Source organism: Carettochelys insculpta, chromosome 3 (genome assembly GCF_033958435.1).
Source record: "Carettochelys insculpta isolate YL-2023 chromosome 3, ASM3395843v1, whole genome shotgun sequence".
Taxonomy (NCBI): domain Eukaryota; kingdom Metazoa; phylum Chordata; order Testudines; family Carettochelyidae; genus Carettochelys; species Carettochelys insculpta.
The window spans coordinates 198,495,697-198,567,785 of NC_134139.1; the positions used below are offsets into that span (position 1 = coordinate 198,495,697).

Below are 72,089 nucleotides of genomic sequence, written 5' to 3' on the forward strand. Positions count from 1 at the left end.
GAGGCATCCCTTACTCCTCCGACAATCAGAGGTAGAGGGATGCTGAAATAGTCCACCCGAGATTTCAAAAATTATTTTGAAATACTGGGTGTGTTTCCTACATGTGGAGTTACTACTTTGGGATACCTCAGTTAAGAAGGGACATCATATAATATATATGTTCATATGTGAAAGTAACTTAAATTTCTTACATATATTGTTGTGTTGGAACAGCGAATCGGGGAGGGGGTTGCGATATAACAGTACGGGTGTGTCCACGCTAGCAAGTACATTCAAAAGTGCGGTTGAAAGATAGACGTCTTTCAAAATAACCCGCGGAGCATCTACACACACTCTGCGAACATTCAAAAGTAACTTTGACAGAATGGGGCTATTCCATCAAAATTGGTCCTCCATTCCCGTGGTGGGAAGAGCATCCTTTTCAAAAGATTATTTTGAAAGAGAGCAAGTGTAGATGCTGTTTCAAAAGAAGGAGTCCTCCATGGCGGCACTCAGCTGGCAGGTGGCAGCACCACTCACAACACAAGTGGAGCTCTATGGCTGAGGCATCCAGCCGTGTTTAAAGAAACAGGCGGCCACTAAGCCCCAGGAAGGAAACTGAGAGTGTGCAGGCAGCAGGGAGTCCACACTGCCACACAGCCCACGGCCAGCCACAACATCCCAGGCACAACAACGCCCTCCCTGGCACCATGGCCAGCAACCTGGACCCCCATCCACACCAGGAGCCCCCCAAGGATGCTGCAGAGTCCTTCCAGGAGGGGAGCCAGGCCCTGAAGCACCGGGCCCCCTTGTGGACTGAGGCCAAACTGTGGGACCTCCTCATCCTCTGGGAAGAGAAGAAGGTGCTGCACTAGATGGGGGTCTGGTGCTGGAACGTGGTGGTGTTCAAGCACCTTGCCAAGGGCCTCACCATTTGGGGTCACCTCACCCACACCCTGGACTGAAGGAGTTTTGCCTTTCCCTCCTACATACCTCCCAGGCCTAGCTGGACTCTTGGCATCTGAAGCAACATAACATGTTTTGCAAACAAGACATCTGCTCTCTTGGAGGCGAGCCATGGGGGAGCTGTGTTGCTTGAACCAGGTGTTTTCTAAGAGTTCATGTTCAAGGACTGGGAGGAACGATGTGCTTTTACTAGAGATAGATGTGCTGAGCTAGTTGAATTATAGCTGATTGCTTTTCTCATAATAATGTGCTCTCACTTGGTTATAAAAGCTGTGAGAATAATAAACTCAGGGCCTTCAGACTTCAGAACTGTTGGTCCCCTGCTGTCTTTATGTTTGTCTTTGTCTTTCATCCTTCGCGGTACCTCGCCTTTGGGACCTGGGAGAAAAGAAATACTACATCGGACCAGGTGAGGTCCAAGGTGAAGAAGCTCCCCCAGGACTACTGTATGTCCTAGGACACAGCTGGGTGGTTGGGGGCAGCGTTCACCAGCTGCCCCTACTTTAAAGAACTGGACCACTTCCTTGGGTCCAAGGAGGTAGGACGCCAGCCATGATCCTTGACACAGCGGACCCTGGAACCGAGATGGAGCCCACACAGGGACCAAGGAGGAGGACCACCCGTGACCAGCGGTTGGCACCAGGCACCCCCAGAGGCTCCAGATCATAAGCGATGATGAGGGCTTGAGCGAGGGGCCCTCATCATCGATGTCCTGTCTGTCCCATCCAGCCTGGCACCCTCTGAGCATGCCTCGCTCGAGTTCCTGGAGGAACCCAGAGGTATGTTCTGTGCATGCCAGTCACCATGGGGCTTGGGGAGGGGGCATGCCATCCTGCCCAGGGTGGCCGCAACCCACCCACGTGGCCATCAGCCCCAGGGCACAGGCAGGTCAGATGGCTCAGCTCCCCTGGCCTCAGAGGGCTGACACATGGCACTCAGCACCATGCAGCCAGGACAGTACCATGGGCTGTCTGGCTGCAGAGGGACCGGGAGGCATTGAGGGGAGCTCAGGCTGCTGGCACCCAGATGGGGAACGCCGGGATGCAGTCCCAGCAGGGACCCCAGGATGGGGAGTGGAGGGGGGTTTCACAGGGGCCTTTGCTAGGGGCTAATGGCCCGTTCGTTCCCCCTCTTATGTCTCCACAGCTCCAGCAGCTGGCAGCCGGACCAGCCCCATGCTGGTCCTGAGGAACCTGACCACAGGGGGTGAGGGGGAGTGGCCCAAACCCCGAAGTGTGACAGTGTGGGGCTGCCGCTGGACTGTCCATTGGTGCCAACAGGGCAGGGTGGAGGAGGCAGGGGACACAGCCCACACGGCAGACCTGTGGAACTGATGGGTGTGCTGTGGGAGTGGCTCACCATGGAGCGGCAGTCCTGGGACCGTGTGGCTGCCAACCTGGATGCCCTGACCCAGGCAGTGGTCGGCCACCTGGTCCTGGCCACTGCCCCATCATGTTCCACTCCTGCACCAGCCCTTCCTACTCCACCCCACCATCCCCTGAGCCCCAGTTGGCTGGCTCCTTACCTCCCTACGTTACATTCCAGTTCTCTGCATTCACTCTTCTCTTCTGTCTCCTTACATAGCTGTAAACCTCCTTGCTAATGCAGAAAGCCACCTAAAACATAATTATAGTGTGTACAATTATAAATTAGTTTCAAGAGTTAATTAATAATGCAAATGAGTTGCACTTTTGTGAGAAAGAAAGAAAGAAACTCAGATTGTATGAATAATGTAGGCTAGACCCCTACTATGCAAGAAGCAGGCAGCTTCCAGGTCAACCTCAAGGGCATCCCTGCAGAACGTCAGCTTCTCATTGGTTGAAAACCATTCACACAACTATGCTATGATGAAAGGTTCTGTAACAAGAGTCCTGAGACAGCTCATCTCTCCTGGGACACAATCCTTGGCCCAGGTCCTGGTGATCCTACTCTTTGAACAGGAACACAGCAGACACATGAATATATGTTCACTTCAGTTATTTAAATAGGTTACTAGGATTATGCATTTGTACTGGGTAATAGGAAGCCCCACCCCCTTTTCATTTTCATGTGTGCTACTAAAAGGTCAGAGAGGTGCAAGAGTAGTTACTTACTTACTTAGTTCTTCTCCTGAGTAGGTAGAAGTGGAACAAACAGAGGTTTAGTGCCTACCCTTACTCACTGGCCAGAATAATGAAGAATGTTGTGGTCGCTGGAGAGAAAAGTCTACTAATAAAAGTCTAAGCCTGCATCTACACTACAGTGGTCTGTCAACAGCAGTTACTGGCAGAAGATATCTGCTGACAAAACTTCTGTTGCCAGATTGCAGTCACAAACAAAAGCAGATCGCTCTGTTGATCTGCTCTGTCGAGAGACAGCAGCCAGATTGGCCAGCTGCTCCCTCAACAGCCAACTGGAAGCACAGCAGACAAGCTGTCTGGTGACCTGTAAGCCCTGTCTCTCAACAGAGGGGCCCTCCAGGGCATCCACACATTTTTTTTTGTTGACAGATTCTGTTGAGAAAGACAGTTGATTCTCATTATGTTGATTCTAGCTATGCTACTGGTGTAGCTAGAATTGTGTACTGGAAATCGACTTTCTGCCATAGTATCGGAGGGGTAGCCGTGTTAGTCTGGATCTGTAACAGCAAAGAAGGGTTCTGTGGCACCTTATAGACTAACAGAAAAGTTTTGAGCATCTGATGAAGTGAGTCTGTGCTCACGAAAGTTCATGCTCAAAACTTTTCTGTTAGTCTATAAGGTGCCACAGGACCCTTCGTTGCTGTTTCTGCCATAGTGTAAGTTATAGCATAGATCTAGGATGAGAAAAAACATTAATACTATGTCGGTTTTCAGGCTTCTTTCCTGTAAGATGTGACTTTTAGTCTGCCACATGTGTAATACTGTAAAATACTGTGCCCAAATCTCAAATTCATTCCACAGTGTTGTTATACAAGGTATATTTCACTATATTAAAATATAGACCACTTCATATTTACTCATGTATTTAGTCTTCTATTTCCAGGTGGTTTGATACAAGTCTTATAAGATTGGACGTGAAGTTGCCTATTGTCCTCAGAGTACATAAAACTAGTTTTATGTTTGCCATTACTGCCCAGAGTACGTATTAACTATGGATTTCATTGTTTATGGGATATCCTTAGTGCTTTAATTCATTGCAATAACCCAGGAAACTTTCAGCTACTGTGCAGCATGCAGCATAATTTGTAACTGTGCTTATGGGCAGAGGGGCAATTCAATAATAATGTTATGTAGAAGCATACATGGAAATTACACTCTGAAATAAAGAACACCCACAAACTCCCTTCCCCCTACTCCAAAAATTGCCCAGCAACTTCTTTTCTGCTTAAAACTCTAAGCATTTTTTTCTTCTTTACAGTCAGGTAAGTGGGAACGCGTATGCTCATATTTCCTAGGGGTCTGTAAGAAACTTTACCTAGGCAATGTTATCCAATAATTATCTCCTGCAGGGTTTATTGCACCTTTCTCTGAAGTAGCAGCGCTGGTCACTGTGGCTACATTTAGGCCGTGTCTACACTAGCCCCAAACTTTGAAATGGCCATGTAATGTACATGGCCATTTCAAAGTCTGGGGCTAGTGTAGACATAGCCTCACACAATAGCATTATTTCAAAATAATCCATTCCAGAATAGCTATTCTGAAACAGTGTATTTTGAAATAACACAACTACATTCAAGAAGGCATTTTGAGATAGCACCCAGCTATTTTGAAATAATGGCACTGGACGCAATTATGGCTTATTTCAAAATAGTGCTATTCGGTGTCTTAACAATGCCTATTTTGAAACAGGCATTATTCCTCCTGCAATGAGGTTTAAAAAATTGAAATAACATGCCTGCTATTTTGAATTTATTTCAAAATAACATTTGTGTAGTGTAGATGCTTGCAAAGTTATAAAAGCTGTTATCTTGAAATAACTTTGCAGTGTGGCTGTAGCTGGTGGGCCCTCTTTCCAGGATGCCACAGAAGTATTTACAAGTATCCTTAGTGATCTCTCCTTAATAGTGAAGGCACTTAGTATGATTTTCAAAGCTGTGCTCCCCCCGAGAGGTTTGGCCACACACATTTTGATTCACTTTAGTAGTGACAGTCTGACATATGAAATTTGTTTGACATGTACCAGACTAAAAGTGTGTCTATCCTGCAGCCAGGATGTGATTGCAGCTGATGTAGATGGGCCTCTGCCCATTTCAGTCTAGTTTAGTTTGCAAAGAGAACAATGAGCATGTGGTATCAGCCAAAGCTGTATAAGCCCACCTGACCCCTCTGCACATGTATTCACTTGTACAGCCTGAGAAGCCAGTCCTCACAGTATTAGCACGGTACAGGTTGAACCTCTCCCATCTGGTACCCTCAGGACCTGACCAGTGCCAGACGAGAGAATTTTCCAGATGATGGGAGATCAATATTTCCTAGCACATTTCCTATACCTCCACTGCATCCTGGGATAGTAGAAGACATTTAGGAATAAATTACAGCTAAATAACAGCACAGAACACTGAGAGCCAGGACTGGTGGCTGAAAACAAACTTTATGGGATTGCAGGAAACTTGGCCACACTCATGACAAGTGGTAGTTCAGCTGTTAAAATCTTTCAGGATTATGGAGTTTTCCGGATGAGAGAATTCTGGATTAGAGAGGTTCGACCTGCACTCAGATTTCAGCTAGCGAGGCAATGTCTATGGCAGCTGTAAATCTCATCCCCGGTTGCAGTGTAAGGCCGTGTCTACACGAGTCCCAAACTTCGAAATGGCCACGCAAATGGCCATTTTGAGGTTTACTAATGAAGCGCTGAAATGCATATTCAGTGCTTCATTAGCATGTGGGCGGCCGCAGCACTTCGAAATTGATGCGGCTTGCTGCTGCGTGGCTCGTCCAGATGGGACTCCTTTTCAAAAGGATCCCGCCTACTTCGAAGTGCCCTTATTCTCTGATGGTAGATGAAGCTAAATATGAGTCAACAGTGTGATGCTGTTGCAAAAAAAGCAAACATGATTCTAGGATGCATTAACAGGTGTGTTGTGAACAAGACACGAGAAGTCATTCTCCCGCTCTACTCTGCTCTGGTTAGGCCTCAGCTGGAGTATTGTGTCCAGTTCTGGGCACTGCAGTTCAGGAAGGATGTGGAGAAATTGGAGAGGGTCCAGAGGAGAGCAACAAGAATGATCAAAGGTCTAGAGAACATGACCTATGAAGAAAGGCTGAAAGAATTGGGCTTGTTTAGTTTGGAAAAGAGAAGATTGAGGGGGGACATGATAGCAGTCTTCAGGTATCTAAAAGGGTGTCATAAGGCAGAGGGAGGGAACTTGTTCTTCCTTGCCTCTGAAGATAGAACAAGAGGTAATGGACTTAAATTGCAGCAGGGGAGGTTCAGGTTGGACATTAGGAAAAAGTTCCTAACTGTCAGGGTGATCAAACACTGGAATGAATTGCCAAGGGAGGTGGTACAATCTCCATCACTGGAGATATTTAAGAAGAGGTTAGATAGATGGCTTTCAGGGATGGTCTAGAAAGTGCTTGGTCCTGACATGAGGGCAGGGGGCTGGACTCGATGGCCTCTCGAGGTTCCTTCCAGTCCTACTCTTCTATGATTCTACGATATGGTAGATTGGTGAGAAGCTAGCCTACAGAAACTAAGCCACTCGTCACTGCATACGGAAAGATGGAAGGAAATAGTGAGGGAGACATCAGACACTAATGAGCATTGAGTCCAAGGTTGTTGTTGCTGATGCTGATTAGGAAAATCTTTCTAACCAGAAAGATAGTTTTACATGAGAACAGGGTACTAAGGAGGAAGTGGAATCCTGATAATTTTAATTTTTTTGTTTGTTTTTTTAAAGAAAACAAGCTAGGTAAGCACATCAGGAATGGCCTAGGAACACTGACTGCTTCCTCAAACTGTAGGCAGATAATCTCTCAAAGTTCCTTCCAGCTTTAAATTTCTGATTCTGTATTAAATAGGCCTTGGTCATTACTTGTATTAAGTAATTTGGGATACTTTTCTGAGCTACTTGCATGGGCCAGGATGTATTGTGATAGGCGCCATATAAGTATCTAACAAACTGAAAGGAATGAGAGAACTTGTAGAACAAGTTATACTGAGAGATTAACTATTCACCAGAAGGGTTGATCCTGCTTTATGTGGGGGGCTAGACTCAATGACCTCCTGAGGTCCCTTCCAGCCCTAGTATTCTCTGATTCTTTGATGATATATGGAGATTTTTCTACACATACAGTGCTTAACATGAGCCAGGTGGTCCTCATCAAGTTCTCTGCTTCCATCCCCTGAAAAAATAACTTGTGGAAAAGTAAAATGTTTAACACCTATCATAACCAGAGGACGTTCCTATAAGTGTTTTAAGCCAAGTCATTCTTCCAGTCCATGAGGGGAAATAGCATTTTTTGACCATCATGTTGGGTAACAGCGTAAGGACTACCTTTCCTCCCCTTGGAGAGCAAAAAATAATTAAATTAATTGGCTTCAAAGGAAATAAGTGTTCTACCACATAAGTGAGCCTTTCACATTCAAGCGCTTTGTTTTTCATGCCCTGGACTCTTTGCTTCTGAGCAACAAGTTTCTTCTAAAACTGTTCCAGTGTCTCTCTACCTACAGCAGGTGCTAAATGGTATGTGAGGAAAAAGTTGGTCCAAGATCTGAGTGTCTCTTCATGTGTTCTAATGGACTGCCCCAGGCAGACAGAGGTGACTTACCACTTTCTTTCCTGTAGTAGACTGGCTGTGCCCTTTGCTAACAACCATAGTCCCTTGTATTTGTACACTAAGAACTGCAGAATGTGTGGAAAAACTTACCATGAATTTTGTGGTTGCAATATATGAGAGACACAAACAGGGGTGCTGTAATAATTTTTATAGTGTGTGTGTGTGTGGGGGGGTGGTCCTGAGAGCTTGAAACCATGTGTATAATGGAAACTACTTCAAGCCAGGTGGTGAGACATACATAAGGATTCTGGAAGTAAAGGGACAGAATGGATCCTCTCCAAGTCAGATCGTGCCAAGCCACCGAGCAAAGCCAAAAGAGAAATGGGACAGTTCCTTATGACCTCTTCTTCCTGGACTACCAGGAAGATATGACACACTTCACAAAATATACTAGGTTTGCAAATCTCAATAATCCATTCTTCAGACAAAACTCTATTAGAAAATAGAAAGAGAAAGAACTTGATCTAACCTTATTAAAATAAGACCAATCTCCAAACCAAACTTTTCTATCTTCTAATTGTATTGTAATTAGCTGTATAGAAACAAAGTATTGCTACACCTGATAAAACACCTCTTAGATTTTTTCAACTTTACTGGGGAAGAAATAAAATTGAAGAGAAAAAATAGTGAGACATGCTTACTCAATCAAAACATAATTTAAAGGATACAGTGTTGTACTCTCCCACCCCTTGTTAATACCTAACCTCATCCTCTCTTTCATTTCCAGCCCATCCTTGTACATATAGGCTACGTCTACACGTGCACGCTACATCGAAATAGCTAATTTCGAAGTAGCGACATCGAAATAGCCTATTTCGATGAATAACGTCTACACGTCCTCCAGGGCCGGCAACGTCGATGTTCAACTTCAACGTTGCTCAGCCCAACATCGAAATAGGCGCAGCGAGGGAACGTCTACACGCCAAAGTAGCACACATCGAAATAAGGGAGCCAGGCACAGCTGCAGACAGGGTCACGGGGCGGACTCAACAGCAAGTCGCTCCCTTAAAGGGCCCCTCCCAGACACACTTTCATTAAACAGTGCAAGATACACAGAGCCAACAACTAGTTGCAGACCCTGTATATGCAGCACGGACCCCCAGCTGCAGCAGCAGCAGCCAGAAGCCCTGGGCTAAGGGCTGCTGCACACGGTGACCACAGAGCCCCGCAAGGGCTGGAGAGAGAGTATCTCTCAACCCCCCAGCTGATGGCCGCCATGGAGGACCCCGCTATTTCGATGTTGCGGGACGCGGATCGTCTACACTGTCCCTACTTCGACGTTGAACGTCGAAGTAGGGCGCTATTCCTATCCGCTCATGGGGTTAGCGACTTCGACGTCTCGCCACCTAACGTCGAAGTTAACTTCGAAATAGCGCCCGACGCGTGTAGACGTGACGGGCACTATTTCGAAGTTACTGCCGCTACTTCGAAGTAGCGTGCACGTGTAGACGCAGCTATAAAGACCTTTACCTAATGTGTCCCATTTTAAAAACATCATATGAATGTGAACACCTCATGGTCAAGCAAAGCTTCCAGGCCTCTTGTGATTGCACCACTGATATAGAATAACAGCCTCTGATTCATCCCTTCATGGAAATTCTTCAGCTTAATGAAGGCACCTTTTAGAAAATCTCAGTTATTTCTTGCATCTCTTGAATATGAAGTCCTATTGAGTTCAATGGGTTTAAGCACCCTGAATAATGGTTGTGGGATATGACCTTTCACCTTGTAGCCAACCAGGCTCGGGTTCCCCAGAGACGAGGCTGCACCCAGAAGGAGAGTGCTATATTTGGTTTATTGAAAGCGCGTGACACCCGCGACGGGAGCCCCGGAGACGCCGCAGTCACCCATGGGGGGAAACCCTACGCGCCGGAGCTTCGCTCGGGGAGAGGCTCTGTAACAGGCCTCCTAACACTAGCTGATAAAGCTGAGCTCATTAACATAAGATTGCCTAACATTGCCTATGCATTTCTTATCACTATCTCTTGTGGCCTACTGCCAGCGTAGCCTTGAAATCTTGGCAAGCGCGGTTTGTTCTGCAGCTGTTCCCATGGCAGTTTGCAGCTTTCACCTTGCACAGACTGGTCTGTTTAGATTCTCCTGAGGATTCACAGAGGGGTCGATCTGCTCTCATGAGACCGTTACAAACTCTTCTCGCACCCTACACTCCTCCCCGCGACCCCTTTGTGAACGCCGAGGCTAGCAGGAATCAAGTGAGGTGGTTGATGCTCTTCTGGCAACACAGTGTGCACCTGTGGAACAGACTTGACAACAGCATATGAGAGCAGTGAAAGCAAAGTTAAAAATAATGGTTCCCAGGAGAAGGGTGTGTGGAACAGTAAGTGTGGGGGCTCCCAAGCGCATGCACTGCTGTAAGCAGTGTTTCCACTTGAAGTGGGTAGCTGCTTGGGCCATGCCCATATGTGCACGCTCAGAGGTATCCGTGACCCACCCCATCCCTTGCTGACACTCAGACAGAGAACAATTAGACAGGAAGGCAGATGGGAATTATGGTCTAATCCAGAAAGTTCAAACCAGTTACTTCTACCCCCACCAGCTTGGGTGGGAGGACGGGACAGAAGGGCCCAGCTTAACCTTGGAGCTTCCTCGCACGCGATGGCTTCCACTCCGAGGAATTACAAGCAAGACACCCAGTTCCACGAAAGTTCAAACCGGTTACCTCTACCCACACCAGCTTGGCTAGGAGGACGGGACAGAAGGGCCCAGCCTAACCTTGGAGCTTCCTCGCACGCGATGGCTTCCACTCTGAGGAATTACAAGCAAGACACCCAGTTCCACGAAAGTTCAAACCGGTTACCTCTACCCACACCAGCTTGGCTAGGAGGACGGGACAGAAGGGCCCAGCCTAACCTTGGAGCTTCCTCGCACGCGATGGCTTCCACTCCGAGGAATTACAAGCAAGACACTCAGTTCCACCCTCCCAGCACCCGGGACGACAAGGTTGTCAAGGACTCAAATTCCAGCAAACCTCATCCTGTTACAGGGTATGATAACAAAACCAAAACCAGAACCAGAACTTCCAGATTCCTTATCCAGGTAGGGGCTTACCCTATCGCAGCATGAACCCCAGGGGCCGCAGCGAAGGTAGGAGTGGATGTTGCTGTCATCAAACCAGACTGGTCCCCACCAGAAGATGTTGCTCTTGTCCCACCAATCATTCAGGTTCAGAGGGACAAACTCAATTCCCAGTCTGGCAGAGGAGTTCAGCAGGGTACGCATCCAGCAATCCGTGGCACCAGCAGTGGAGACGATAGACTGGATGGCATTCCTGAGGAGATGCTTAGGTGTGGCAGAGGTCAGCGAGGTAGTCAGGAAGATGACAAGGAGTTGAGGTGCCATGCTGTCATCTGGGTTGAAGGTAGCTGTACCGGCGTCATGCCTGCCACCTCCTGCAACTCCGGACAGTCTGCTGGGGCTGCCCAACAGGCCACCATCCGCGCTACCAGCCCCCATCGCTCCGTCGAGGGCTATCCTGTTATGCGCTGCAGGGACAGCGCTGGCTTCCCTGCCTCCCCCGCTTTCAACCAAAAAGGCATCGTACCTGGAGAACCCTGCTCGCTGCGCCAATTGTAGCCAACCAGGCTCGGGTTCCCCAGAGACGAGGCTGCACCCAGAAGGAGAGTGCTATATTTGGTTTATTGAAAGCGCGTGACACCCGCGACGGGAGCCCCGGAGACGCCGCAGTCACCCATGGGGGGAAACCCTACGCGCCGGAGCTTCGCTCGGGGAGAGGCTCTGTAACAGGCCTCCTAACACTAGCTGATAAAGCTGAGCTCATTAACATAAGATTGCCTAACATTGCCTATGCATTTCTTATCACTATCTCTTGTGGCCTACTGCCAGCGTAGCCTTGAAATCTTGGCAAGCGCGGTTTGTTCTGCAGCTGTTCCCATGGCAGTTTGCAGCTTTCACCTTGCACAGACTGGTCTGTTTAGATTCTCCTGAGGATTCACAGAGGGGTCGATCTGCTCTCATGAGACCGTTACAAACTCTTCTCGCACCCTACACACCTCATATTTTATCCTGTTTTAATTCTTTGTTTTAAAAATGTATTAGATTTTTCTTTTGTACACTTGTCTTCCATTCCTGAAATTGAGCATTTTACAAGCTAGACTTGTACAAGATTGAATGACTGAGATTTTTTCTCTATCAATAACTTTATCCTCTACAAAATACCGTCTAAATGTCATTTCTTGCTAGGTTGTGGGTTTTTTTTTTTTTTGGTAAAAGAAGAGGAGCTGGTACTCGACCCTGCCCTCGCCGCCAGCCAATCCTGTGGCATAAAAAAAGCACTGCTTCTTTCTAAGACATATCTGTGATGTCTTTTTTCTTAGAGCAATCCAGCTGAGACATTGCTTCTCCATCATTCATGTTGGGAGCTATCTTAATGCGCAATCAATGAGATCAGAATGTCTAATCTTGCAAGTACATAAAACACAAGGAAGGAAGAAAGGATTATGGAATAGGGAAATATTCTCCTAATCACAAGTAAAGAACCAGCACCTGAAATGCTTTCAAAGCATTTGTCATTTCTTTATTCCTCATTAAATTACTGGTTCAGTACTGCACAACTTGTTTTTTGTTTTTGTTATTTTTGTTAAATTTAAAATACCATTTAGCCAACTTCTTTGTGTGTAAATCTTTATCAGAATTCTTCATCCATTCTGCATTATTTGATATATCTGGAACCACTGCAGAAGAGCTATAACAATAGCTTATATTTTGAAGAGGTGACATTTCTCTGATAGAAAAAGCAAAAGAACGTAGAGATGATACAAACAAATTGTGTTAGAGTAACACACACACACACACACAACATTTTGAAGCTCACAAATCAAGGGCCAAGTGAAATGAGTAAAGACTTTTCATGTGAGGAGCTGGATTTTCACCAAAAATGCATTTGGCCTTTTCTCTTTCTTGGGTTGGGTACATACTAGGCCTACAGCCACACTACCTCAGAAGACTGACCTGCTAACAAAACAATTTAACCCTGTTTTTCCAGACCTGAATAAGTGGGTTTGTCTCATAAAAGCTCATCACCTAATACATTATTTTGTTAGTCTTTAAAATGCGACTGACCTGCTTTTTTTTTTGTTTTCTGAAGAAACAGACAAACATAGCTACCTCTCTGTGACTTAGAGGTCTATCAAATTCATGGTCCATTTTGTTAAATTTCACATCACAGGCTTTGAAAATTGTTGAATTTCACATTTTCAGCTCTTTAAATTTGAAATTTCATGGTGTTGTAGCTGTGGGGTTCCCAAGCCAAAAGAGGACGTGGGGTGTTGCAAATTAGTGGTAGGGGAGCCACAGGATTGTCATCCTCACTTTTGTGTTACCGTTCGAGCTAGTCTGTCAAAGTAACGAAGAGTCCTGTAGCACCTTACAGACTAACAGAAAAGTTTTGAGCATGAGCTTTCATGGGCACAGACTCACTTCATCAGATGCTGGTCTTGGAAATCTGCAGGGCCAGATATAAATAAGCCAGAGCAAGGGTGGGGATAACAAGGTTAGCTCAGTCAGCAAAGGTGAGGCTTACTACCAGCAGTTGATCTGGAGGTGTGAACACCAAGGGAGGGGAAGCTGCTTCTGTATTTAGCCAGCCATTCACAGTCTTTGTTTAAGCCAGAGCTGAGGGTGTCGAATTTGCAGATGAATTGGAGCTCAGAAATTTCTCTTTGGAGTCTGGTCCTGAAATTTCTTTGCTGTAGGATAGCTACTTTTAAGTCTGCTACTGTGTGGCCTGGGAGACTGAAGTCCTCTCCTGCGGGTTTTTGTATATTGCCATTTCTGATATCTGATTTGTGTGCGTTTATTCTTTTACGTAGAGACTGTCCAGTTTGTCCGATGTATATAGCAGAGGGGCATTGCTGGCACATGATGGCATAAATTATATTGGTAGATGTGCAGCTGAATGAACCCACGATTGTGTGGCTGATCTGGTTAGGTCCTGTAATGGTGTTGCTGGTGTAGATATGTGGGCAGAGCTGGCAACAAGGTTTGTTGCACAGATGGGTCCCTGAGTTAGAGTGACTGTGGTGCGGTGTATAGTTGCTGGTTAGGATTTGCTTCAGGTTGGCAGGTTGTCTGTGGGCAAGGACTGGTCTGCCTCCCAAGGCCTGTGAAAGTGGGGGATCATTGTCCAGGATGGGTTGTAAATCCCAGATGATACGCTGTAGAGGTTTTAGCTGAGGACTGTAGGTGATGGCTAGTGGTGTTCTGTTGGCTTCTCTCTTGGGCTTGTGTCTCAAAGTAGGAAATGCTGAGCTTACTGCAGCTGCAGGAAGTTCCAGGAGGTGGATTGACACTCCCCCATCTGCGAGCAGCAATGCAGGGGATGGACAAGTCCTGTTCCACCCCAGTCACATGAGAGGTAAGAGTCCCCTTTCTGGGAGCTCCTAGCAGCAATGGAGACAGTATTTCATGGGGAAGAGCTTATTTCACAGTCATGTGACCAAATAAATCTGTCTCACTGTACATAAAGTTTATATAGTGCAAGCTCATAAGTTGTTCGTCACCTTTATCAGTGAAAGAGACATATACTTAGCTGTTGTCCTGTCACCTCAGGGAACAATTATTTACACTGGTTATATAAATAAACACAAGGGATTTTATTAAGTATAACAAGTAGGATTTAAGTGGTCACAAGTAATAGCAGACAGAGCAAAGTAACCTACTGAGCAAAATAAAACAAAGCATCTCAGCTAACGCTAAGACTCCAATAAACTTGCTGCATGCAATTTCTTACCTTATGAGAAAAATTAACAAGGCAGCAGTTTGTTCTATCATGCTATAAGCCTGACCCAAGAACCTTCCTTCCTTCCTTCCTTTTAAGATACTAACAGACTGGAAACAGCATGATTATTGGGCAGCATCTATTAACCTGGGGGCATGGCTGGTCTTTTGGCTTCAGCAGATCCCTCTGTTTGTTGAAACTGGTTTGAAATAACCACTCACCATTATGTTCAGTGGTTTTGTGGTGATACAAGGCCTGGAATAATGAAGGAAACTGCTTCTCTGACTTCTTGTTAATCAGTGGGGAGAAACAGAAAGTTTTTTATTGTTGGTGTAAAATATCTTAGGAGAGAAATTCGCCAGTTTGTGGATATGTGTGTTTTATTTCTCAGCAGTTTGTCCTGAATATAGCATTCCATTTGTGACCTACAGAGGCACTGTAACACCCAGCAGCCTGTCTTTTGACATTGGTCAATGCCAGTGCCCCCGTGGGAATGAAGAGAAAAAGTAACAATCAAGTGATTCATCCCCTGTGAGCCATTCCCAGTGTCTGGCAAAGAGAGACTAGGGACAATATTCGTACCCATCCTTTCTAGCCTTGGATGGGCCTACCCTCCATGAACTTATTTAGTTCTTTTTTGAACCCTCTTATAGTCTTGGCCTCCATAACATCCTATGGAAAGGTGTTACTAAGGTTGACTGTGTTGTGAAGAAATACTTTTGTTTGTTTAAAGCCTGCTGAGGAGTAACTAATTTTTAAGGCTATGTCTACACTACATGTTAAAGTTAATTTTAAAGGAGTTAGCTTGATTTTACAATGTTGCTGTCTTCATTGTAAATATCATTAGGTTGATTTTAGGGAGTGCTGAGGTTGATATTATAACACTGTCGAAAGCAACTGGGTGTAGTGTTAAGTTCAAATTTAAAAGGTTGAATTAAGGCTCATGAAGAAACACCATGTCTTTAAATTGACTTTATTAATCTCTAGAGGTGTCCTGTATGTACCCCACAATGCCCCGTGGTTGTCTGCTCTGCCCTCTTCCATCTCTGCTGTTCTCTGATGCACAGGAATTAGGTGAATTCTGCATCAGGAAGCCCGTGGAGGCTAGGCTGTGGGGTCATGCTTGTATGAAAGGTTGAGAAACTTCCTTCTTTATTATCTATGCGTTAAAAATAGCCCCAACATGGAGTGGTGGCTTCTTTCCTGCAGAAGACACAGCAGGAGAGGCTGAGATTTTGTTTTTCCGGCACTGTCACCAGCCTCTGCCACTGCATCATGTGGCAGCTAGCCTGTGAGAGTCGTGCTTGTATGACAGGTAGTTCTGTGGTTCACATTTGTACTGAGCCAGCCCCACTGCCCCGCACAGGCGCCATGCAGCCGGGGTCTTTCCCGTGCCCATCCCTATCACCTGGCTGGCCTCCAACCCAATGAAAGCACATACCTATGGCACAGTGCAGACCATGATGCCAGACAGCACCATGTCCTGGCTTGTGCGTGGTGAGGGCTCGAAAACAGGGAAAAGTTGTCGAGGACTTGCTGTTGCTGAAGGGGGAAGGGATTGTTTCAACTGGCCCTTCAACAGATTATCCCCCCACCCCATGACACCCTTAATAGAATATGGGGAGGCTGGCCCTCACAGTCACAGTCAATGGGGTATGCCCTCACCTGTCTGAGCAACACACTCAAGAGACCATCTCAACTGGCCCTGCAACAGAGTACTCCCCACCCCACAACACCCCTTAGAGAGTGTGGAGGGGCTGGATATGGCAACCCCCTGCCTGGAGCGCTACTTGGCTTCTCAGGTAGAAACTATACTATTCTGTGCAGGTAGGGGTGCTTTCAAGGGGTGGGGGAAGTGAATGGAGGGCCAATTGAGATGACACAGACACCTGGGTGATTCCAGGGCACAGAGTCATGCTGGCATGTGGAAATTTGGCAAGGCCATCCCTGTGTTGGACACGTCTGCGTAATGAAGTGGGAAACTCAGAATCCTGCACCACAAATTTTCTTCTTTCTCCTGCCTGAGGGGGTTGGCTTTAGTTGTTATGGTCTGCACGTTCCTCAACTTTACTATCCTTCTCTTTCTTCAAGCTGTGCTTTGTTCCTGTAATATTTTTAGGGAGGACGTTTCTGGATTCAAGTTGGGGGGAAAAGTGTGTGGAGGGTCAGTTGAGATGACACAGACACCTGGGTGATTCCAGGGCAGTATGACCGTCCCCTGCTTGGTGCGTGACACCTTATGACGTCAGCCTATTTGGTTTTCTTTTGCCTGGGATTCCCTACTTTTCCTTCTTTCACTCTGAAAAAATGGCCATTTGCTTCCCACAGGAGGGAAATGAGGGCAATGCAATGTGGGAAGATGACATCATATGCTCACAACCAAATGCAAGGCATTTTTTTTCTCATACTGCACTAGCAAAAATACCCAAAATACTGTGGGCCTGAGGGAACTACGGGATAAGTTCTCACAATGCGCTGCTGTGATAGTCAATGTTTGGTGATTTAGTGTGGCAGCATTAAGTCGAACTTGTGGGGACTTTGTGGGGAGGTGAGGACAGTCAAATGCAAATTTATAAAACCCAGAGTTATATAATTGATTTTAATAAAATCAAATTTACATTGTAGTGTAGACATAGACTAACTAAAATATTTATTTTCTCCACACATGATTTTATACACCTATATAATCTCTCCTTTTATTTATCTCCTCCAAGATGGAAAGTCCAAGTCTTGTTATTCTCTCCACAGATGGCAGCTATTCCAAATCCCTAATCCCCTTGGTTGCCATTTTCTGAAGGTTTTCCAATTCTAATATATCTTTATATCTTTTATATGCATAGCTGGGATTATGTGGTGATTATGCAGTATTTCTTTTCCTAGTCAGTGCTGAAAGTCCTGTCTGCCCCCAAAAACTCCATTCCTCACCCAGTTTAAGCTTCAGTTTCCTGATCACTTATTCCTGTAGCTGGCGTCTCTCTTTCTCAAAGCTCTCTCCATGATGTGTGACTTCTTCAAACCTCAGATGGGGCTAGGAAACCAAAACAGGATGCAACATAGAAGGGTGGGAGAGCGGGATAGGAGTGAAAGGGAAATTCTCTGCAAGGGGAAGTCAGGGAAAGATGGGACCTTATCTAGGCCTTGTGAGCTATCATCCAGGCATGAGAAGAAAGATTACTATTATTGCAGAAGATCAACAAGAAAAAATGCAAGGACTGGACACTGTCTTGTGGTATGGCCCCAGAAACACCATGCTGGAACATTATGGCGATTTATATTAATCTCATAGAGCTGGAAGTGTCCTTGGATGATCATTAAGTCCAGTCGCCTGAACTTACAGCAGAATCTATCACCATCCATGACATATAGATGTATTTTTAAATCTAACCTCCACCAGGCCCTGGAAAGGCTGGGCTTTAACTCAGCATCCTGCATTAACAAAGCAAGTGCTCTAAACCATTGAGGCTAGCCCCCCAGACTGGAGTTGGAAAGGCCCTGATGCTGCTGCTACTTAGATGCATGCTTCACTATAAACACCAGTGATTTCTCTTGTGGAGAGGTATCCATGATCACAGAACCTGGACCTTAGCCAGCAGCCAGCTGGGCATTGTAACCAGTCCTCCAGATGTTAGGTTGGGCACTCTTCCACTGCACATGTTTTTGGCTGCAATGCTGCACCTCACAGATGGTGTAAGGAGCACACCAGGCCAAGTCAGTACATAGTTACAGAAACTCCAGCCAACCAGTGGGTCATCTGTTGAGCATGGGCGGGAACAGCTAAGGCCGTGGATTTGTGCCAGTTTTTTTGGATGCTGCAATACAGTAAACTCTCAATTTTATGGACCCCGATTTAGCAGACGTTGGGAACAAAGGATGTCTGCCAGACCCCCATTGTTCCCTAACCCCGCTTAATCGGGGCCTGTAAAATCCTAAATCCTACCATCCACCGCCTCTCCCCATCCAAAAGAGTAAGAGACTTACCCAAACCCCTGGAGGCACGGCTGCCTGGGCCATTGCTGCTGCCTCTCCTCCCACCAGGACTGGGCAACGTTTGCAGGCAGACAGCACTCACACATGCCCTCACCCCTGCTGGCAGGAGCATGTGCGGGCTCTGGTGGCAGCGACGGCTTCTATAGCTGCATGGTGGGGTGTGGCACCTCCAGCTGTGTAGTGTGGAGCCCCCTGCATGGGGTCCAGCAGCTCCTGCAGCATGACGCGGCACGCCCATCTGGGGCCTGCTCCAGCTACATGGCATGGGGTCCGCTCCAGCCACTCAGCGGGGCCTCCCAGCCATGTGGCACCGGGTCCCCTCCAGCTGTGCATGGCACCAGGCTCTGGCTCCTCCAGCAACAGGTGAGTAGTGGGCATTTTTTGTGGAGAGAACTGGGGCCGGGGGAGCCTGGTGGGGGTCGTCCTCAGTAAACCTTCCAATCTAATGGATATCTGGGTTTAACGAACACCCCTCTCCATTAGTCCACTAAATCAAGGGTTTACTGTAATGGGCACCATGAATGAAGCAACTAGTTTCTGGCAACCAATCCAAAGTGAGGGATAAACTCATTGTGGACGTCATCTCGTATTTAAGCCCAGTGGAAAAGGAGCTAGAAAGATACAGAGGGAGTTCACAGAAACACACGACTGATATGCTGACTTGATTGTTCTGGCAGCACAACTGATACCAACACAGAAGTGAGGCTTTGCACTGACGGGAGGAGAGCACAGAATGTCCAAATATTTTAAGGAACAGGACATCACATGTTCCACCTTATTTTAAGAGCTTCCCAAATACATGCATGCAAATTTTGATGGCAGATGAAATTCAGTGTTGATAAATGGAAAGTAACACACTTGGGAAAATATAATCCCAACTGTACATATAAAATGGTGGGGTCTGATTTAGCTGTTACCGCTCAAGAAAGAGATCTTGGAGTCACTGTGGATATGTCTCTGAAAACATCCATTCATTGTGCAGCGGCAGTTGAAAAAGCTAACAAAATGTTGCGAATCATTAAGAAAGGAATAGATAATAAAACAGAAAATGTCATATTACCTTTATATAAATCCATGGTACATCCACAACTGGAATACTGTGTACAGATGTGGTCGCCCCATCTCAGAAAAGATATATTGGAATTGGAAAAGGTTCAGAAAAAGTTGACAAAAATAATTAAGGGTGTGGACCATCTGCCATATGAGGAGAGGTTAATAAAGCTGGGACTTCTTATCCTGGAAAAAAGACGATTAAGGGGAGGGTATGATAGAGGTATGTAAAATCATGACTGGTGTGGAGAAAGTAAATAAGAAAATGTAATTTACTCCTTCTCACAACATATGAACTAGGGGTCACCAAATGAAATTAATAGGCAGCAGGTTTAAAACAAACAATGGAAAGTATTTTTTCCACACAGCACACGTTAACCTGTGGAACTCCTTGCTAGAGGAGTTTGTGAAGACAAAGACTATAGCAGAGTTTAAACAAGAATTAGATAAATTCATGGAGGAAAGGTACCTCAATGGCTATCAGCCAGGATGGGCACAGAGGCTGTTCCTAGACTCCATTTGCCACAGCCTAGAAATGGGCAACAGGGAATTAATCACTTCATGATTACCTGTTCTGTTCATTCCATCTGGGGCACCTGGCATTGGCCACTGTTGGAAGACAGAATGCTGGGCTCAATGGACCTGTGGTCTGACCCAGTATGGCTGTTCTTATGTTCTTATAATAGATATCTTAGCAGCCTTCCTGAAAGCAAGTGCTGAGACACTCAGTAACCTTTTTCTGTATCTGGTAAATGAATAATCCAGAGACAAATTGATTATGGCTACCTTCGCTTAATGTTCTTCAAAACTGAAAATGCACAATCAACTTAGTTAGAATAGCGACGAACTATGCTGTCTTTTCACTTCTTTGACATCACTGATAGAATTGATATTGATCTGGGGTCATTAATGGAATAAGAAGGAAAGATTCCAGAATTGCTGCAACAATTACAGTGCATTTGATGTTTCTGGGCACAGCTGGAAACAACCGATCACTCAGAAGTCTGTATCCCTTAGGACTCATCACTGTCACCAAGGTTACATGGGCAAAGACCCACTTCGTCTGATGCAGGTGACTGCTTTGTCCTGCATCTGACGAAGTGGGTCTTTGCCCATGAAAGCTTATGCTCATACATTTCTGTTAGTCTATAAGGTGCCATAGACCCCTCGTTGCTTTTGCAGAAGCAGACTAACACAGCTACCCCTCTGATACTTGTCACCAAGGTTGAACTCTCTGTCCATCTGAAATGGAGTTGCAAGTTACCAATTGATCAAAATATTTAGGACTCACCCACCATAGTTTGTAATTTTTTTTGCCCAACTCTCAGCATTGCTCCCCCTCCCCCGGCTCAAAGTTGCCATTTCTCTGCTCTTGTGTTGAACTTCTTGCTTTCCAGATATCTTCTCTGCCACAGGGAAAACATTTCTCCCCCTCCTTTTTTTAAGCCATGTTATCTGTACTTGATTTCTATTCTATCTGTTAGCTGCATGTCTGCACCGCGGGAGTCAGAATTTTCTTTTGGCTGTACTTGAGCTCCCTCTGTTGACTGTAGATCCTCAATGCAGGCTGTATCTGTTTCCCTCTGGATGTTTGAAATTGGTCAGCCAAGATGGCCGCTAGCTTTCTTCTCAGGGTGGCTGTGACTACACTACAGCGTGCTTTCGAAAGGTGATCTTCCGGAAGAGCGCGCATTCACCCAAAAGTAGATCGACTTTCCTATCTGCCCTTTTGAAAGAGTGAGGCAATATTTCAAAAGGGAGCATCCACACAGACACAGGAGCCCTTTTGAAAGAACAAGCCAAGAAATGCCACAGACGGGGGTCGCATGGCAGATCAGCCCTTCCAGGCCCTGCAGCCAGCTGCTCCCTCAAAAGGCCCCTCCCAAACATCCCTGTCTTGCACACGCTGAGGGCTGCTCTACAAGACATAGTACCACAGATCCTGTTCCCGGGGTTAAGCCAGGATCCTGCTGACACCATGGATCCCATCCAGCTCCCTGATGGGGATGCCACTGATGACGTGGTCAGACTGTTGGCCACAATTGTCAGAGCCATCCTCTACCTCCTCGGGAGGCCAACACCCCCCGCCCCTGTCCTGCAGTCCCTCACCACAGGACACCATCCCTGCTCCATCCCTCATGCCATCTGGTGCTTGTGGTGCTACCCCACCGGAGCTGAGTGGTGGGATTGGGTGGTTATGCATGAGTGGGATGATGAGCGATGGCACCAGAACCTGCAGATGAGGAAAGACACATTCCTGGAGCTATGCCACTGGCTGTCCACCACCTTTCACCACCAAGCCACATGGATGTGGCCCTCACTTCATCTGGAGAAAAGAGTAGCGATCACCATATGGAAGCTGGCCACCCTGAACACCCACCGCTTAGTTGAGCACCAGTTTGGGGTGGGCAAGGCCACTATTGGAGCTGTCCTCTTGGAGATAATTGATACTTGGGTCACACGCCCACCCCAGGGTGGGACAGGGGCTCCTGGGCAAGTGGGACTGATAGGGATGGGGGGCAGGGGGCCTGGTGGGAATAGGGAGGGGACAGGGGAGAGGATAGGGGATAGGTGTGGGGGGACGGGGCCCTGGAGGGGACAGAGGAGGTGCATGCGGTCAGGGGCCAGGGCCAGGGGGCTTTGGGGCAATCCTACAAGCACTCACAGTGTGCACACCTTCCACTCCATGTAGGTCATCCAAGCAATCAATGCCATCCTCCTGTGGAGGGTCATCCAAGTTGGGGACCTCTATGCCACTATGGTGGGATTTTCTGGCCTGGGCTTCCCCATCTGCTTTGGGGCCCTGGATGAGACCCGTATCCCCATCGAGGCCCCAGACCACCACGTGGGGCGATATATCAATAGAAAGAGGTACCACTTCATGGTCCTCCAGGCCTTTGTGGATGCCGAGGGCTGCTTCATAGATGTGTGTGTGAGATGACCCGGGCAAGCCCATGATGCCCAGGTATTCCACAACTCCTGGCTGGGCTGCAGAATGCAGCAGGGACTTATGTTCCCCCACAGGGCCTCCCCACTGGGGACACCACCATGCCCCCCTGCATTGTGGCCGATGCTGCTTACCCCCTGCACATGTGGCTCATGTGGCCTTATGCAGGACAAACCAACCCACCCAAGAGTGGTTCAACTAGTGTCTGAACTGGGCCTGGTGCATGGTGGAGTGGGCCTTTGGCTGCTTGAAGGAGCACTTTTGGTGACTCCTCACATGACAGGAGGTCACCCTCTGGAATGTGCCCGCAGTGGTGGGTGCATGTTGTGCTCTCCACAATATTGTGGAGAGCAAGCATAAGCCATTCATGCAGGGATGGGCTGCTGAGGCTGTGGTCACATAGGAGCAGCTGGCCCATGCTCTGTGCTGTCAGGTGCACCAGAATGGGGTGTGGGTCAGGGAGGCCCTCAGGGTGGCCTTTGCTGGAATGCCCCAAAGACCCTCCCCTAGGCACCCTCTACCAAGAACCCCCCCACACATGCCCCATCACTGCTCACATACCCACACACACATATACCCCTTCTCCCCTCCACCCCACATGGACCCTTCCCCTTCCCCCACCTATCACACAGGACACCAGGTGTTTGTAAGTAAACTAGTTAACTTTCAAAATGAACCATCTTCAAACAGCACGGTTGGGGGGGTATATACAGGGTGAACGGGGAGTGCTATGTACAGTGCAGTGGAAGGGGATGGGGGCACATGAATATAGAAGTGGCAGAGGCTGAAGAGGGGCCTCCCGGTCTTCTGCAGGGGTGGGGGGCCATGACCCATGACAGCCACAAGAGGCCCTACCACCTTAGGTCCAGGGTCCCCAGTGGGGCTGGGATGGGGACAGGACCACAGGGATGTAGGGGCGTGGTGGGGTTGCTGCAGCCACAGGCTTGGCAGCAGGGGCTGGGCGGGGGAGGCAGCCCAGCTTGGACCACCCTGGCAGTGAGCAGATGCACCGGTTCCAGAAGGGCAGCTGCAGGGACATAGGGTGGGAGCAGAGCAGCGAGGTCAGGAGTGGCAAGGGTAGTGGTGGGAGAGGTGGGGGAGATGGCAGCGGGGCCACTATAGGAGGGGAAAGGGGAGACGATGGGGGGCAGTGGGGAGGGCAGCAAGTGATGGGGGCAGATTCTGGATGAAAGCCCAGGTGAGGGCCTGTAGGGCCTTGCCGACCTCACTCCAGGCCTCTCATTGCCACCCCATAACTGCATCTTCAAGCTCCAGTCAATGCTGGAGCACCACAGTCTGCTCCTGGATAGACACAGTGTATGAGGCGGCCTCCTCCTCCTCCTCCCTGTGGTGGCAGCAGTGTGGCCTCTGGGCATGGGCCCACACAGGTAACAGCAGTTGTGATGGCCCAGCCCCCTTGGCACTTGGTGGGGGCTTTCCTGGTCCTGGGCGGAGGCCACCTGGCCCAGGACAGTGGTGCTGTGGAGACAGAAGTGGGGAGGGGTCAATCCATCAGCCCTGTGATCTGGCCCCAGGGGCCGTTCTCCCCACCCCCTGTAGCTAGCTCCCCCTATGGCATGGGGGTCTAGGGGATCCTGGGCACTCGGGGCTTCCCACATGGGTGGGCCATATACAGAGTGAGATCCATCCCCCTCCTGGCCTCCCTCCTCAGGCTTGTAGGTTGTGGTGTTGTCAACGGCAGGGGGTGCTCAGTGTTGTGCATGGCCCACTCTGTGGCCCGGAGACTGCGGTTGGCCAGGATCCATCAGGATGGGGCTGGTGGCCATGTGGCTGGCACACTGCCAGCTGTGCCAGGTGGCCCCACCCTCAGCCCTGGGTATGTGATTCACCAATTACCTAGCTGAGGGTCCCTCCAGAACTTCGGGGGTGACCTAGGTGGAGGGGTCCTGGGTTGAGGAGCCAGAGGGGATCGCGATCACCAGGGCTCCCTCCTCGTCTGAGTTTGTCTCTGGCTGCTGGTCCTGGGTCCTGGCTGTGGCTCCCGGCTGGTCGTCCGGCATTAGCTGGGGCTCCACCTCAGGTGCTGCCATGTGCAGCATGGCCTCCAGCTTGGTTTCATCCTTCAGACCAGTAGCCAATCATGGGCTCTGTAGGGGGGGCAGTCAGTGGGCACTGCCACCAAGTAGCTAGCTGTGTCTTGGGCCTGGGTGTATGCCTGCTGCAGCTCTTTTACTCTCAGCCTCCCCTGGTCCTAAGAACGTAAGAACAGCCATACTGGGTCAGACCAAAGGTCCATCCAGCCCAGTAGCCTGTTGGCCAACAGTGGCCATGCCAGGTGCACTGGGGGTGGGGGAAGGGTGGAATGAAGACAATGATCAAGTGATTTGTCTCCTGTCATCCTTCTCCAGCCTCTGACGATCAGAGGCCAGAGACACCATTCCTACCCTTGGCTTAAAAGCCTTTTATGGACCTAACCTCCATGAATTTATCTATCTCTTCCTTAAAGTCTGTTATAGTCCTAGTCCTATAGTCTCCTCTGGCAAGGAGTTCCACAGGTTAACCATGCACTGAGTGGAGAAGAACTTTATTAGTTTTAAACCTGCTACCCATTAATTTCATTTGGTGTCCTCTAGTTCTTGTGTTATGGGCACAAGTAAATAATTTCTCTTTATTCACCGTCTCCAAACCTGTCATAATTTTATATACCTCTATCATGTCTCCTCCCAGTCTCCTCTTTTCTAAATCGAAAAATCTGAATCTTTTTAGCCTCTCTTCATATGGGACCTGTTTCAAGCCCCTAATCATTTTAGTTGCCCTTTTCTGAACCTTTTCTAGTGCCAGGATATCTTTTTTAGGTGAGGAGACCACATCTGTACACTGTATTCAAGATATGGGTGTACCATAGATTTATATAGGGGCAGTAAGATACTCCTTGTCTTATTTTATATCCCTTTTAAAATAATACCTAACGTTCTGTTTGCCTTTTTGACTGTTGGCTGTGCAGAGGGGTTGGCCCTGGGTCCTCCGTCTTGCCAACAGCCAGACAAAGGCTGTGGCATTACAATACCAGCCACTGGTGTGGAGGAGGACCTCCTCGTCCCCCCACAGTCCCACCAGATCTTTAAGCTCCCCCTCTCTTCATGAGGGGGTCCTTTTCTTTGGACCCTGGCTGGACTCCGGGGATCTCTCTGGTGGGAAGGATGGGGGTCTCTGCGGAGGATGGAGGTCCTGTGATCTGGCCATGGGGCCAGTGGGGTGCTTCACTTGCCCCTGGCCTCACTGAGTGAGTGTGCTGCTGGAGGCTTGTGGGGTTCCTGCAGCCAGCATGCTCTCAGCTTCCTGCCATGTCATTTCTGAGTCCCTGCATCTTTAAACATGGCCAGACACACAGATCATAGAGCCCCACTTGTGCTGACAGGGGCATCAGTGCACACCAGCTGGCCAACGCCGTGGAGGACTGCTGTTTCAAAAGAGCAGCCCACAGAATGTCTACACGTCTTCTTTCAAAAGAAGATTTTGAAAGAAGGGGCTCTTCCTGAAATAGGAAGGGAAGAGTGATTTTGAAAGGCACTCTGAAATCTTTAGAAATTATTTTCAAAAGAGCACTTCTTTTGTGTGGATGTTCTGTGAGATCTTTTGAAAGGGACCCTCCTTTCAAAAACGATTTCAAGAGAACTTGCTAATGTAGATTCGGCCAGTACATCTATACTTACTGGAAAATCAACCTGGATAGGGTCAGTCTTCAGGGATTTGATTTGATTTAGTGCAGCTATGCTTCACCTGGAGTACAAGGGTTAAAGAAGAAGAAGAAGAAGAAGTGGGGGCTCACTAAATTAAACCATGAGGGTCCAACAGTCAAACCAGATAGTCCTCATTCTCACAAAGAATTAGAGGGGTTGATGACCTCCTTCTGGGAGGGTGGCCTGATAAATCGATCTTAGATACACTGATTCCTGCTACACAGTTCTTGTAACCGAAATCGCATATCTAAGATCAACTTTCAGGTCTAGTATAGACCTGCCCTAAGTGCTCTGGTTGAACAGCTCTGGCAGTTCAGCATCAACCACAGGCATTTCTTCCTCTGTTCTGCTTTTAATTGTCTATTTACCTTTTCTGGATAGTGGTTCTGACCATATCTGAAGCAAAATGTAGTAGCAGTCGGCCCTCTTTCATTTCTAAGTGAACTCCTTTGTTTTAAAAATATTATCAGTTTATTTTTCTATTTGTTTGGGCAATGAGAGCATTGTCCACTTGTGACATAGGGGATTCTGTAGAGGATGCCAAAAATGACCTTGAGCGGGTCACTGCAGACTCCGTGGCTTTGGGAAGAAGGGTAAAGGAGAAGGAGATGCAAGTGGTGCTCTTGACCATTCTCCCAGCTGAAGGTAAAGGTCCAGTAGGGACTGTCGAACTGTGGAGGTAAACGCATTATTGTGCAGGAGGTATCATCGGGAGCGCGTTGGATTCTTTGACTGTGGGAGTTGTTCCAGAAAGAAGGATTGCTAAGAAGAGATGCAGTCACCTAATAAAGGGAGGGAAGAGAATCTTTGCAGACAGGCTTGCTAACCTAGTGAGGAGGGATTTAAACTAAGTTCTCTGGGTGATTGTGACCTAAGCCCTGGAGAAAATGGCAGGGGAGGGAGGGACGGAACTGAGACACTGGCAGAAAATACAACAAGGAGGGTGCAATAGAGGAAGACACTTGATTCATACTGAGAAAGTAGGGGCAATCAGCTGTTTATCTGAGGTGCCTATACGCAAACACAAGAACAAGCAGGAAGATTTGGAAGTCCTGGCACAGTTAAGAAACTATGATATGATTAGAATAATAGAGACTTGATGAGGTAACTCACATGACTAGAGCATTGTCATTTATGGGTTTATAATGTTCAGGAAGGAGGGCCAGGAGAGAAAAAATGGAGGAGCTGCACTATGTGTAAGAGTGCAATTCAGAGCACTCTCATGAAATGGGAGAAAAACCTGTTGAGAGTCCTTGGGTTAAGACTAGATGTGAGAGCAGTAAGAGTGATTTCATGTGGGAACATCTGCTATAGACCACCCAACCTGGAGGACGAGATAGACAATGCTTTCTTCAGACCACTAACAGAAATTTCCAGATTACAGGCCCTGGTTGTCCTGGGTGCTTCAATCACTCTGACATCTGCTGGGAGAGCAATATGGCATCATACAGACAACCCAGGAAGTTTTTGGAGGGTGCTGGGGACAACTTCCTGGTGCAAATGCTGACGGAAACAACTAAGTGTTATGTGCCTCTTGACCTGCTGGTGGCAGACGGAAAAGAAATTGGCAGGGGATGTAGAAGAAGGTGGCAGCCTGGGCCACAGTGACGATGAGATGATTGACAAAAAGACCAAAGGAAGAAAGAAAAGTAGCAGAATATGCATCCTGAACTTCACAAAGGCAGACCTAGACTTCTTCAGGGAGCTCCTGGGCAGGAGCTCCTGGAAAGCTAATGTGAGGGTGAAAAGGAGTCCACGAGAATTGTCTGTAATTTAAAGATACCTCACTGAAGATGCACAAACAAACCATCCCTTGAGCAGGGGGTTGGACTCGTTGTTCTCCTGAATTCTTTTCCAATTATAATCCTCTGTGATTCTATGTCTCCCTCTCCAATATATTATATTTAGAAGCATCAGAGAAGGCTAAAAACCATGGGAGGTCAATATTGTCTAGCAGCACTAGTAACACATCCACTGATTACTGGGCTCTTAAAAGACGTTTTGGAGTAAATTACAGCTGAATAACAGCAGAGAACACAGAGCACCAGGACTGGTCATTGTGGACAGACTTCATTCCTGTGGGGAGGGTAATTATTTTTTCTTTACGGGTTTGAAAATGTTACTCTCCCTGTTTATGCACCATCTGGATTTAAGCTACATCTGGATTTAATCTCTTGTTTGTGAACTCATTTCTGATGCACTTCTGTAGCACTTATTAAGTACCGCAGTGAGGAATTCCAGGAAGTTTATTAAACAAGCTGTGCATTTAGCAAGTTAATCTATAGCATAATAGTGAAGCAATAGTTAATTTTAATTTGCCACATTTATTTCAGAGTTTAATTATATTACATAGAGATGTGAATAATCATAACACCAACAGCTTGATACCAGGAACTTGATGAGTCTTTCAGGAAACTGAAGTAAACTGAAGCACTGTGACCTAATTTTTAATATTTCTGAACAGAAAATTCTTCACAGCTCTGGGGACAGATTGTGCTATTACAGTTTTATAGATAAATGTTAATAAGTAATCCTTCATGGCACTATGAAATAAGAACACAAGGACAGCCATACTGGCTAAGACCAAAGGTCCATCTAGCCCAGTATCCCATCTTCTGACTGTGGTCTTAAACTCCGTTAATCTACTGTAAAAGGTCTAGATCAACTGGAAGTACTTGCTTAGAATCAAAAATAACCTACATATTTTGTTAGCTGGGAGGTCAGACTAGATGATCACAATGGTTTATTCTGGCCTTAAAGTCAGTGAAGGCCTGAATTCAGTCCTTTTGAGAAAATAGATTATATTTGTCATGCTAGGTTTCCCATATAACTACCTCAACTCCACAGGCCACCAAGCCACCCAGTCAGTGTGGATTCAGTGCGGAGAATAGAACCAAAATTTGTAAGTCAGGTGAGCTGAGCATTCCTTGCAATTTACAGTATTTGGTTGCACACACACCCCCTGACCTAGACAGACTGGGTGGTCTGCTGAGTTGAGTTAGGGGGAAGAAGGGACCTAGCCACCTGGCATTGCAAACCTGACCTGCCCCACACTAAAAAATAAACAAACAAACAAAAAAAAAACAACCTTGTATTAAATAAAATGTCTTGTTGTTACAGGATTTTTCAGGTATCCCCTGACAGAAGCACATTTACCCAAGTTTGAAAGGCACTGGTTAGATGTACATTAGATCCCCTGAGATTTACAGATAATTGAATGTGTCAGCTTTCTGTAACCACCCTTTCTGATCTGAGATTATGCAGTTCACTCTAATTCTGAATATTCCTTATAATAAGCAATGTATAATAAACTGACATAAATTTAACTGCTGGTATAGATTACTTGGCACTTTCTAACTACATGTTATTATGCAGTAAAAATTAAAAGCAAATAACATCTTTTTGCGTCCCAGAGGCGTAGCCAGGTTCACAACCCCCCAAAACAAAACAAAACAAAATAAAACAAAAGCAGTTCTGTAACACCTTAACACCGAAAAAAATATTAACTCTGTAAATAGTTTTCAAAATAAAAAAGTTGTATGTTAATATGTCACAGGACGGCTTATCATTTTGGAATACTATTTAAAAAGCCAGTGCTCCATCCAGTTCTAATTAAGTTATTATTACACCCGCTGTAATTCTCAGTCATCTTTTTAAAGCAGGGAACAGGTGAGCTATAAATAAGGAACCAACAGCAAAACCCATTCACTTCCACAGCTTCTTGGAAGGTGCTGGAAGAAATTTCGTATCTGTTCAGAACAAAAAGGTAAGCTCTGCATCCCTTTACTTAACATGTGATGACCTTATTCTGAGGATTTAAAATATAATCTGCTACAAAGAAGGCTGTTTGGATCATTAGACACTCAGAGAAATAAAATGATTTTTTTCAAAGCAACAAGAAAAAGTAAAAGAAAAACAATTAAAGGGGGGCAAAAGTAAGAAGAGAAAATATGGAAAGAATAAATAAGTGCCCTTTATAGTATAAGGCTATGGTTGCACTGTCAAGTTTTACTAGTAAAACCCCAGTTTTGTCAACAAAACTCGTGGAGCGCGGACACACAAAATGGGATTTGTCAACAGTACCTGGACAAAACACAGCACTTTGCTCGCAGCATTCTTCCCAAAGCAATGAGGCATGACGCTGCTGTTGGCAGGTTCTGTCAACATAAAAAGCTGTGTGGATGCTCTGGTGGGCCTTCTCTTGACAGACAGGGCATCTGCAACAATGGGCAGCCTTTTCCATTGTGCTTCCGGGTGCCTGTTTTGTCGAGAGAAAAGCCAGGCACTCTGGCTGCTCTATTGACAAAGTGGAGCACTCTCCTAATTGTCTTTTGTGCGTGGCTGCCCTCTGCGGACAGAAACTTTGTCAGGAATCTCTTCTGTAGATAAAGAGCTGTGGTGTAACCGTAGCCTGCGTCAATCGGCCATGAAGCTGAAGTTAAGCAGAGGTATTAGATAACATACATATTTAAATTCCAGTTCTTTGTACTCTACATTAACTTAGGTAAAATTGTCTTGGAACAGGAATTGTCCCCTTACACAGCAGTGAACTGCCTTGCACTTATAGAATGTTGCCTAAAAACAGTTCTAGTGTGGCTATTAATGTAACTGTTTCAAAAGATAATGCAAAAACAAACTGGACTTTCATAAGAAACAGAGGAAGATAGCTTGTTATGTGTATGAATAGTTTCGGGCAGACTGAGTCTTTCCAAGACTCAGTCTTTCAGAGAGGAACAGAACTACATCCATAATTTCTTCCTGTAATTCTCACCTAATCGTGGCTGGAAATATTAAAGCACTGATCCTTCAATGGTGCAGATGGATCCGTCTAATGATGTCAGGGGACTTTGAACATGTACAGAGCACAGAGCTGATTGCAGAATCAGACTCTAAGGTTTAACTCAGAGAGCAACTAGGTTTATCCCATCTAATAAAGGGGTTCCTATCCTGTGAAATGTAAACCCCTAGGGGTATGTGAGATATTTAATGGTGGTGCAGCAGGGATGAAGTATGCAGGAGAAATTCTGTAAAGATGGATTTTTTAATTCCATTTTCATAACAGCCTTCTCAGATGAAGCAATAAAACTCAATGGGAGTCTGCTATGAAAAATAGAGTGGTTAACTTATTCCGAGACGTAACAATAAGAATGAAGATACAAAGAGATGCTGACATAGTGAGCCTTCTCCTTATTTCTCATAGGCCCCAGGTCCCACTATCTAGAAATCGTCCACCCTCACTGAGCTCAGGACTTGATCAGGGCTTTTAACAGTTCTATGTACTGTACAGTACCTATATCTCAGCATAAAAATAACTGTATCTCTACATAACAATGAAACATGGGCAGTGGGCTAAACATAGGATGATGCATTTGCACTGGGAAGAAGAACCCTCCCTTGGCATATTCATATGGGCTACTGAAAGGTCAGTACATATAGGTGTAGTTACTTACCCACTTAGGTCTTCCCCACAGGAGGTGAAAGGGGAATGAGAAGAGATTTAGCACCTGCCCTTCCTCACTGGCCATAGAAATGAGGAAAGCTGTGGGAGGCTAGAGATAAACATGCACATTGGTGCTCTAAACCAATTACTGTCCCAAGGAAAAATCCAGGGAGGAACAGAGACAAAGAAGGAAACCTCTTAAGGACAGTCCTTGGAGGTTATGCACCACCCCTTGCCCTTGGTGGTATTCAGAGTCACCATCCAGCCCAAAATTTTTCTTTCCTTTCCTGCTTTCACTTATAAACAAGGTGCCTTTGTTTGATCATATTCTGAGGCGATACATCTAGGCTTTGCACTGGATTGTCTGCTGTACTCTGAGGTGCCTGTACCTAGTTGCAGAAAGTTTGGTACCGAGAATAATATCTCCCATTCCAACATGCAGGGAAATTAGTACACCTCTTTATGCTTGGCTTTGGGTAGGTCTACCCTTAGGGGTTGATCAATCAGCTGGTATGATTTAGCACACGGAGTGGGGATACGCTAAATTGAATTACATGGGTGTTACTACTGGGTGTTGAAACACTAAGGGAAGTTGATGGGAGAGTTTCTACCATCAATTTCTCACAGTGTGGGTGTCATCAAAAATTGATTTTAGATACGTTGACTTCAGCTACTTCTCATAGCTGGATTTGCATATCTGAGGTTGATTTTACCTCCCAGTGTACACCTGGCTTTTGTAGAAAGGAAAATTCCCGTATTGGAGCATGTACTGTGAGAAAAACATGGGTAGCTGGTTGTTACACAGTGGAAAGGAAATAAAGACCTGGTGAAAAAACCACCTGTGTGCTAAGTGACAAAACCTCTAGACATACAAAGCATATTGCGGCAGACTTCTATAACATGTTTAAATAAATATAAAATAGAGACAAAGCAAAGAACTAAGCAGGTTTTTCTTCCCTTTTCAGAGATGAATCTGATCAGTGCATTCCTGGGCTTGGCTGCTGTGCTGCAGCAAACTACCGCATAGGTAGGATAAGTGCTGGGTGGGGAACATGTTTCAAATCCCACAATTGGAATTGTTATTCCTGAATCACAAGGAAAAATGAAAATGTCAAATATTTTTGCAAACAGATAAAGCAAAAACATTTTTTCACATCACTTGAAGTGTTCCTGGTCAGTAATTTCACACCTCTTCCTCTTGATTTTGACCATCTGGGGGGAAGAGGGGTGAACTTTGTACCCAGTTAAGTCCCTAAAGCAATAAAAGTGCTTTAATCAGATTAAGTCCCTTAAAACACCATAAGAGTTCATAGCAAACTAATGCAATGGCTCTCAACCTTCCCAAAATACAGTATCACTTTCAGAGTCTGATTTATCTTGGGTAACCCACTTTTCACCTCACTTAAATACTACATGCTTACAAAATGGGACAGAACAGCACAAAAGAATCATAGCATGCTGTTGATCCTTTTTACCACATAATTATAAAATACATAAAGTGGATTATAAAATACCATACAGACATGTCAATCTTCCCTGGGTAGTCATCTCCGATGATGTCTTGAGCTTGCACAGGCTCATCAGTTGTGACCTTGCACATAGCTGAGTAGTCCAAGCCTTGAATGGCCTGGGTGTTAACAGTAGGGGCAAGGGAATTGTCCTTGCTCTGTTGGTGAGGATACTGCTGTTGCTTTCCTCCCCTCATGAGCATCAATCATGTGTACGCATCGCTGCTCGTCAAAGTTGTCATGCTCATGTTGTACTGGAGCACGCCAGCGTGTTCAGTCTTCTGCACACTGCTCTAGCTGCTTTGGCCTTAATCCAGTATGAGGATGCTTTACTTCATGCAGTCTTTATACCTTTTGCGAGGCCTACGTGGATTCCTTTTGCCTGGGAGAGTTCACAGTAGAGGAGTTGCTTAAGGATTCTTGACTCCTTCATTAGTATCACGTGCCCTGCCCAGTGAAGCTGGACTTTCAGAATCATGGCTTCAGTGCTTGTGGTTCCTGCTCTGCCAAGGACTTCCAGTTTTGTGACTCTGTCCTGCTATCGAATGTGCAGTATTGACCTCAGGCTGCGGGTGTGGAAGCGCTCCAGCAGTTTCACACGTTTTCTGTTCAAGGTCCAGGCTTCACATCCATACAAGAGATTGGTCAGGACTACAGCTTTGTACACTTTCAGTTTAGTGGACTGTCAGATATTGTGTTGATTCGATACTCATGCTCTCAGATGTCCTAGTGCCTGGTTGGCCTGGCAGATCCTGGCATTGATTTCTTTGCCAAGGGAGCCTTCATTGGCTATCACACTGCCAAGGTGTATATATTTGTAGATATGAAAGGAGTGAGACTTTCAACATGTCTTCAGCAAATTTTTAAAGAGATGTGTAAAGGCACATAGCTTCATACTTCGAATTCTTTGTGATATGTCTGTGCAGAACTGAGTAAAATAGGAGCCTCAACCTAAGAGTAACTATGATGCAAATAAATGCATTAATGAATAATATATTTGGTGGAGGTTTTTTTTTACAGTACTCTAGCAGTACTGTACTTGGCCCAAAATATTTCAAAGACTTTGTGGGTCTAAACTGTGTAAAAATAGATACTGTTGTCAGTTTCTTTTTGTGCTCAGTAAGATTACCCATGAAGTAAGGTGCTACATAGAACAGAATAAAGATAGCATCTGATTTGTAATTTAATTTATGATTGATTGACATGTTCATTCTGATGAAGAACATATAGATTAACTTATAGAAAGTAAGTTAAACATAATTAGCTCATGAAATATATTAAACCACATTAATTGGAATTGATGTTTGCATATAAAATATTTTAGAGTCACACAACCAAGTACAATAAAAAATATTGTATATTCCTTTTATTTAGTGTTCAAAAGTAGCTTCTCTCAACCAAAAATGTAAGTCAATGAAAGGAGATTGTGGACAAACACAACACCCTAAGGAGAGGGATGAGACCACCACCCGCCAGCAGCATGCTGAGGATGGTAAGAAGCATCATGTACAACCATTGCTAATAATGTGATGAGAAAATTTGCAAGGATTTAGCATTTCACCAGGCAGAAACCATGCCATTTGAAACCTTTTCCCGACAAAATATTATAGACTATATGAGGTTTCAAGGGAAGGGGGCAGATTGGAGATGACTAATACTGCCTCCTTTTGAAGTGAAGAGCAAGAAACATTAAGGTCTGGTGTCCCAGGAGGCCCTATATATTCTCCATCTACTTAATCATCCTAATACCTAGCCTTCTCCTCAGGTCTGCAGCTTCTGAGCTGCTTCTCCTTTTACCATCTAAATGAAAGAGAAGGAGGAATTATCAGGAAGATTTTAAACACAGAACTTGCAGTTTCCAAGTCTAGGTTCTCTGCTGTGCTCTGCATGTCTGAACATCTAGTGTTTCTTATTTCATTAAGGAATGGAGTCCTGCAGCTGCTGAGAATGCCAAGCGTTGGGCCAAACAATGTATTTTATCCCACAGCTCCCAGCTAGTAGGAGAACTTGTAAGTAAAGTGTCAGTTTTAAATGAACAATGATTATTGAACTGTTATAGCAACAATTTTTGAGTGGTAAAAATATTTTGCTAAATGCATAACATTTATATCACTGAAGTATATGGATAAATCTGGTTTACAGTAAGACCACAAGGTATTTAGATGAAACATTAAAGAAATGAAAAAATTCCCAGAAATCATACATTTTTTAATCTTTCAAAGAAAAGTTTGGGATTTTTTTTTCACATTTGTTGCCTTCCAATCCCCCTCCTCATCCCCAAACAGCTCTAATTCAGGTTGAACTTCCCTAGTGCCAGACTGTTGACCCTGGGGCCAAACCCTGGAATTTGATGAACTGCTGGAAGTTAGTATAGTCTAGCAACATTACCTATACTTTCAGTGCTTACTGGGGTATTAGAGAACATTTAGATGTAAATTAGAGCTGAATAACAGCACTGAACATTGAAAGACAGGAGTGGTAACTGTAAACAAACATGAGACCACAGGATATTTGGCCACACCCAAGATAAATGGACATTTGATAACTAAAATCAAGCTAGACTATGGACGTTGCCTGATCAGACAATGCTGGAATAGAGAGGTCCAACTTACAATATGCAAAAATACTTTGTGTGAATTAATGTCATAGAGTGATAAGCAATGTTGTTTTAACTTTCAGCTTATGATTGATTCAGAACTGGATATGAAACAACACTCTGGACATGAATACTTCTGACACTCAGGAAAGTTTGAATCGAGGTTCAAATTTAGGTTTTGGTTGTGATTTACGTTGCACCAGTCTTACGTTGGTATAATTCCAGTGACATATATGCACTTACTTCTGACTTAAGAAGCACCAGGGTGGACTAATAAAAAAGCCTTGAAATGTGCAACAAATTTATGTAGGAAAGCAGAATGCTGAACCACTATGTGAGTATTCCATATACACTGGACAAGGAACCACTGTACAATGTCAAAGAGTTTATCTGAGCTGACAGCAATGTCTGTCCAGTTTAGTAGATATGCATCTTTGAGATCCACTGGCATGTTGATGGATCAGAGATCTGCTATCTTCTTGTTGTCATGGAGGTTAAGACAAATGTCTGAATTTTGAATACTTATGAGAACTAATGCTAATCTTTCAAGCATTGGGGTTTACCCAACACTCATGACCAGAGGAGTAACAAAGGACAGGAGCATATGTGAGTATTCAGAACATGAAACATTCTTTACACCAGACTCTCCTGGAAGCTTCTGAATATTCTACTGTTTTTCCTCACAAGAACATACAAGAACTTCCCCATAAGTCTGTTTTCTGCAGTTTAGTTGAAGGCTTCCTTTCTATTTTCAGCAGTGGACTGTGGTGAAAATCACTCCATGTCATCCGCATCTCATTCCTGGATATATGCTATTCAAGCTTGGTATAGCGAGGTGAAAAATTTTAAATATGTTGTTAGGCCAACCCCACCAGGTGCAATAATTGGCCATTATACTCAGGTAGGGACCATAACACAACTTATTACCTTCATGCTTTAACTCACATATTTGCCTACCTGAATTCCATGGGTAGTAGAAATAACAGCTTCAACACATTTTAAGGGGATAAACATAATGGGGGATAAGAATTGTTCTAACTGGGGAAAATCATACAAATATAAAATGTAGTCTAAATATTATGACAAAGTTTGTCACAGTGAGGTCCATTACACTAGGGAAGGTGGTGGAAAACCTATGGTTTGCATAATTTAAAACTAGGCTAGGCCAAGTTCCCTACATTTGACAGAGAGATAGATAAGGTAACGTTTTTTTCTTGTGGAAGTAATGTTTGTCTTAGTATACTGGTGGCAGAATCAGGCCCTAATTATAATCATCTTCCCTAAGCTTTCCTTCAATAAGTCTTTTAGGCACTTACACACTCATTGACATGTATCAATTATCAACTAATCAAGCTAATTCACCAACAGGAAAGGTGTTGCATTTTTAAATTTTGCATTTGGTTATTCCTGGAATGGGGGAAGAGATAAGAGCCCATAGGCTCTTTAGGTTGGCTTACAAATTGTCTGCATGAGTGTATTGTTTTGAATTTGATGAGCAAAGAGGGCCATTATGGCCATCTACTCTCACCAGCTGTGTGTAACATAGAATGGATAATTTTGGCTAACGATTGCTGCACCTTATACAACAATTTGGGGTTGAACCAATGTATATATTGTTGTGTATATGTTCTGATTTAGAAACACTTGGCCATGTCTACACAAGCTTGAAAAGTGCAACTTTTGAAATGCAAACCAGCTGTATAGAAGTGGGTGCTTTGAAATAAACCTGGACTACAAAATTCCCTTATTCCCAATTCACTTTAGGAATAAGGAAATTTCAAAGTCAGGTTTATTGCAAAGCGCCTGCGTCTACACATCCAGTTTGCTTTTCAAAAGCAGCACTTCTGAAGTGCAACTTGCAGCCATTATGCTACTGAGGCACTGAATGTTCATATCAGTGCCTCATTAACCCATTCTGATCCATGTCATTTAAATGTCCCTTCCGAAAGGGAGGGGCATGTGTAGACATGGCCCCTTTGAATGAGAATCTATTGTGTTACTTGGGTATTATCTCCAGTGCATGCTAGATTGTTTTCTGTGAAGGGGGAATAAGTCTGCATGAAAACAACATTGTGTTCTGTTTCAAGAAGGCATTAGGACCCACCCAGAACGAGATGGTACCTCTGAAATCCAAATCTGGTGAAGTCATCACTGACAAAGCCAAACAGATGGAGCGCTGGGTCGAGCACTACTCTGATCTGTACTCACGCAAGAACATTGTGGTCGACTCAGCCCTCGATGCCGTCGAACTCCTACCTGTAATGGACGAACTGGATCAGGAACCAACGGTGGATGAACTAAAGAAAGCCATTGACAACATTGCAGTAGGAAAGGCCATGGGCCAGGATGGTATACCACCAGAGGTAATCAAGTGTGCCACAGACACTCTCCTGGAACCCCTACATGAGCTACTGTGCCTGTGCTGGAGAGAGGGAGAGGTTCCACAGGAACGCGCAACGCTAACATCGTAACCTTGTATAAGAACAAAGGAGACAGAAGCGACTGCAACAACTACCATGGAATCTCCCTCCTAAGCATCACTGGTAAACTGTTTGCTCACGTCATCCTTGGCAGACTCCAGAAGATTGCTGAGAGGGTGTATCCTGAATCACAGTGCGGATTCCTCGCAGAGAGATCTACCATTGACATGGTCTTCTCTCTGAGGCTGCTGCAGGAGAAATGCAGGGAGCAGAGGAAGCCACTCGATATTGCCTTCATCGATCTAACCAAAGCCTTCGACTTGGTCAGCGGGGATGGACTGTTCAAACTGCTCCACAAGATAGGTTGTCCTCCACGGTTACTCAAGATGATCTAGTCTTTCCACGAAGACATGAGAGGAGCTGTCCAATATGATGCCACATTATCGGATGCTTTCCACATCAGGAGCGGCATCAAACAAGGATGTGTCCTTGCTCAGACATTGTTCGGGATCTTCTTCGCACTCCTCCTTAAACACGCCTTTGGATCTTCAACAGAGGGCATCTTTTTGCACACAAGATCTGATGGGAAACTGTTTAATCTTGCAAGGCTGAAAGCTAAATCGAAGGTGTGGGAAGTCCTCATCAGAGAGATGCTGTTTGCAGATGACGCTGCTGTCATGTCACACGCAGAAGACCAGCTTCAGAAGCTGCTGGATCGGTTCTCCAAAGCATGCAAGGACTTTGGGCTCTCCATCAGCCTAAAGAAGACAAATGTACTTGCTCAGGATGTTGCTGATTCTTCATCAATCAGCACTGACAACTATATGTTAGAGGTAGTCTATGAGTTCGTTTACCTCGGGTCCACCATCACTGACACCCTGTCCTTGGAGACTGAGCTAAATAGGAGGATCGGTAAAGCAGCCACAACTGTGTCCAGACTCAGCAACAGAGTGTGGAAAAACAACAAGCTGTGCACTCACACCAAAATGCAAGTCTACAGAGCCTGCATCCTCAGCACCCTCCTTTATGGCAGCAAGACTTGGACCCTGTCCACCCACCAGGAAAAGAGGCTGAACGTCTTCCACTTGCGGTGCCTCAGGTGCATCCTTGGAATATCGTGGGAGGACAGAGTGTCCAACACTACCGTCCTTGAGCAAGCTGGAATCCCAGCTATGCACACCCTCCTCAGGCAGCGGTGGCTTCGCTGGCTTGGCCACGTTCACAGGATGAACGATGGAAGAATCTCAAAAGACATCCAGCATGGTGAGCTAGCCTCTGGCAAAAGACCTCCTGGATGCCCCCAGCTGCTCTACAAAGATGTTTGCAAGAGAGACCTCAGGGAAGTAGACATCAAGCCAGACAGCTGGGAGGAGCTGGCAGATGATCACAGCAGATGGAGGCAGGAACTATACAAGGGCCTTCAGGAGTGAAGTGGAGAAGTGGGTCTGTCCCACGAAAGCTCACCAAATAAACTATTTTACTAGTCTTTAAAGTGCTACTTGACTGCTTTTTGTTTTGAAAGGGCCTTCAGAAGGGTGAGTTGAGGATCAGACAGCTAGCAAAGCAGAAGCGAGCCCACAGAAAGCACAGGAAGGACCTGCCAGACACCCATTACATATGCAACAGATTCAGCAAGGACTGTCACTCTCATGTGGGTCTTCACAGTCACAGCCGACGCTGCAAATGAGGATGCTGAGCGGAACTACGAAGGGTGCGATCCATAGTCTACGTAGACTGAAGGATGCTACTACTACTAACATATTGTGCCCCACCATGTCATAATATAAAATGAGCAAATGTCAAGTTAGAACATGTTTTTAATGTTTATTTTGGTATATTAAAAATGCAGCATTCTTCATGTTCATTTCTGTGTTTACTCTTCTGTCTCCAAGTGGTTTGGGCCAAGTCTTACCAGCTTGGATGTGCAGTTGCTTACTGTCCTAGGCTGCTATTATGTTTGCCATTACTGCCCTGCATATGTATTAGTTATGGATTTCATTGGTTAGGGGAATTCCTTAGTGCTTTAATTCATGGTATGATTCAAGAATTTTCAACTACATTGCAGCAATTTGTAGTGGGATTATGGTGAGAGGGGAAATTCAGGAGAATCACATACGGAAAATATTTTTTAATGAAAGCATCCCACAAAACCCCCCAATAATTGCCCACTGAGGTCTGCTCTGCTAAAAAAATCTAAGCATTTTTTCCTAACAATGAGGTAAGTGAAAGAGATGATTCTGGTATTTCCAACTAACAGTGGTCTGCAAGAAACTTTCTATAGGTCATGTTGTCCAACAATGGCCCCCTGTGGGGTTTACTGCACCTTCCACTGATGTAGCAGTGCTGGGGTGGGCATCAGCTCAGGCTGTATGCCATCCTGACCCCTCTGGACATATACTCACTTGCTTAGATTAGTCCTAGTGTGGGGAAGTCTGGACGAGCTGCAGATCACACCCCTGACAGCAGCATAAATGCCATCCCTTGTGTATAAATGAACATGTGTGCTGCAGACTGGTTTTGCATTTTATGCTGTTTAATTTTACCATTTTAGGGGAAATTATGTACACCTAATGAAGAGGCCTTACAAAAGGGGGCCAAGATGTGAAGACTGCCCTAATGCATGTGACAATGGACTGTGCAGTAAGTTTCAGCAGTACTTAACTGCTGTGGCAAAGATGACACAGTAAAACAAGGTGTAGCACCCAGAGGCACTGAGACCTTGTACTAGGGTGAGTGAAGTCTCTGCTCTACAGTCTTGGCTGAGGCCCAGCTGGCCTTTAGCTCATGCAGTAGAGCACAGGGCTTTAGCCCCTCTTATTGCAGGTTCAATCCCTGGTACCAGCAACCCAGGTCTGTTGACAGTACAAATGCAATACCTCAGGTCTTTGGAGGGAAAGCTTTGGGAAATTACCAAGTCAAAAATCCACATAAAGGGTCTGACTGTGAGGCTTTTATATATGCTCCTTGTTAGGCATGTTATGTTAAGAAATGAGTGTTTTTAGGGGCTCATGAAAGGGTTTCTGGGGAGTGGGAATGTTCTCCTGTCAGGGACTGTCGTCATGCTCTCATGTCACCTGCAGAAGACTGAGGAGGACATGATAGTCTTTCAGACATGTCATATTTCTTTCTAAAGTAGAATGTGATCAATTGTTTTGCATGTTTTTCCAGGGCAGGACAAGAAGTAATTAGATCAGTTTAAGTCAACGAGATATATGGTCAGATATTAGGAGAATCTTTCTACCTACATTCTTAAGCATGAGACCAGGTTGTTAGGGAGCATGTGGAATCCTCATCATTGGAAGATTTTATTTTTCCACAACAAGTAAATAAATGTGTCAGGAATGGTCTAGGAATGCAGAATGCTCCTCAGCCTGGGGGCAGATGACCTCTCAAGATCCCTTCCTGCCTTACATTTCTATGTTCTGTACTGTATAGGACTTTGTCTTTATTCTTACACTATCATGGGTCATGCCCTGGGCACCACATATACATATATATATAATTAGGTCTCTACCAAATTTAAGGTCCATTTTGGTCAATTTCAGGGTTATAGGAATTTTAAAATGACAACTTTCCTGATTTCAATGGTTTAAATCTGAAATGTCACAGTGTTTTAATTGTAGGGGTCCTGACCCAAAAAAGAATTGTGAGCGGGGGTTGTAAGGTTATTATAGATGGTGGTCTGGTACTGCTTCCCTTACTTCTGTGCTGCTGCTAGCGGTGACTCTTCCTTCAGAGCTGGGCATCTGGAGAGTGGCAGATTCTGGTTGCGATACCAACTCCGATGCCACTGCAAAAGCTGCCACACTCCAGCCTCTCAGCTCTGAAGGCAGCACAGAAGTAAGGGTAGAAGTGACCCCCTATAAAATAACCTTTCAATGCCCATCAATCTTCCTTTTTGGTCAGGACCCCCAGTTTGAGAAATTCTGGTTTCTTCCTATGAAATTTGAACAGTATAGGATAAACGGTGTTAAAAAACAAAACAAAAAACCAAAAAAAACAAAAAAAAACAAACAAACTGGATTTCTCAGTCCATGAAGCCTGTTTTATAGCTGTGACTTTGGAAAGCCCCTCTACGCAAAGAATAGTTCCATTAAATCATCAAGAGAACCTGTGCAGTATATGATGTAGAGCGATCATATATATATATAGTGATATATCCATACATATGGTGTGTAATATGTATTGGAGTGGTCTCCTCAATTTCCCTGCAGTTCCCCCAGAACGGAGGAACCTGTGTCCATATTAAAAAATATTGGCTCTAGGTAGTTCCCACAGCAGTTTTGGACCAAATCATTTGTCCAGTCCTACCGTCGTTCTGGGTAATGGCCATGGGGTCTTGGTGAGGAATCTTTCCTCACCCTGCTGAGCACCAGTGCATGCTGGTAGCTCCCTTTGCTTCAGAAGAATCATGTCCCACCTTGTATGTGAGCCTTGAGCATTTTAGCCCTTTGTGTATCACACACCAGAACTTTTGCCTCTGAGCAGCAAATTTCTTCCAGGACTGAACAGTGACTAACTACAGAAGCTGCCAGGAGTACGTGAGAAAAAGCTGGCCCAAGAGCTGAGTGTCTCTTCATCTCTTCTAGCTCCTATGTGTCATTCCAGGCAGAGTGAGGTGGCTTCCTTCCCCATCACTCGCGGTAGATCGACTGGGCCCTTTGCTGACAACCAAAGTCACCTCTACTTATGCTTTAGGAACTGCAGAATGTATATATTTATAAATCTGGTTACATTAAGGTGAAACTCGAATGGGAAATAAAAAGAGAAAACTGATCTAGTCTTATTCAAATGAACCTGACCTCCAAACCTGACTGATTCCATCTTGTAATTGTATTATGATAAGCTGCATTAAAACAAATGCTCCACCTGACAAAATGCCTTAAAACAAGTGTAAAATTCTCCTGTTAGATGTTTGCAACTTTAGTTGAGAACAAATAAAAATGAACAAAACCAAAACTATAGTGAAAATGCTTATTCAGTTTTGCTATAAAGGAAACAGTGTTGTTATTGTTTTTTTCTGTTCTTCTTAATAGCCGCGTCTACACGTGCCGGCTACTTCGAAGTAGCCGCGCCAACTTCGAAATAGCGCCTGCCACGTCTACACATGGCGAGCACTATTTCGAAGTTGAAATTGACGTAAGGCAGCGAGATATTGAAGTCACTATCCTCATCAGGGGATGGGAATAGCGCCCTACTTCGATGTTGAATGTCAAAGTAGGGCACATGTAGCCGATCTGCGTCCCGCAACATCGAAAAAGTGGGGTCCGCCATGGCGTCCATCTGCTGAGGGGTTGAGAGACGCTCTCTCCAGCCCCTGAGCTCTATGGTCACTGCGTGCAGCGGCCCCTTAAAGCTCCCCGCCCCCTGCGTTCCTATGCAGGAAGCTGAGAGCGCATGCAGGCAGCAGCACTGCCACGCGGCCAGCCTGCACGCCCCTCTGCAGCCCCAGTCCACCACCCCTGCAGCAATGGCTGCCCACCAGTCCCCCAAGCTCCCCCAGGGCACCACCCCCAAGGGGAGCCAGGGCTTCCAGGCAGCCAGCCAGACTGGGAAAAGGCAGCGGGGCCCCTCCTGGACGGAGGCCGAGATCCGGGACCTGCTGGGGCTCTGGGGCGAGGAGGAGGTGCTCCAGGTAATGGGGAGCAAGAGGCGGAAAGTGGATGCGTTCGCTCAGCTGGCTGAGGGCCTGGCTGCCCAGGGTCACCCTGCCCGCACTCCTGACCATGTCAGGAGTCAGGTTAAGGAGCTGTGGCAGGGTTACGCCAGAGCCGAGGATGCGGCCAGCTGATCTGGGGCTGCCCCCGCCACTTGACCCTTTTACAGGGAGCTCAGGTCCATCCTGGGCCCCCGGCACACCTCCTCCCCGCCGGCCACTTTTGACACCTCGGCCAATGAGCCCCAGCAGGCCCCGGAGACGGAGTCCGCCCCAGAGGCAAGCCCCGCACCCCAGGACCCCCCCAGGAGCCCACCCCTGGGATGCCGGAGGAGGAGGAGGGGGAATCCTCCTCCAGCGAAGGGGGGCTCCACATCGCCCTCCCGTCCCGGAGCTCCAGCAGGGCATCCGCCCAGAGGGTGTCCCCCGACCGTGGGAGCGGACCATCAGGTATGTACCCCCCCGGTGCACACCCCCGGGGTTAAGGGGTGGGGACAAGAGACATGACCAGGGCCCTCCACATGCCCATATGACCGTGGCCTCAAGGAGAGCAGTGGCATGTCCCTCAGAAGAGTGCATCAGCCCCTGCCCCCCAGCAGGACGGCGCCATGCCCCATCCATGGGGATGGGGGAGCGGAACCTAGGGTCCCCTGTGGACGGAACACCCATCACCATCAGCAGCATTTCCTGGGACGGCGATGGAGAACCAGCAGCAGAGGGGTGGGGGGACAAGGACCACAGGTCAGGGCCCAAACTAACGGCTGTCTCCACTCTTCTTCCCCGCTGTGTTCCACAGCTGCACCATCAGAGGGCCCGGAGAGCACCGGCGAGGTCTCAGTGGTCCTGGAGAGCCCACCGGGGCCATCCCAGCAGGCCACCCCTTGGCGGAGCACCAAACAGCCCCCGGACGAGGCTGACAGAGGAGGAGCTGCCAGAGGATGGTGACGGACCCAAAGCTGCTCACGACCCTCCGGTGTCAGCTGGAGGTGTTGGAGCAGCGCTTGCGGGTGGAGGAGCGGCGGCTGGAGCTCCAGGAGCGAGCACTGGCCTGGCGCCAGGAGGCATGGGGAGGCCTTCATGTGCACGTTCGAGTACATAGTGGAATACCTGGCCCCCCATGCTGCGCCGCCAGCTGCTCTGCCCGCCGCTCCACCCACTGCTCCAACCGCCGTCCCACTGCCGTCTGCCACCCTGGTGCCTTCCGCTGAGGGGGAGCTGGGGCCTGCAGACACCCGCCAGCTGTGTCTGCCGGTTCACCCGGCCCCCACCCAGCCTCGGCCAGGGCTCAGGCCGAGGCGAGGGTTGAGCCCTCCAACCCCGGGTGCCGGACAGTAGAGGGGTGCGGGGCCGAGGACGTGGCCCCCCCCTCCCCCTTTGTACATATTCCCCATTATATTTGTATATAGTTTGTGTTAGACCCCTGTTCTTTTATGGTACCTGCCCCCCCATGTAAATAGTTCCCCTCTTTTGTTCTACTATATATATATATTGTATTAATAAGAGAATTCACTGTGTTTTGGTTTCAAAAACAACAGGTCCATTTTTATTTGCAAGAAAAGTGGGGGGGGGTGCTCTTGGGTGCTCTGTGGTGTGGGCGTGGGGGGCAGGGAATGTTGTGGAGGATGGGGGGTGCAGTGGGGGGGCCTGCCAGCGTTCACCCCACGGCCTGGTCAAAATGGGCCGGCAGGGCCTCCCAGACCTGGATCCCCTCAGGGTTGACCTGGCGACTGGGACAGCGGGTGGCTGCACGTCAGCCCTGCCAGCCTCCACAGCCCAGCTCTGGAAGTATGCCTCCCCCTTGCTCTCCACCAGGTTGTGGAGCATGCTGCACGCACCCACAACCTGGGGGATGTTGGTGGGGCCTGCATACAATCGGGTGAGGAGACACCTCCAGCGCCCTTTGAGGCGGCCAAAAGTGCACTCACCACCTGGCGCGCATGGTTCAAGCGCGTGTTGAAGCGCTCCTGGCTGGCTGAGAGATGGCCTGTGTAAAGGTGCATGAGCCAGGGCCAGAGGGGGTATGCCACGTCTGCGATGATGCAGAGGGGCATGGTGGTGTCCCCCACAGGGATCTCCCACTGGGGGATGTAGGTCCCAACCTCCAGCTGACGGCACAGGCCCGAATTCCTGAACACCCAGGCGTCGTGGATGCTGCCAGGCCACCCAACATAAATGTCCAGGAAGCGGCCCTGGCTGTCCACCAAGGCCTGGAGAACCACCGAATGGTAGCCCTTCCTGTTCAGGAAGCGTCCTCCGATGTGCTCCGGAGCACGGATGGGGATATGGGTCCCATCCAGAGCCCCAAAACAATTTGGGAAGCCCAGGCTGGCAAACCCTGCGATGGTGGCATCCGGGTCCCCAAGCCGCACGAGCCTGTGGAGGAGCAGGGCATTGATAGTGCGGAAGACCTGCAGGGGAAGGACATGGGAGAGCACCAGTGAGGGGTGTGCTGGGTGTGTCTGGCCCTCCACCCCAGGGCTGCCCTCCACCCCAGGGCTCCCTCCCCCAGGCCCCCCCCCCCCCGGCTCCTCTTACCTCCATGAGGACAGCCCCGACGGTGGCCTTGCCCACGCCAAACTGCTGCCCCATGGATCTGTAGCTGTCTGGAGTGGCCAGCTTACAGACAGCGATGCTGACCCATTTCTTGACCGTGGGGGCACGCCGCATGGAGGTGTCCGGGGCTACGTCTACACATGCACGCTACATCGAAATAGTCTATTTCAATGAATAACGTCTACACGTCCTCCAGGGCTGGCAACGTCGACGTTCAACTTCGATGTTGGGCAGCACCACATCAAAATAGGCGCTGCGAGGGAATGTCTACACGCCAAAGTAGCACACATCGAAATAAGGGTGCCAGGAACAGCTGCAGACAGGGTCACAGGGCGGACTCAACAGCAAGCCCTTCCCTTAAAGGGCCCCTCCCAGACACAGTTGCACTAAACAACACAAGATACACAGAGCCGACAACTGGTTGCAGACCCCGTGCATACAGCATGGCTCCCCAGCTGCCGCATCAGCAGCCAGAAGCCCTGGGCTAAGGGCTGCTGCACACGATGACCATAGAGCCCCGCAGGGGCTGGAGAGAGAGCATCTCTCAACCCCTCAGCTGATGGCCGCCATGGCGGACCCCGCTATTTCGATGTTGCGGGAAGTGGATCGTCTACACGTGCCCTACTTCAACGTTCAACTTCGAAGTAGGGCGCTATTCCCATCCCCTCATGGGGTTAGTGACTTTGACATCTCGCCACCTAACGTCGATTTCAACTTCGAAATAGCGCCCAACGTGTAGCCGTGACAGGCGCTATTTCGAAGTTGGCACTGCTACTTCGAAGTAGCGTGCATGTGTAGATGCGGCCCTGGTGCCTCAGTGCAGGGGTAAGCCACTGGCAGAGCTCCAGGAATGTCTGCTGGCTCATGTGGAAGTTCTGGAGCCAGCGCTCATTGTCCCACTCGCCGAGCACCAGCTGCTCCCACCAGTCTGTTCTTGTGGGGTAGCTCCGCAGCCAGCGGCGTGTGCGGTGGGCGGGGGGGGGGTTCGGAGGGCAGCAAGGTCTGGGGCTGCTTCCTCTTCCCCTGGAGGCAGCTCCTCTTCTGCGAATAGAAAGTGGTCAGCTGCCTCCTGCATAGCATTGAGCAGGGCAAGCACTGCTCCTGCAGGGGCGGGTGGGTGGACCTCTGGCTGCTGCTGCTGCTGCTGCTGCTGCTGCTGCTGCTGCTGCTGCTGCTGCTGGGGGTCCATACTGCCTCGATGGGGTGTGCATGCTTGTGGCTCTGCAGACCGCGTGCTGTGCAGGCTGAGTGTGTCTGGGAGGGGCCCTTTAAGGGAGCGGCTAGCTGTTGCCCCGGAAGTGCTGGTCCGCCCTGTGATCCTGTCTGCAGCTGTTCCTGACACCTTTATTTTGATGTGGGCTGCTTTGGCGTGTAGACGCTCCCCTGTAGCACCTACTTCGAAGTAGTGCTGCCCATCGTCGACATTGAACGTCGATGGCACCAGCCCTGGAGGACGTGTAGACGCTATTCATCGAAATAGCTTATTTCGATTTTGCTACATCGAAATAAGCTGTTTCGATGTAGCATACACATGTAGACGTAGCTAATGACTAATCTCAGGCTCTGTTTCAATTTCAGCCAATCCTTCCCAGATTTAAAAATGTTCCCTGGATGTGCATACCTGTTCATCAAGAAAACTGTCCTGCCTCCTGCCGTTGTACCATTGAGATAAAATAACAATCTCAGATTCCTCCCTTGATAGATATTCTTCTTTTAATGACAGCACCTTTTAGAAAATCAGGGCCACACTTTCCAGGTTTTCTATAGGAAGACCTACTGACAAAAGTGGGATTACGCATGTTCATTTTATCTCATATTTTATCTCTCTTTAATTCTTTTTTAAAATGTAATGGATATTTCTCCCTGGCCTGAAATGCAGCAATTTACTTACTAGACTTGTACAACAAATGACTAAGATTTCTTTTCTATCAATATTAACTTCATCCTTCCTCCAAAATACCTTCCACAGGACACTTCCTGCCAAGATATATTTTTAGAGTCCACATTCTGAAAACGATCTCATTTAGCTTTACTTTTCCATCATCATTCATGTTGACAGCCACCTTATTGAACAACCAGTAGTATAAATAAGTCTATTTTTTAAAGTAATTATCACACAAGGAAGGAAGGAAGCAAGGAAGGAAGAATTATGGGGTAGGGATATGCTATCTTAATAACAAGTTGAGAGCTGTTATCTGAGTTACTTTCAAATCTTTTGTCTTTTCTCTATTACTCATTAAGTCTGGGTTTACACTTGCCCCCATCTTCGAAGGGGGCATGTTAATCAGAGTGATGGAAGGTTACTAATGAAGTGCTGTGTTGAATATGCGGCACTTCGTTAGGTTAATTTTCCCCCATGGCAACTTCAAAGTGTCATACTTCAAAGTGCGAGCATGCATGTAGCTGCGGGCACTTCTAAATGCCTTTACTCCTCAAAATTTTGAGGACTAAAGGTGCTTTGAAGTAGCATGAGCACTTCAAAGTTCCTGCGGCTACACGGTTTGACACTTTGAAGTTGTTGCGAGGGAGAATTAGCCTACCAAAATGCTGCATATTCACTGCATCATTTCATTAGTAATCTCCATCATCCTGACTAATATGCCTCCTTCAAAGCTGGGGACAAGTGCAGACAAGCCCTTTATGACACATTCTATACTGCACAACTGTTTTTGGCTGTGTTTACTTTTGTCTCATGTAAAATATGGTTTAGCCACATTCTATTGGTGTAAGTCTCTATCCATTCTTTTTCCATATTGCTTCAATGCTGCAAAAATTGTTTGACTGATGTTCCTGGCACTACTGCAAAAGATCTATGATACTGCCTTATATTTTGAAGACATTCCATTATATTTTCTGATAGAAATAGGCAATGAAAGTAGAGATGTAAGGAGAAATTTAAGTGAAAGAAAAACAAAAAAGTTCTGAGGCTCACAGATAAAGGGCCAGATGGAATGCGGAAAATCTTTTCCTGTAAGGAGCCGGAATTTCATTAAGAGTGAATTCAGATTTCTCTCTCATTCTTGCTTTTAGCCAGGTACATACTCATTTGCTTCCACCTCACTATCACAAAGAGTGTATTATAAACAATAAGCTATCTGTCTTTGACCTTGGCAAAGAGAGGTTGCATTGTGCATTCATCACAGAGGCATGAAATTCCTGCAGTTCCCGTAACATTGTCTTAGTTCTACCATAATATGATTCTGCCATTCAGGGCACCTCTATAGCTGAAAGGCTCTGACTCATCAGAGTGCTTGGGCCCCTGTTTAATTTCAAACATGCATTTATATCCCTTTTTTTTCAATATCATTTAATTAAAAGCCTATTGAAAAGCCAGTGGGGCCACTGGATGATTGAGATTTAAGGGAACACTGTAGACAATAAGGGCATTGCAGAGAAACTAGATGAACATGGAGACCTGGGAGATAGGTCAGAAATGGGAGGGACCCTGGACTATAATGGCAGAGAAAAAGGAGGGTCAGGGCAACACTGGGAGGCAAGATCAAATCAATATCTTAGATGCCTATATACAAATGCAAGAAGTATGGGTAATAAGCAGGAAGAACTGGAAGTGCTAATAAACAAATACAACTATGACATTGTTGGCATCACAGAAACTTGGTGGGGTAATACACATGATTGGAATGTTGGTACGGAAGGGTACAGCTTGCTCCGGAAGGAAAGACAGGGGAAAAAAAGGAGGAGGTGTTGCATTACATATTAAAAATGTACACACTTGGACTGAGGTGGAGATGGACATAGGAAACAGATGTGTTGAGTGTCTTTGGGTTTGGCTAAAAGGGGTAAAAACAAAGGTGATGTCCTTCTAGGAGTCTTCTACTGGCTACCTACCCAGGTGGAAGAGGTGGATAACTCTTTTTTTAAACAACTAATAAAATCATCCGGGGCCCAGGATTTGGTGGTAATGGGGGACTTCAACTATCCACATATATGTTGGGAAACTAACACAGTGGGGCACAGACTATCCAATAAGTTCTTGTACTGCATTGGAGACAACTTTTTATTTCAGAAGGTAGAAAAAGCTACAGTGGGTGTGGGGGAGGGAGCTGTCCTAGATTTGATTTTAACAAATAGGGCAGAACTGATTAAGAATTTGAAAGGGAAAGGCAGCTTGAGTGAAAGTAATGATGAAATCACAGAGTTTACAATTCTAAGGAAGTGTAGAAGGGAGAACAGCAAAATAGAGACAATGGATTTCAGGAAGGCGGATTTTGGTAAACTCAGAGTGTTGCTGGATAAGGTCCCATAGGAAGCGAGACTGAGGAGAAAAACAACTGAGGAGAGCTGGCAGTTTTTCAAAGGGACATTATTAAGGGCCCAAAACCAAGCTATTCCACTGTGTAGGAAAGATAGAAAATATGGCAAAAGACTGCCTTGGCTTAACCAGGATATCTTACATGAGCTCAAAATAAAAAAGGAATCATATAAAGAATGGAAAATAGGACATATTACAAAGGATGAAAATAGGCAAACAACACAGGAATGCAGGGGGAAGATTAGAAAGGCAAAGGCACAAAATGAGCTCAAACTAGCTACAGGCATAAACAAGAGGGCTTTTTATAAATATATTAGAAACAAGAGGAAGACCAGGGACAGGGCAGGGCCATTGCTCAGTGAGGAGGGAAAAATAGTAACAGGAAACTTGGAAATGGCAGAGATGCTTAATGACTTCTTTGTTTTGGTCTTTACCGAGAAGTCTGAAGAAGGAATGCCTAACATAGGCTACGTCTACACGTGAAGCCAACATCGAAATAGGCTATTTCGATGAATAACGTCTACACGTCCTCCAGGGCTGGCAACGTCGATGTTCAACTTCGACGTTGCGCGGCACCACATCGAAATAGGCGCTGCGAGGGTACGTCTACACGCCAAAGTAGCACACATCGAAATAAGGGTGCCAGGCACAGCTGCAGACAGGGTCACAGGGTGGACTCAACAGCAAGCCCTTCCCTTAAAGGGCCCCTCCCAGACACAGTTGCACTAAACAACACAAGATCCACAGAGCCGACAACTGGTTGCAGACCCTGTGCACGCAGCATGGATCCCCAGCTGCCGCAGCAGCAGCCAGAAGCCCTGGGCTAAGGGCTGCTGCCCACGGTGACCATAGAGCCCCGCAGGGGCTGGAGAGAGAGCATCTCTCAACCCCCCAGCTGATGGCCGCCATGGAGGACTCGGCAATTTCGACGTTGCGGGACGCGGATCGTCTACACGGTCCCTACTTCGACGTTGAAGTAGGGCACTATTCCGATCCCCTCATGAGGTTAGCGACTTCGACATCTCACCGCCTAACGTCGAAGTTAACTTCGAAATAGCGCCCGACGCGTGTAGAACAAGTTAAAAATCACTCAGAAAAGTTAGATATCTGCTAGTCACCAGGGCCTGATGAAATGTATCCTAGAATACTCAAGAAGCTGGTAGAGGAGGTATCTGAGCATTTAGCTATCATCTTTGGAAAATCATGGGAGACAAGAAAGATTTCAGAAGACTGGAAAAGGCAAATATAGTGCCCATCTATAAAAAGGAGAATAAGAACAACGCAGGTAACTACAGACCAATCAGTTTAACTTCTGTGCCAGGAAAGATAATAGAACAAGTAATTAAGGAAATCATCTGCAACACTTAGAAGGTGGTAAGGTGATAGGGAACAGCCAGCATGAATTTGTAAAGGACAAATCATGTCACACCAATCTGATAGCTTTCTTTGCTAGGATAACGAGCCTTGTGGCAGAAGTGGTGGATGAGGTATACCTAGACTTTCGTGCGGCATTTGATATGGTCTGACATGATATACTTATCAATAAACTAGGCAAATACAACTTAGATGGGTCTAGTCTAAGGGGGGTGCAAAACTGGCTGGATAACCATACTCATAGAGTAGTTATTAATGATTCTCAATCCTGCTGGAAAAGTATAACAAAAGGGGTTCTGCAGGGGTCTGTTTTGGGACTGGTCCTGTTCAATATCTTCATCAACAATTTAGATATTGGCATAGAAAGTATGCTTATTAAGTTTTCAGATGATACCAAGCTAGGAGGGTTTGCAAGTGATTTGGAGGATAGGGTGAAAATTCAAAATGATCTGGACAAATTGGATAAATGGTCTGTGGTAAACAGGATGAAGTTTAATAAAGACAAATGCAAAGTTCTCCACTTAGGATGGAACAATCAGTTTCACACATACAGAATGGGAAGCGACTGTCTAGAAAGGAGTATGGCAGAAAGGGATCTAGGGGTTATAGTGAACCACAAGCTAAATATGAGTCAACAGTGTGATGCTGTTGCAAAAAAAGCAAATATGATTCTGGGATGCATTAACAGGTGTGTTGTGAACAAGACATGGGAAGTCATTCTTGTGCTCTACTCTGTGCTGGTTAGGCCTCAGTTGGAGTATTGTGTCCAGATCTGGGCATCTCATTTCAAGAAAGTTGTGGAGAAATTGGAAAGGGTCCAGAAGAGAGCAACAAGAATGATCAAAGGACTAGAGAATATGACCTATGAAGAAAAGCTGAAAGAACTGGGCTTGTTTAGTTAGGAAAAAAGAAGATGTGGGGGAGGCATGATAGTGGTTTTCAGGTATCTACAAGGGTGTCATAAGGAGGAGGGAGAAAACTTGTTCTCCTTGGGCTCAGAGGGTAGAGCAAGAAGCAATTGGCTTAAACTGAGCAAGGGAGGTTTAGGTTGGACATCAAGAAAAAGTTCCTAACTGTCAGGGTGGTCAAACACTGGAATAAATTGCCTGGGGAGGCTGTGGAATCTCCATCTCTGGAGATATTTAAGAACAGGTTAGATAAATGTCTGTCAGAGCTGGTATAGACCGTACTTGGTCCTGCCATGAGGGCAGGGGGCTGGACTCGATGACATCTCAAGGTCCCTTCCAGTCCTAGTATTCTATGATTCTATGCCTTTATATTGCTTCTGTTGGACCCCAGTGCTCTTCTGTCTTCTTACAATTTGAAAAACAGAATTTGTTTTGGGAGGTGCTGATTAGACACCTGAACCTTGTAATCAGTCCAACGAAATTGCTGATGAATGATAAAGGGTCCAATGCTGGTCATGTTCAACTCTTCCAGGACGCTAGTGTTTGTGTGCCTGTCCTCCCAACAGATATTTAGGAATTCCCCTGAAGCAGCATAAATTATATAGTTCAAATGCCTTCAAATGATGCTTGTATGTTGTCCTGGTTTCACATGTATACAGTGGCATTGGAACTACCCACTGCACAGAATACTAGGAGCTTTGTCTTACGATAGATATTCCAGTTCTCAAAGACCCTTTGTCTCACGTGAGTGACAGCAGAGATTTCATGGCTCAGACAATGCTGGATTTCTGCATCAATGTCAACTTTAGCAGAAAGAACATGAAGTCCTGTGGTGCCTTATAGACTAACAGACATTTTGCCACAGGACTTCTTGTTGTTTTTGAAGATATAGACTAACATGGCTACCTCTCTGATATTTAGCAGAAAGATGACTTCCAAAGTACAGGAAGTTCTCCACATATTCCAGCAGTTCTCCATTGACTTCAATAGATGGTGAATGGATTGTCCCGTCAGTGAAGGTTGGGAGAGCATCTGGGTCTTTTTGGTGTTCAGTGTGAGGCTGAGATTCTTGTATGCTTCAAACAAGGCACTTAAGATGGTCTGAAGGAATGTGAGAGAAAGAGCAACAAACATATTGTTATCTGCATACTGGAGCTCCATAATCAAGGCTGTGGAGGTCTTGCTTTTAGCCTTCAGTCTCCTGAGATTGAGAAGCTTCCCATTCATTCTATAGACAATCTTCACATCATGTGGAAGCTTGTCATTAATGAGGTGAAGGGTCATGGTGGCGAAGATGCAGAACAGTGATGGGGCAATGATGCAACATTTCTTGACTCCCATTTTGACCTCAAAGTGGTGGCTTTGGGATCTGTTGTTGCTTAATACTGTGGCAGTCACGTTTGTGTGAAGCAGCCTTAAAATGCTAATGAAATTTTTGAGGCAGCTGATTTTTGAGAGGTAGTTCCACAGGGGCTATGATTGACAAGTCGAATTCTTTAGTCAGGTTGATGAAACTCATATATAAGGCTTGGTGGAGTTCAATAAATTTTTCTTTCAGTTCACAGACAGTGAAGATCGTGTCTGCTGCTCCTCAGAATGACTGGAAGCCACAGAAGGATTCTGGGAGAATTTCTTCTGAGAGTGGCAGGAGTCAGTTTGCGAGGATTTGAACTAAACTTTTCCCTGTTATTCCCAAGAGGAAGATGCCACAATAGTTTCCGCAGTCCAACTTGTCACCTTTCTTAAAAAGACTGACAATCAGTATGTCTCTGAAATCTTGTAGCATCTGCTCCCTATCCCAGATATAGAGAAACAGGAGGAAGTGAAGCTGTTTGTGGAGCTCTGGCTTTGAAGACTTCAGAGGAGATTCCATCTAAGGTGGTTTCCTTGTTGCACTTCATTGCTTTGATGGCAGCTTGGACCTCACTCAAGGCAGGAAGTATTGCAAGATTTTTTCTAGGTGGTTGCTGAGGAATTTGGTCAAAGGATTCTAGGGCCATGGTAGAGGGGTGGTTCAACAGCTCTTATACGACTTTCAGCAAGAAGCAGTGGCTTCCTTGTCTTTGAAGAGTTGGGTACCAGCCTTTGATCTCAGGGAATTGGTTCCATGGTTTCTCAGTCTGTAAACACTTTTGGTAGCATTGAAGAAACCTCTTGTATCGTTGTCTGTGAGATGCTGGAGTTCTTGCACCTTCTTGGTCCACCACTGGTTTTTCAGAGTCCTTGTTTTACACTGCATTTCTGCCTTGCCCTTGGCATGCACTTCTCTGTTTGTCATACAATTGATGTCACTTTGTAAGGCCCTAAAGGCTCTCCTTTTTGCCTCAATCAAGCTTTCAATTTCCACATCATTCTCATCAAACCAGTCTTGATACTTCCTGGTCTGTTAGCCAATGGTTTCTACACAAACTCCAATGATGGAATTTTTCAATTGACACCAATGTTCTTCCACATCTTCAGGGTGTACTGTCAGCAGCTTCCTTTGGAGCATGAGCTGGAAGTCTCTCTGTTTTTCTGATGGAGCAGGGTGTTCATGATGACTAGCTCATGTTCCACACATTTTGTAAAGAGGAGTTCTCCGTTGGAATTGCTGTTGCTAACTCCTTCTTTCCCCATGGCAGTCTGCCAGAGATCCGCCTCTCTTCTAACCCTGACACTGAAATCCCCCAAGAGAATAATCTTGTCTTCTCTAGGTATGTCTTTCAGGACTTTGTCCAGTTAGGTGCAGAACTTCTCCTTCACATCATCTTCAGCCTCTAGAGTTGGTGCATAAGCACTGATGACAGTTGTCTGTTGGTTTTTGGCAAGCTTCAAGTGGAGAGCCTTGAGATGCTCGTTAGTGCCAACAGGGACTTCAGGTAGGATCTTTGTTAGTTAGTTCTTGATGTCAAATCCTACTCCATTAATCCATTTTTCATCCTTTGGGGTTCCTTTCCAGAAAAATGTGTACCCTCTGCCTTCTTCTCTTAGCTGTCCTTCTTCTGGTCTTCATATTTCTGCCAGGGCAGCAATATCGATGTTGAATCATCACTGCTCATGGGCAATAATTGTCGTACATCTTTCAGGTCTCTCCCTGTCTGCTTTCTCCATTAAAGTCTGAATATTCCGTGTTCTGAAGTTTACTGTTCAATTTCAACCATGTGGAGGTGACCCCACTGGATGTGGTTATCCAGTCAGGGGGTTTGAGCTGCACTATGTTTAGGGAAACTTTTCTAGCCCCATCCCCTTGTGGGGTGAGCAGAGTGGAAGCTAAATAGGGCTTCTCAGTTGTGGATGCAGCAGCCGGACTGTTCTACAACCTCAGTCCTCAAAACAGAATGACTGAGACATATATCCACTGCCTGCATGCTGGGTAATGATTAAAAGCTTCCAGATTTCACAGTCCTGACCATTGCCATTCACCAGTCACTGCAGGGCTCAAGTTTAGGAGAGTAATACACAGAGGAAGATGCCTGTGTGTGACTTCTTTTAATACAGGGGTACTGTTGCACTGCAGCTACCACCTGGTTCTTGATGGATAGAAATCTCAGGTCCAATGGTGTGGAATCTGTGATAACTGGGAGTCTCCTGTCTGCTGCAGCCTTCATCTGCCTTCACAGCCGTTGCAGCATCACCTTTGCTATCCTCCACCTGTTCTGCCATTGGCGTCTTTTAAGATAATTCTTTGTCTGGACTGTCCCCCTTGATCTTGCCCCCATGGGTGACCCTGCTGGGAGCACGAGACTCCCTGCAGCATCGCTCTTGGGTTCATTGGAACACACAAGCCCACTCACCTCGACAAGGTGATGATCCGGAGAATAGGGACAATGGACTATGCAGTCAGTTTTAGCAGTATTTAAGTATGACAGTGGCAACACTGTCACTCAACAAAACAATGCCTAGCTCTCCTGCAGGGAAAAATTTGGGAAATTATCAAGTCATGTTATGTTGGAAAATGAGCATTTGTAGGGGATTACGAAACAGGTTCTGAAGAAGGGTTAGTTGTTATTCTGTCAGAGACTGTCATCGTATTCTCATGTCTCCAGCAGAAGAGAAGACTGAAGAGGAAGTGATAATAGTTCAGAATGTTTTATTTCATTATTAAATTGTTCTTTATGTCCTCTCAGGGCAGGACTAGAGGTAATTACATCAGTTTACTGTCAAGGAGACCTATGCTCATGTAACTCCAGAGGCAATGAGACCATGTATTAGGGAGAGTGAAGTCTCTGCTCTACAGCCTTAGCTGAGAGGCAGTTTGCCTTTAGTTCATGTGGCAGAGGACAGGGCTTTAGCCCCTATGGTCACAGGCTTAATCCTTTCTTCCGATGACTGGGTCTGTCGGCATGACACTCAGATATTGGAAAAGTCTTTCTAACTATATACTTAAATATGAGAACAGGCAACTAGGGAGCATTTGGAATCTTGTTCAGTGGAAAATTTTATTATTTCAGAACAAGCAAGTAAGTGTGTCAGGAATGGTCTAGGAATACTTCTTAGCTGTGAAGGCAGCACAGACGTAAAGACAGTAATATAGTAATGCCTCCCACTCCCTCTAATTTAACCTTTTGATGCCCTTGAGACTTCCTTTTGGGTCAGGACCTACAGTTTGAGAAATGCTGGTTTTCCCCTGTGAAAAAAAGGCCAGATTCCACAGAGGGAGATCAGATCTCACAGTCTGTGATACCTTTTTATGACTGTGAATTTGGTAAGGCCATATATGCAATGAATACTCATAAGAAATCAGTGTCAGAACTTGTTCATTAAGTTACATAGAGACATCATATAAAGGGCTATATATCTTACTTTTATATTAATCTGTTGATAGAAGCTTTCGTCAGAAGATATCTTCTGATAAAACTTATTTTGACAGATTGCAGCCAGACAGCCAAGCTCCATCAGCAAAATGTCCAACCAGAAGCACAGCAGACAGGGTTCCCCAGTGTCACAGAAGCCCTGTATGTCAACAGAAGGCCTCCTTGAACACCTAGATCGACTATTTGTCAACAAATCCCTGTCGACAGAAGCATTCTTCCTTGTGTCGAGCAGGATACAACTGTTAACAAAAATGTTGTCTTCTGTTGACTTACCGTCAACAGAATGCCCTTGGAAATCTAGATGTTCTGCTGATTTTGTGGGCAAAACATCCATTTACCCACAAAATCCTCCAGTTTAGATCTAGCCATACATATCCTGCAAATATAAACTTGGCTATTTCTCCATTTGCAGTAGTAGGCATCCTTCAGTCTGCATAGACTATGGATCACGCCCTTTAAAGTTTCAATTGAGGACTTAATTTACAGCGTCTATTGTGACTATGAAGACCCACACGAGAGTGACAGTCCTTGCTGCATCTCTTGCAGATGTAGTGGGTGTCTGGCAAGTCCTTATTGTGCTTTCTGTGCGCTTGCTTCTCCTCTGCTAGCTGGCTGATCTTCAACTCGCCCTTCTGAAGGCCCTTGTGTAACCCTGCCTCCATCTGCCACGGTCGTCTGCTAGTTCTTCCCAGTTGTCCAGCTCGATGTCTACCTCTCTGAGGTCTCTCTTGCAGACATCTTTGTAACGCAACTGGGGGCGTCCGGGAGGTCTTTTGCCAGAGGCTAGCTCACCATACAGGATGTCTTTTGGAATCCTTCCATCATTCATCCTGTGGATGTGGCCAAGCCAGCGGAGTCGACGCTGCCTGAGGAGGGTGTGCATGGTTGGGATTCCAGCTTGCTCAAGTATGGCGGTGTTGGTCACTCTGTCCTTCCATGATATTCCAAGGATGAGCCTGCACCTTCTGCAAAAAGAGAGGATTAAAACAAGGTAACGCTACACCTGATAAAATGCTATAAACCAAGTATAAAATTCTCCTGTTAACATGGTTACATCTATACTTGAGAATGAACAAAAATGAGCAAAAGCAGGAGTACAGTGAAAATGCTTATTCAGTTGAAATATACTTTAAAGGAAACAGTGTTGGTCTTTTTTCTGTTCCTCTTATTAATAACTAATCTCACGCTCTGTTTCAATTTCCACCAATCCATGTAAGTATGTGGGCAAATACTTAAACTACCTTGAGTTATCAGTGCCCTTTGGATGCGCATTGTCCATTATCAAGAAAAACTGTCCTGCCTTCTGCCGTTGTACCACTGAGATAGTATAACGGTCTCTGATTCCTCCCTTCATGGATAGTCTTCTGCTTAACGACAGCACCTTTTAGAAATCTGAGGGCACATCTTGTAGCTTTCATATAGGAAATCCTACTGACAACAATATTCACCTGAATAAGGGCTGTTGTACTTAAACTTTCAGCTCATATTTTTTCCTACTTTAATTCTTTGGTTTACAATGTAGTAGATTTTTCTCCTGGCCTGAAATTTAGCAATTTACATAATGGACTTATACCATGAATGACTGAGATTTTTTCTCTACCAATATCAACTTTATCCTTTACAAAATACCTTCTAAAGGTCACTTCCTGACAAGATTCAGTTGTAGAGTCCTGATTCTGAAAACAATCCCATTGAGCTATTCATGTTCGCAGCGTCATTCATATTGAGAGCCACCTTACTGCAGAATCACTGGGATCAGCAGGGCTATATTTGAAAATAATTATCATACAAAGAGGGTGTCTCTACACTTGCATTCCTCTTTCGAAGAAATGAAGGAAGAAAGGAGAGATTATGGGATTACTTTCAATTTGCTTTCAAATCTTTTGTCATTTCTCTTTTACTCATTGAATGACTCAGTCTACACTGCACATTTGGGCTACGTCTACACGTGAAGCCAACATCGAAATAGCTTATTTCGATGTAGCAACATCGAAATAGGCTATTTCAATGAATAACGTCTACACGTCCTCCAGGGCTGGCAACATCGATGTTCAACTTCGACGTTGCACGGCACCACATCGAAATAGGCGCTGTGAGGGTACGTCTACACGCCAAAGTAGCACACATCGAAATAAGGGTGCCAGGCACAGCTGCAGACAGGGTCACAGGGCGGACTCAACAGCAAGCCGCTCCCTTAAAGGGCCCCTCCCAGACACAGTTGCACTAAACAACACAAGACACACAGAGCTGACAACTGGTTGCAGACCCTGTGCCTGCAGCATGGCTCCCCAGCTGCCGCAGCAGCAGCCAGAAGCCCTGGGCTAAGGGCTGCTGCCCACGGTGACCATAGAGCCCCGCAGGGGCTGGAGAGAGAGCATCTCTCAACCCCCCAGCTGATGGCTGCCATGGAGGACCCGGCAATTTCGACGTTGCGGGACGCGGATTGTCTACACGGTCCCTACTTCGACGTTGAACGTCGAAGTAGGGCGGTATTCCGATCCCCTCATGAGGTTAGCGACTTCGACGTCTCGCCGCCTAACGTCGAAGTTAACTTCGAAATAGCGCCCGACGCGTGTAGCCGCGACGGGCGCTATTTCGAAGTTAGTGCCGCTACTTCGAAGTAGCGTGCACGTGTAGACACAGCTTTGGGGTGTGTCTACACTAGCTGGCTACTTTGAAGTAGCCGGCACAACATCGAAATAGCATGCATCGTGTCCACACGCGCTGTGTGCTATTTCGAAGTTGAAATTAACATTAGGCGGTGAGACGTCGAAATCGCTATTCCCATCCGAAGATAGGAATAGCGCCCTACTTCGACGTTCAATGTTCAACGTTGAAATAAGGCACGTGTAGATGATCCACGTCTTGCTACTTTGAAATAGGGGGGTCCTCCATGGCAGCCATCAGCTGAGGGGTTGAGAGATGCTCTGTCCTGCCCCTGCGGGGCTCTATGGTCACCGCATGCAGCAGCCCTTATCCCAGGGCTTCTGGCTGCTGCTGCTGCAGCTGGGGGTCCGTGCTGCATGCACAGGGTCTGCAACCAGTTGTTGGCTCTGTGGATCTTGTGCTGTGCAGAGCAAGTATGTCTGGGAGGGGCCCTTTAAGGGAGCGGCTTTGGGCTTTGCTGGCCCCTTATTTCGATGGGAGCGCTTGTGTGTGTGGACGCTCCTCATTTCCTTCCAGGGCAGCTCATTTTGATGTGCCCCATTGCTACTTCGACCTTGAACGTTGATGGCACCAGCCCTGAAGGATGGGTAGACGATATGCGTCGAAGTAGCCTATTTTGATGTCCTTTCTTCAAAATAGGCTACTTCGACGTAGTGTGCTAGTGTAGACATAGCCTTGCTGTTGCCTATTTTACATTTGCCTCATGTAAAATACTGTTTAACTATCACCTATAGGTGTTAAGTGTTTATCAGAAATCTTTTTCTGATTTGCCTTGATGTTGCAAGCACTGCGTGACTGATATTCCTGGAACAGCTGGGGAAGATCAACAATACTACTTTATATTTCGAAGACATGACATTTTCCTAATGGAAACAGACAAAGAATGTAGAGATGAAAGAAGAAATTTAAGTTAAAGAAAAACAAAATAGTTTTGAGGCTTACAGATAAAGGGCCAAGTGGAATGAGGAAAGTCTTTTCCTATAAGGAGGTTAAATTTCATTAAGAATGAATTCAGACTTTTCTCTAATTCTTACATTCAGTCAGATACGTACTCATTTCCTTCCTCCTCATTATCACAAAGAGTGTATTATACACAATACACTACCTGTCTTTGATCTTTGGGGAAGAGAGGTTGCATTGTGCATTCATTAAAGAGGGGATGGGGGGAAGGGAGATGCGGTGGAGGGCAGGTCCAGAGTTTCAGGGAGTAAGAGCACAGCAAGGAGGGAGGGTCAGCTGACAGCCTCAGGTAAGGCTCTTTCCTCTTCTGCCAGGGAATTTGCGTCTTCTCTCTGGCTGGCTGGCGGGCACCCCCTGCTCCTCCTGAGTCCAGGGCCAACAGACTTGTCAGGTTCCTGGGCAAACTTGGGGGGTAGCATGGCTTTGTGATCCCAGAAGGGGCAGGGCATTGGGGAGAAGGGGCAAGGCCTGGGGCAGCCAGACCACAGCCCTGCCCAGAGTGTGGTGCACACAACCTGATAGCCCTCAGAACAGCCTACAGTATGCCACATCGTGCTCTGCTGGCAATTTAAAGACCTGGAGCTTCCCATCTGCCACTGCTGCCTCAGTAGCAGCAGCCAAGAGCCTGGGGCCCTTTTGAATCACCAGACCCTGGTATAACTGCTCCCTTTGCTTCCTGCCTCCCACCACCACAACTCATAAGCAGGTTTGCCTGAGTCTTCTGACCTGAGATCTAGACACTCACCACAGCCAGGTGAGACTGGGCCAGGTGCAGACAGCAGGGGGACTGACTGGGGGACATGGCTGGCTCCTCGAGTGTATGAGCTTCCTATGGCACTGCAAAATTTGGGGCAAATTGGTGCCCAAAAAGTTGTGGTTTCCTATGCAATGGTGTTTTATGTATCAGTGGGGACAGCCCTGGATATCAGGTACTAGCTATAACACTGTAAAAAACACATTTCCTAATGCAGAGAGGACTTCTCTGGCTTCCACTTTGATTTTAGCAAATACTATGCACAGATAATCCTTAAACTGACACTGTTTTCAGAGATGTGGCTTTTCTGACTGAGGGAAATTGGGGTCAAGTTTGTTTTGGTAACAGTGCTTTTGTCATTCAGCTACTAGAGAATTCTTTACTCATCTCATCTGGAGTGCCAGACTTTCTTCCAAAATAGGTAGGCATCCTTCAGTCTGCATAGACTATGGATTGCGCCCTTTAAAGTTTCAATTGAGGACTTCATTTACAGTGTCCATTGTGACTATGAAGACCCACACGAGAGTGACAGTCCTTGCTGCATCTCTTGCAGATGTAGTGGGTGCCTGGCAAGTCCTTATTGTGCTTTCTGTGCGCTTGCTTCTCCTCTGCTAGCTGTCCGATCTTCATCTCGCCCTTCTGAAGGCCCATGTGTAACCCCTGCCTCCATCTGCTGCGGTCATCTGCTAGTTCTTCCCAGTTGTCCAGCTCGATGTCTCCCTCTCTGAGGTCTCTCTCACAGACATCTTTGTAGCACAACTGGGGGCGTCCGGGATGTCTTTTGCCAGAGGCTAGCTCACCATACAGGATGTCTTTTGGAATCCTTCCATCATTCATCCTGTGGACGTGGCCAAGCCAGCGGGGCCGACACTGCCTGAGGAGGGTGTGCATGGCTGGGATTCCAACTTGCTCGAGTACGGCGGTGTTGGTCACTCTGTCCTTCCATGATATTCCAAGGATGCGCCTGAGGCAGCGCAAGTGGAAGACATTCAGCCTCTTTTCCTGGCGGGCATACAGGGTCCAAGTCCCGCTGCCATAAAGGAGGGTGCTGAGGATGCAGGCTCTGTAGACTTGCATTTTGGTGCGAGTGTACAGCTTGTTATTCCACACTCCCTTGCTGAGTCTGGACAGAGTTGTGGCTGCTTTTCCAATCCTCCTATTTAGCTCAGTGTCCAACGACAGGGTGGCAGTGATGGTGGACCCGAGGTAAACTAACTCGTGGATGACCTCTAACGTATAGTTGTCAATGCTGATTGATGGGGATTCAGCAACATCCTGACCGAGTACGTTTGTCTTCTTTAGGCTGATGGTAAGCCCAAAGTCCTTGCACGCTTTGGAAAACTGATCCAGTAGTTTTTGAAGCTGGTCTTCTGTGTGAGACACTACAGCAGCATTGTCTGCAAACAGCATGTCTCTGATGAGGACTTCTCGCACCTTAGACTTAGCTTTCAGCCTTGCAAGGTTAAACAGTTTCCCATCAGATCTTGTGTGCAGCAAGATGCCCTCTGTTGAAGAACCAAAGGCATGCTTCAGGAGGAGTGTGAAGAAGATCCCGAACAATGTCGGAACAAGCACGCATCCTTGTTTGACGCCACTCCTGATTCTGAAAGCATCCGATAATGCGCCGTCATATTGGATGGTTCCTCTCATGTTTTCGTGGAACGACTGGATCATCTTCAGTAACCATGGAGGACAGCCTATCTTGTGGAGCAGTTTGAACAGACCATCCCTGCTGACCAAGTCAAAGGCCTTGGTCAGGTCTATGAAGGCCATGTAGAGTGGCTTTCTCTGCTCCCTGCACTTCTCCTGCAGCTGCCTTAGAGAGAAGACCATGTCAACGGTAGACCTCTCTGTGCGGAATCCGCACTGCGATTCGGGGTACACCCTCTCAGCAATCTTCTGGAGTCTGCCAAGGATGATGCAAGCGAACAGTTTACCAGTGACGCTTAGGTGGGATATTCCACGGAAGTTGTTGAAGTCGCTTCTGTCTCCTTTGTTCTTATACAACGTTACAATGTTAGCGTCACGCATATTCTGTGGAACCTCACCCTCTTTCCAGCACAGGCACAGTAGCTCATGTAGGTTCCAAAATGAGCTTCCAAAATGCTACACGAGCTTCCAAAATGCTGCTGTCAGAAAAGTGTCAATTGAATTTATTTTTTTTTCCATATTAAGTTGAAGAGAGTAATTTAGGTACAAACTTTACCTGCTCCACTCAGATATGTGCTGGATACTTCCTCATCCTTGTTCCTGTGTTGTGGTCTGCACAAGCTGACGGCTACACCAGGACAGAACTCTTCTGCATTCAGTGGCAAGGTAGAATCAGGGTCTGAGCAGCTGTGCTGAGAGACAGGTTTTAGAATCTGCACAGACCAATTGATGGAGAATTGGTGGGGAAGGGGCCATTTCAAATTGGACTGGATCTCTAGACCCCTTTGAAATTCCAGAGCAGCTCTGCTCTGGCTGTGCCCAGCTGTGAGGGATGGGGTGGGGGACGATCGCAGCACCGCGGTCCAGGCTGCATTGATATCTGACTGATCTTTGCCCTGCCCCTTCAGCTCTTGACCCCGCCCCTTCTGGGGCACGGTGCTGGGCCCCTCTCCATCTTGCTCCAGGGCCTGCGATGTGTGTTGGCACTGCTGCATCTGCATTTACCATCCACAAAAGGCTCCTTGAGTCCAAATTAAGGCTTTATCCAGGAAAAAAATACACCAAAATAAGAAGAAAATAAAAACTGCACAGCTCCGCAGAAATATTAACACTTTTTCGTATTTTTGTGGGCCAAAGAGGTTAAGGCCAGGATTTGGTACAGCACAACTGCATGCCAGGAGATTCAAATGAGACAAATTCAGGCTGCAAATATGGCGTACTTTTTTTAATAGTGAAGGCAATTAAATACTGGAAAAAATTGTTCAGGATTGTGGGGGATTCTCCATCACTGTCAACTTTAAAGTAAGGGCCCAAGCTTCATTTTAAAGATTTTCTCTGTTACAAACAGTGATTATTTTGGGGATGTTCTCTGACCATATTTATACCAAAAGCCAAGGCTAAATGATCACAACAATCCCCTTTCACCTTAGAATCTATTCATTCCATTTTCTGTTATTTTAATTATTTCTAGAATTTAAGTAAATGCACCCAGTTTACAGACCTGCTATTCTAAATAAATAAATACATTAAAAATAAAATAATAATAATAATAATAAAACAAAGATCCTGCCCAATGCAAAATCTCTTGTTTCTGAGGTGACACAAAGAGAGCAACAATTGCACCAGATATGGGCTCGTTTAGAAAATAGTTGGATTAAAATAAACTGACATTGCTCAAGAGATAATAAATCCATTTCAATTTGTCTCACTCCAAACTAAAAAAGATAGTTTTGCAATAACCCATAGCAGTGAGCTGAACTGGAATATCAAGGTAACCTGCCCACATATATCTCCTCTTAAATCAGTTTGTGTGTTCCCTCCCTCAACCACAGTCTATTCAGCTACTGCTCTTTCTTTTCTTGCATCACAAAATAATTGTCTTTTTCCATCACTACTGCAATTCTTGGAGGTGGGACAGGTAGATAAAAAGACTTGCAGCTGTAGAAATGCAGATCAAATCAAAGTCCCTTACAAAGCCAGATTGAGATGTGTTTGGGGAGTATTGTTACTGGGCCAGATTCTGAGACCTTCAATCACTGTGAATGGTACCTTTCAAGAAATCTCATTGGTTTTGATGGTGCCATTCATTGTAAGAGTTACTATTCAATATAAGATTATTACTTACAACTCTGGGCCTGACTGCATGCAGGAGATCTTCAGGACAAAGTCTGTCCAGTGGCTACGGGATGTGAAATTTTATATAGGAAAAAATGGAAACCAATGGCCCTTCCCTACCCCAGCTTCCATAATTTGTTACTTCTCCTTTTCATTGTGCTATGACAAACAGGAAAGGGACTCAGGATTACAGATTATTATTTTCATTCTGCTAATTTGAATATCATGTTGTGGATTAATTTACATTTGCATCACTTGAGGCTTCTGTGATTTCTATTAGACCTAATACCATGTGACATCAGTGGACACCTCTGTCTGCTGCCATTCAGCCATCTATGCAATGACAGTGGCCTGAGGTGTCTAATATTTCAGAGATCATTTAACCTCATTTGTGCTTCAGAGCACTTATGTGCAAGTGGCGGGTAGTGGAGGTTTGGGGAGGCTGAGCCAGGTGTGGCTCCGTCCACGCTCGGCTCCATGGATTGGGGCCACTCTGGCTTCCTTCCTGGGGCTGTGGTGGCTGCAGTGGTGCCATTACACATTCCTGGATTGGGTGAGGGTGGGCTGAAGGCACTGGCCACCCAGGGGCCTCAAGGGCAATGGGTGGAGGCCAGAGGTTCATAAGCCCCCCATGTACTTACGTTTTAGGACATTAATCTGAGCAGCTTCAGTGAGAGGAAACCCGAGAGCCCATATTTACTCACTATATCCTCCTAAATGAAGGAGCACTCAAATGCCTCCTTACCAGGAGTTCAGGAGCAGTGGTGCTTGTCATTCTCCCTCTGGGGAGTTGTTTGTGGCACCTGGCAGGGCCCATACAAGGAAGACCAACACTGGCTGTCAGTGGTGACTGCTGGAGAGGGACACAAGAGGGGCATTGACCACACGACTTGTCCCCGCACCGCTAGCCTGGGGCAAGGCCCCATATCTTCCTGACCTGCACCCACTCTACTCCTCCCCCCAAGGCCTTCCACCCTCTCCTGGCCCCACTACACCACTTCCCTCCAGCCCCTTCCCACAAGCAACATGGCCCAGTGGATAAGCAATGGGTCTGGCTCAGGTTGCAGGTGTCAGGTCCCTCTAAAGTCACTCGTGGAGGTGGGGGGTGGATGGGGTGCATCAGAGAGAGGTGGCCCTAGCCTAATGTGCTTTCCCTGCTCCATGCAACATTGCTCTGCTTCCTGCCACTGGGGACTAGTAGTAGTAGTACTAGCATCCTTCAGTCTGAGTAGACTATGGATCGCGCCATTTGTAGTTCCATTTGGGATCATCATTTGCAGCATCGACTGTGACTGTGAAGGCCAACACGAGAGTGACAGTCCTTGCTGCATATGTTGCATGTGTAATGGATGTCTGGCAGGTCCTTTCTGTGTTTTCTGTGGGCTCGCTTCTCCCCTGCTAGCTGTCTGATCCTCATCTCACCCTTCTGAAGGCCCCTGTGTACTTCTTGCCTCCATCTGCTGAGATCATCTGCCAGCTCCTCCCAGCTGTCCGGCTCGATGTCTACCTCCCTGAGGTCACTCTTGCAAACATCTTTGTAGTGCAAGTGGGGGCATTCGGGAGGCCTTTTGCCAGAGGCTAGCTCGCCCTACAGGATGTCTTTTGGGATCCTTCCATCATTCATCCTGTGGACGTGGCCAAGCCAGTGGAGCCGCCACTGCCTGAGGAGGGTGTGCATGGTTGCGATTCCAGTTTACTCAAGGACGGTGGCGTTGGACACTCTGTCCTTCCATGGCATTCCAAGGATGCGCCTGAGGCAGCACAAGTGGAAGATGTTCAGCCTCTTTTCCTGCTGGGCGTACAGGGTTCAAGACTTGCTGCCGTAAAGGAGGGTGCTGAGGATGCAGGCTCTGTAGACTTGCATTTTGGTGTGGGTGTACAACTTGATGTTATTCCACAGTCTCTCACTGAGTCTGGACAGAGTTGTGGCTGCTTTTCCGATCCTCCTATTTAGCTCAGTCTCCAATAACAGAGTGTCAGTGATGGTGGACCCGAGATAAATAAACTCGTGGATGACCTCTAACGTATAGTTGTCAATGCTGATTGATGGAGGTTCAGCAACGTCCTGACCAAGTATGTTTGTCTTCTTTAGGCTGATGGAAAGCCTGGAGTCCTTGCATGCTTTGGAGAACTGATCCAGCAGTTTCTGAAGCTGGTCTTCTGTGCGTGACACTACAGCATCATCATCTGTGAACAGCATATCTCTGATGAGGACTTCCCACATCTTAGATTTAGCTTTCAGCCTTGTAAGATTAAACAGTTTCCCATCAGATCTTGTGTGCAAAAAGATGCCCTCTGTTGAAGATCCAAAGGCATGCTTCAGGAGGAGTGCGAAGCAGATCCCAGACAATATCGGAGCAAGGACGCATCCTTGTTTGACGCAGCTCCTGATGCTGAAAACATCCGATAAAGTGCTGTCATATTGGATGGTTCCTCTTATGTCTTCGTGGAAAAACTGGATCGTCTTGAGTAACAGTGGTGGACAGCCTATCTTGTGGAGCAGTTTGAACAGTCCATCCCTGCTAACCAAGTCGAAGGCCTTGGTCAGGTCGATGAAGGCAATATCGAGTGGCTTCCTCTGCTCCCTGCATTTCTCCTGCAGCTGCCTCAGAGAGAAGACCATGTCGATGGTAGATCTCTCTGCGCGGAATCCGCACTGTGATTCAGGATACACCCTCTCAGCAATCTTCTGGAGTCTCTCGAGGATGTCGTGAGCAAAGAGTTTACCAGTGATGCTTAGGAGGGAGCTTCCACGGTAGTTGTTGCAGTCGCTTCTGTCTCCTTTGTTCTTATACAAGATTGCGATGTTAGTGTCGTGCGTGTCCTGTGGAACCTCTCCCTCTCTCCAGCACAGGCACAGTAGCTCATGTAGGGGATCCAGGAGGGTTTCCGTGGCACACTTGATTACCTCTGGTGGTATACCATCCTGGTCTGGTGCCTTTCCTACTGCAACGCTGTCGATGGCTTTCTTCAGTTCGTCCACAGTTGGTTCCTGATCCAGTTCGTCCATTACTGGTGGGAGCTCGATGGCATTGAGGGCTGTATCAACCAAAATGTTATCATATGAGTACAGCTCGGAGTAGTGCTCGACCCAGTGCCCCATCTGTTTGGCTTTGTCAGTGATGACTTCGCCAGATTTGGATTTCAGAGGTGCCATCTTGTTCTGGGTGGGTCCTAATGCCTTCTTGATGCCCTCGTACATTCCCCTGGAATTACCAGAGTCAGCACTGGTCTGGATAGCTGCTGGTCAGCTGCTGCATAGCTCGAGCCAGTAGTTGTTGGCACAGCTCTGGCTGCTCTGCGTGCTTTCAGGGTACTCTGGCTCGGTGAGCGTTTGTACTCCAGGAGTGCAGCGCACTTCTTTTTGATGGCTGGAATCATCTCATCAGTGTTAGCTTCGAACCAGTCATTTGTGTTTCTAGCTCTTCTTCCAAATACCAACAAGGCCGTGTTGTAAATTGTATCCCTCAGATGCTGCAATCTGGATGTCACATTGGCACCCCCAGGGCTGCTGCACAGGTTCTCCTCGAGGGTCACTCTGAACCTTTCGGCTTTCTCTGAGTTTGCTGTCTTTCTGGCATCAATGCGGGGCCTTCCAGTTGGTTTAGAGTGGTACAGCTTCTTGGATCTCACCTTGAGTTTGGAGCAAACTAGCGAGTGATCTGTATCGCAGTTGGCACTATGATAGCTGCGTGTCAGAAGGATGTTTTTGAGGTTATCATGTCTAGTGATGATCACGTCTAGTTGATGCCAATGTTTCGAGCGTGGATGTCTCCATGACACTCTGTGCTGTGGCTTGGTTTGGAAAAATGTGTTTGTGATGCACAGATTGTGGTACGTGCAAAGTTCGAGAAGACGCTGTCCGTTTTCATTCTTTTTTCCCACACCGAAGTGGCCTAAGCAGGAAGGCCATGAGTCACAATCGGCTCCAACTCCTGCATTGAAGTCACCCAAAATGGACAGTTGTTCGCGAGCAGCTATTTGCACTATGGCAGCACCAAGCAAGTCATAGAACTTGTCTTTTACTTCTGGTGTGGCGTACAGGGTTGGAGCGTAAGCGCTGATCAGGTGGACAGGACTGGCGCAAGTTTGAAGTATGACCTGAAGGACTCTTTTTGATCTACCCACGACTAATTCCACCATTTGTAGAAGGATGTTTCTGATGGCAAAGCCAACTCCATGCTCCCTGGGTTCTTCTTGGGCTTTACCCTGCCAGAAAAAGGTGTAGTCCTTTTCCTTTAGAGATCCCAAATCTGCGAGTCGTGTCTCTTGCAAAGCAGCAATGTCAACTTGGAGACTCTTCTGTTCCTCATTGATGACTGCGGTCTTTCAGGTGTCGCTGATGTCCTGAAGATCTTCAGTCAAACCGGTCAGCATGGTCCATGCATTCCAGCAAGCAAGCTTAAAACTTTGATGGTTTCCTTTTCTTGTTGATTTTCTTATTGGTTTGTCTGGTGCTCACATTTCAGTCACTTGTCAGGTTTGGGAACCGTAAGCCTCACACACCTGGTGAGGCAGGTGAACTTGGCGAGACAGTACCCTACTGGCTGGGGGCTGCCCAGCTTGAGGCGGGCGGTGACTATCCAGTGAGATGCGATGATCTCTCCACCATTGAAAGCAACCCCTGGAGCTCGTTCTCTATGCCAGTGGAGCAAGAGCTTATAACCGGTATCTGTTACCTCCTGTGTTGGTTCAACGCTGTTAAGCAATACTGGAGTACCTCTCCAGGTGCGAGCCTGGGCAATTTTTTTTTGGGACCCTGGGCTGCCCAGACACCAGTGTTGCCCTCTCGGCTTTACTGATATAGTCCAAAGGAGAGGATAACCTCTACGTCTGGTACCAGCTCAGCTGCAGGAGTAGCGGGGTCAATGCCAGAAGTCGGCACAGGACTCCCCTTAGGTGCCTTAGGACTCCCCTCCGGATTTTCTGTCAGGGTTTACTCCCTTAGCCTTGTTCCTTCCCAGGATAACCCACAAGGGAGTGGGGCATGGAGAACGTGGGTAATGATCCCACTAGCTCTTGCACCTCCCTGGCACCATGTGTCCCCAAAGCTCCCCATGGCCTGACAACCTCCTCACCTCCCCAGGACCCTCCTCCCCACCCCTCTGCCTCCCATCAGCTACCATCACCCCCAGACCCCTCTCCCCTCCCCTTTTTCCCCCATCCACTCCCATGTCCCCCCACCTCACCAGACTGCCCCCTATCAGCTCTCATCGCCCCCCGGTCCCCTTTCCCCCACCCTCTCCACACCTGGTGAGTACAAGAGGAGCAGTTCCGTGTCCTCCTCTGATGATGTGGCTGGGAGCCAGGAGGGCAGAGCAGCCTGGAGCTGGGTTGCTTCACTTCCAGCCATCAACCTCTGCAGCCTGTTCCAGGCCCCCCACAAGTCCTCTGGGTCACTGAGGGCCCTGTGAGTTAACTCAGAGCACAGGGCCCTGGGCAGCTGGATCAAATGGATGAATGCCATTTGCCCCTCCCCCCAGAGCATGGGGGGCACATGACCCTTCATGCCCTCCACACATCACCCCCTGCTGGCTGAAACATTTACTGGTTCATTACAGATCCTAGACAGGTTTCCAGGACAACAGGTGTGCTTCCATGAGGCTCTGAATGCTGGCAGAACTCATAGGAGAGGAGAGAAATGACAACCTGCCCTTCCTCAGGGGAAAACCCTGTCTTGCGCAGCTAACCTGGCAACTGCATGGGGGTACATTCCTGTAAATTGCATCTCCAGTGAAAGTGAGTCTAACTCAAGGTACATGTGCCAGGCTCGATTATGACATACCCAACAGAAAGTTTATTCTGGGAATATAAGTAATGACTTTGCAATGGCAGGCATTGTCCCAGCATTGTAGTAAACATTTTGTTTTCATCCTGAACCGGGCCTATGGATTTCCTTTTTAAAGACTGATCAATTTCTTTTCCACATTAGCTAACATGCAGGTAGCACGTTATTGCCAAGGCGATGAACAAGCCAATAGGTTCATTCTTTTTTATGTGTATGTGAATTTGACAGGAAGTTTCATAACTAAGCAGATGAGAGGACTGATGGGTGAAGACTACCACTGACAAATGCAGTCTGTGTTTTGTTAGGCAGGAAGCCAAACATTATTGTGGGCCTTGCTGAGTCTAGAGAGCAGGAGTTTTCAAAATATGGGATAGGCTCCTTAGATTCCCTCTTCCTCAGCAATTTGTAACACTGAACTGACTCATTTGCCCAACAATTGCCAAACAAGTGTCAGTACCACCCAACAGAAACTGATTGATTGCCTTTAATTAAGCATGTACCTCTCTC

General features: G+C 46.6%; 1 protein-coding gene across 1 annotated transcript; it reads left to right on the forward strand.

Moving 5' to 3' along the window:
* The first annotated feature begins 32,534 nt into the window (after window positions 1-32,534).
* Window positions 32,535-40,778, forward strand: LOC142010741 (cysteine-rich venom protein DIS2-like). The gene is given in 7 exon segments (XM_074989154.1): window positions 32,535-32,588; window positions 34,496-34,567; window positions 34,998-35,084; window positions 39,941-40,032; window positions 40,034-40,070; window positions 40,157-40,176; window positions 40,643-40,778. Coding segments are annotated over 7 exon segments (498 nt in total).
* The last annotated feature ends 31,311 nt before the right edge of the window (window positions 40,779-72,089 follow it).